Consider the following 72,089-nt stretch of genomic DNA (forward strand, 5'->3'; position numbering starts at 1 on the left):
TAGAGAAGATTGGCTCCCCAAATTCACCATCAGGTCTCTTCCCAACAAAGGGGCAGGGCAAGAGGAGAGCATAAGGAGGGAGTATTGAAACAACAGATCCTCAAATATGCAGGGGAGAGGGTATGTCTCGTGACATCCCTTAGTTTTCTTCAATGCCCATGACCCAACAGGTCGAGGGGCTAGTAGAGCCAGAGAAATTAGTTAAAACAGAAAACAGACAACATAGCCATGATGAAGTGGGTAACCTTACCTTCAGCCTCGAATTTTTTTTTTTTTTTTTTTTTGCCCAGAGCTGCACGAGAGATGGAGAAAGCAGGCGCGCTACCAAGCCCCAGGCTCCCCTGTCATTCCCAGTCTTGATAAGACTGGAGGATGGGATACTGGGGGGCAACTCCACCACTTTTCCAACCTCGAGGACAATCCTTCCTCCAATGTCCCTTCTGGTCACATCTTGGGTACAGTCCCAGAGGCATTGGTCACAGGGGTTCCCTCTGGGGGGCGGGGTTCCCTGGAGAGGCACTCCTTGGACCAGTGGGCCTCCTTGTGGTCCTCACTGCCCAACCCCTCATCATTTCTTATAGTACAATAGAACTCTATCACAATCATATGCCACATCTTGTTCAGCCATTCACCAATTGATAAGCATCTCCTTGATTTCCAATTCTTTGCCACCATAAAAAGAACTCCTATAAATATTTTGGTACACATAAGTACTTTTCCTTTTTCTTTGATACAGACCAAGGATTGCTAGGTCAAAGGGTATGTACAGTTTTATATCCCTTTGGGTATTGTCCCAAATTATTATACAGAATGATTGGACCAGATCACAACTCCAACAAGAGTTCATTAGTATACTTATTTTCCCTCATTCCCTCCACATCTGTCAGTTTTGGTATGTGGTACCTCAGAGTTGTTTTAATTTGCATCTCTCTAATCATTACTAGAATATTTTTATATGACTATAGATAGCTTTGATTGCTTCTTCTAAAAGCTGCCTGTTCGTATCCCTTAATTATTTATTAATTGGAGAATGCCTCTTATTTTTATAAATTTGATTCAATTCCCTTTATGTGTGAGAGACAAAGCCTTTATCAGAGAAACTTGTAAAATCAGTGATATTACTTCATCATCTGTGGTAACTTTTAGCAAAATGTAATTTCCCTGATTATCTAATTAGATCTATTTTTGTTTTTGCTTTGTTCGAGGTCATGATTGCTACCCTTGCCTTTTAACTTCAGCAGAAGTATAATAAATTCTGCTCCAGCACCTTATTTTAACTCTGTGTGTCTTTCTGTGTTAAGCATATCTCTTTTAAACAATATATTGTTGAATTCTAGTTTCTAATCTATTCTGCAATCTGCTTCCATTTTATGGATAAACTCATCCTATTCACATTCATAGTTATGATTGCTAACTGTGTATTTCCCTCTATCCCATTTATTCTGTTTAACCTTCTCTCTCTTTTTATCCTATCTCTCCTCAAAAGTGTGTTTTGATTCTGACCACAGTTTCCTCTAATATGACCTTCCTCTTAACATCCCCCATCTTTCTCTGATTCCTATCTCCTTCTATTTACCTGTTGGATAAGATAAACTTCTATACCCAGCTCTGTGTGTGTATATATATGCGTGTGTTTGTGTGTGTGTGTATGTGTATGTATATGTTTATGTATATGTATGTATATGTATATGTGTGTGTGTATATATATATGTATATATATATAATATTTCTGTGTATACACACATACACACATATTCTTCTCACAATGAACCAATTCTGGGGAGAGTAAGGTTCAAGTATTGCCCAGAAACCCCATTTTCCCCTCTACTATAAAAGCTCTTATTTGCTCACTTCTTTTATATGAGAAAATTTTGCCTATTATTTCTCTTCCTTTTCCCTTCTCCAGTGTATCCTTCTTTCTCATCCCTTCATTTTTTGAGATCAAACCAACATAATCAACTTGCATTCATAGCCTCAGTTTATTTAGAGTTCTAATTGTTTTAATAATGATAAAGATCTTAGGAGTTACATGCATCATCTTCTCATATAGGAATGTAATTTTTTTTTAAACTTTATTGAGTCCCTTGTGGTTTCTCTTTCATGTTTACCTTTTTTATGCTTGAGTCTTATTTGAATGTCAAATTATCTATTCAGCTCTGGTCTTTTCATCAGGAATGCTTGAAAGTCCTTTCTCTCATTAAATATCTATTTTATCCTTTGAAGCATTATATTCAGTTTTGCTGAGTAGGTTATTTTTGGTTGTAATCCCAGCTCCTTTGTCTCTTAGAATATCAAATTCCAAGCCCTCTGCTCCCTTAATGTGGAAGCTACTAAATCTTGTGTTATACAGACTGTGGTTCCACAATATTTGCATTTTTCCTTTATGGTTCCTTGCTATATTTTCTCCTTGACCTGGGAACTCTGGAATTTGTCTATAATATTCCCGGGAGTTTTCATTTTGAGACCTCATTGAGGAAGGGATCAGTAGATTTTTTCAATTTCTATTTTACCCTCTGGAGCTAAGATAGTGGGGCAGTTTTCCTTGATAATATTAAAGTATATTGACTATTTTCTTTTTTGATCATGGCTTTTAGGTAGTTAAATAATTGTTAAATTATCTCTTATTGATATATTTTCCAGGTCAGTTGTTTTTCTGATAAGGTATTTCACATTTTCTTTTGTTTTTAAAAATTCTTTTGACTTTATTTTATTGTTTTTTGGTGTTTCATGGAGTCACTAATTTCCACTTGTCCAATGCTAATTTTTAAGGAATTATTTTCCTCCGTGAGTTTTTGCACCACTTTTTTCCATTTGGCTAATTCTTCTTTTTTGAGGACTTCTTTTCCTAGTCAAGTTTTTGGTAGTAGTTATTGTTGTTGTTGTTTTCTCATTCTCCTCACCTACTTCTTCGCTATCAATTTTGTTTTAAAGTTATGCTCTGCTCACCTAGAGGTGGAGAAGCACTGTGCCAAGCTTGAGGCTTTTTCATACTGCTGTTTTCAGAGCTAGTTCTGAGGGTCTACAAGGTTTCAGTGTTTACAGGTTGCTGTGATCTTGTAAAAGCTGTGGTCACTGCTCTCCCAGTCTACACTCTAGTCTTTACACAGTAAGGGTCCCAGCTCACCTCCAGCCATAGCTGCTAGCACTCCTCTTGGCCCTGGAACTGTAATCAGGGCCCCTGTCCCCTTGTGATCAATAACAGGTGCTCCTCTCCACTCTGGAAATGCAACTCAGAACTGAATATGTGCAACAGAGTTGCCAAACAGCCCCAGGTCCTACACCCAGTACTAGCAAAGGATCCCCATAATCTCTTTCTGACCAGTTCGCCAACCCCCTTATCATCTTAGCTCCAATTGCTGCTGTCACAGCCATCTCCAAAGCCAACCACTTGTGCTTCCACCTCAAGTGTTCTGGGTTGCCTCCCAACCCAGTGTCAAAGACCTCTTCTGCCAACCTCTTAAGTGGTTGTAGACTGGAAGAAATGTCTCACCCCAATTTTTTGTTGCCTCTGTAACTCCAAAATTTGATTTGAGGCGTTATTTTAAAATTGTTTGAAGGGGGATATTGGGAGAGTTCAGCTGGGTTGGTGCCTCTCCTCTGCCATCTTTGCTCTGCCTGCAAGTATAAAATTCTTAATGTATATGTAGGAAACATAGAATTTCAAGCTTGAACATGGAGAGGAATTCATACTAATGGATAAAGGTGATACATACAAATACCTGGGTCCCCTCCAGCAAGGCACATCAAGCATTAGCTGACCAAGAAGAAGGTTTAAATATATGTGTGTGGTTTTGTATACATACATGCATACATACACACACACATATATAAACATACATATACACGAGGCAGAAAGAGAGAGGAATCATTATATCAAAACCTAATAGAAAAAAAAAACTTTTAAGCCAGACAACATAAATGGTCAGAACTATAAAAATGGATTGTAACACATTCAGAAAGTATCCTACAAAAAGACATGCAATATTAATTAGACATATGACTTATCACTCTAAGACATCTATGGAAATATGAACAGATCCTTGTCAAAAACTTCCAGTAATACATTTGGAATAAGTGGACAGAACTTCATCTGGCAATAGTGAAGGACAATCAATCGACAAGTATTTACTAACCCTTTGCACTGGACAATGTGCAAAGAACTGGGGATAAAAAAAAAAAGCATGAAGCAAAAAAAGCAAAAAAAAGCAAAAAAAATGAAATAACCCCTACTTGCAAGGCACTTACATTATAACAAGGGAGGCAACAAAGAGATGGAAAGAGGGATAGAAGGGAAAAACAGAGGGAAGAGTGGAGAGACAAAGAAATAGAGTCATACAAACATTGTTCTCTGTGTAAGTGCATATATGGTATGTATCTGTACTTATGTATATGTACACAGAGAGACAGACATAGAGATGGGGGAAAGGAAATGAGAGGAGAAGGAAAAAAGAAAAAATAAATACAAAATAAAATTTTAAGTGCCTGATAACAAATACACATCATTGGATATGTTCAACATAACCAAAAGTAGTTATAGGAAGACACCATTGGATTTATCAAATTGTAATCAGTAATTCTCAAAATATGAAAGACAGTTAGAGAAACACATATACGAAATTCCCTTATGACCCCAAAGGTCCTTCAGAGCCCAATCTAGGTTATAGCAAGAATTCAGAGGACCTAGAAATCTAAAGGAAGGTGTTTATTCATTTCAATTCAATAACATAAATCAGAGGATGCCCCTTTCTGATGTGGACACTTTCACTAATTTAAAGGAGGAAGAAATATAGGCAGTCATTAAGAGAAACACTGAGAAAGTTTCCTACGGAGAAAAGGCACTAATAAGATAAAAATGAAAGCATCCTATGACCTGACATTTGATGTAAGGACAGAGAAGTTAATAAACCTGGATCCGTAGAACTGTTTGGTATGATGGGAAAAACATTATATAGCTTAGCTGACAAAAATGTAGTTTTTGGTTTATCACTATAAGATTGAAGAGAGTCGTCTCACAGAAGAGAGCTCACTTTGGACCAGCTGGGTGACAAAGGGTTCACAGAGAGCTCAGAGGCAGGCAGATGCCAGGCAGTACTTTCCACCAGGTTTGGGGAAAGATCTCAGGCCTGGTTTTGCCATCTGCTACTTGGAAGAGGGGCTTGGCTTGTGCCACCTGATGCTTTGGGGAGCTGACTGGAGAAAGGCGGGGACTTTGGTGCACTGCTACTTAGTGCCTGAGAAACGGGGAGAAAAACTCTCAGAAAATTTACTGGAGAAGGCAAACCCATAGTTTTTTTGTTTGTTTGTTTATGTAGCTCAGAAGAGCAATAGTCCCAGTGAAGCAACCAGAGATGGGGCCCTACCCAGTGAGAGAACAAACAAGGCCAGAAGAAGAGGAGTTCAAGTACAGCAGCCATAAGAAAAGTAGCCCCACCTAGCAAATAGGGAAAGAAAAGAAGAGAAAATGCATAGATACAAATATACATATATACATAATACATACATACATATATACACATACATATTGGAAAGGCCTATAAAAGGAGAATTTGCATATATCTACAAATTTTCCTCTTAAGTATGTATGTGCACATAAATTGGCCTATATATGTGTATGTATTATATAATTTCACATCTATCAAGTATATACAATATCAATAACACCATAATATAATATATGTCATATACAAAGTAATAGAATAAAATATTATATAATGCAATATAATATTTATGAGAGGTATATTATATATATACGTGTGTGTGGGTATAAATGTAGATAGATGATAGATAATTCTCCTTTTATAAGCATCTCCAAAGTATGCGTGTATATTGTATGCGTGTATGCATGTATATATGCAATATGTACACAATGCATGTATATGTACATATGTATACACTCATATATATGCCCCTCATTGGCCTTGCTAGATATGGCTGATTTTTCTTCCGGTTGGTCCACTTGAACCATCCCTTTTTACTGCTACATAGGACCTCATTTCTGCCTGCTCCAATGGAGCTATTCCTTTCCAGGCTGAAGATATATCTACAGTTATCCCTTCCACATCACATCTTTCCCCGTCACAGTTTTGATATATTGCAGGTTGGCATAAGAAATTAAATGAGGATTTTTGGAAAATTTTCTGGAAGCCACTGATGATATGCAAAGTCCAGCAGATGACACAGAAAAAAATTAGAAACTCAGAAATGCATAAAATATATGTATAGGATTGTATAATATCAGCATATGTTACTTTTTTAATACCATAATAATTCAGACTTCTTCTCTGGTATGAAGGGAGAGCCAAAAAATTTATGTGGATTTTCCAGATGAAGGGGGCACAGTATCCCTGTCATGTGGAAGAGATAACAGTATATCTGTAGGTATAGCTATTTCTATAGAGAGGGATATATTTATCCATCTATATGTATATCCATCTGTAGATAGATGATATAGATAAATAATAGATAGGTAGGTAGATAGAGTGAAAGTCTCCATCTAACACTGACACAATCCTCCTCAGTGACGTTTTATGTTTATATTGTTGAGGGGGAAAAAGAACATATAAAGGTGTTTAGTACCAGAGTTGTGAATTTCTTTGGGCACATGTGTTCCATATAAACGTATATGTGCGTTTGTGTGTATGTATATGTGTATATGCATATCTGTACATATGGACACACACATATATGTGTATATATACAAACATGTAATACATATGCATGTATTGTATGTGTTTATGTGTATCTGCATGTATGTGATGTGGTTCTACAAGTCTGTGCTAGTTATTGGAGATAAAAGATGAAAATAAAAAAAACAGCTCTTTCCTCAAGGAACTTAAAATCTACTGTCAGTATTAGAAATAGAAATGTAGGAGTCAGGATGTGATGGAAGCAAAGAAAGATTCAAATAGAGAAGTCTAGGAAAATTTGAGGAAGGAGAATACCTTCAGGATTTTTGGGGGGAGGACAGGAGGTGTGGATCAGGGATATTTTCATTAAAGAAGTAACATCTGAACTTAATTTGGCACGGGGAATGGTCTGGCACCTGCACATGGGGAATGGGAGGCAGAGGAGCCACTAGTACTCTTTTTAGATGAAACATATTGTACATCAAAGGAAGTGATATTAATCAGGTCTGAAAGGTAAATGGGAACTAGATCATGCAGGGCCTTGAATGCCATGAAAATGAGATTCCATTTTATCCTAGAAGTAATAGGGAGTCACTAAAACTGTTTTTAGCCTCAGACATTTACGCGTTTTTTGACTCTGGGCAAGTCACTTAATCCTATTTGCCTCAATTTGCTCAGCTACAAATAAGCTAGAGAAAGAAACGGCAAACCACTCCATTACCTTGGCAAAGAAAACTCCAAATGGGATCATGAAGAGTCAAAAATGACTAAATATGACTGAACAACAATCGAAATATTTTGCTGTATTTTTTGAGAAGAGAAATAACATGATAATGATAATAACAATAGCTAGGAGATACACACACATACAGATCTTGATTTAAGGTGTGTAAAGCACTTTGTACACATATTGCATCATTTAATCCTCGCAACAACCCAGTGAGACAGCTGTTACTATTATCTTATGTTACTGATGAAGGAACTGAGGCTGCGAGTGGTTATGTGTTTTGTCCAGGGCCGCACAGCTAGTAAGGATAGAAGAAGCAATTTGAACTCAGATTTTTCTGAATTCATTTAATCCAAACTCCTTATCAACTCTGTCATTATGATTATAATTGTTCTGAGTAGGATTATTTTGGCATCTGTGTGGAGGATGCTTTGGAGAGAGAAAAAACTGGAGACAGAAAGTCTACTTATAAAGGCAATAGTACAAAAGAGTTGACGAGGGACTGAACTGTTCAGTTGTTGGCCATTTGATTGGAGGGAAAGGAATAAATGCAAGAGATATTATGGAAGCAGAATTGTCAGGATTTGGCAATGGATTCAATGTAAATGATGAGAGAGAGGGAGGAGTCAAATCTGATTCCAGTGGTCTGAAGCTGGGTGATAAAAAAGATAGAAATTTCATCAACAAAAACTGAGACATTATGAGAAGGGCTGGTTTTAGAGAGATGACAAGGTTCTTTGTGGAGACATTGAGTTTAAGGGACCAATAGATTAAATAAAATTTTGTTGTTACCATTTTATGGTTTTGTTTTCAGGTTAGGCGTTAGCTGAGAATACTTGTAGACCAAGGAGGAAGAAGCAGTAAAGATTGGGGGGGTAGAAAGAGAGAGAGAGAGAGAGAGAGAGAGAGAGAAACAGAGACAGAGACAGAGACAGACAGAGAGACAGACAAAGACAGAGACACAGAGACAGAGACAGAGAGACAGAGACAGAGAGAGACAGAGAAAAAAATCAATCAAAGTCATGGAAGTGATGGAAGGGAAGAAGATGGGGTCAAGGACAGAGTTGGGTACCTTAGCCTTGGTAAAGAAGATAGCCACCTCACCCTCTAAGATGAGAGGAAAGGAAAATTATATAAGCACACTCCTGTCCTCTAACAGCTTTCAACCCAATACTTAGATGTGATTTCTTTTTTATTGATCTCTTTGTTGAAAAATGTTCTAAACAGAATAAGGCTGCCTAAACAGCCCTTCACATTCTGTACTTTTTTCAGAGCTGAACTGAACTGAGGAAAAGCAGTATAGTAGAAAAATCTGATTTGTTCAGAAAACCTAGGTTTGAGCCCAGCTCTGCCATAGATGAATGATCTCTCATCTCTGACCTTGTTTCCCACCCTCTATTTAAAAAAAAAAAAACCCTGCCATTTCTATCTCACATAATTGTTTCAGTTGTTCAGTCATTTTTCAATTGTGTCCAGCTCTTTGTGACCCCATTTAGAGTTTTTTTGGCAAAGGTACTGGAGTAGTTTTCCATTTCGTTCTCCAGCTCATTTTACAGATGAAGAACTAAAGCCAATAGGGTTAAGTGACTTGCCCAGGGTGACACAGCTAGTAAATATCTGAGACCAGATTTGAACTCATGAAGATGAGTCTTCCTGATTCCAAGCCCAGTGCTCTATCCACTGCATCACCTAGCTACCCCTTCACATAATTTTCCTGAGCATCAAATCAGATGATATATGAAAAATGCTTTGTAATCATCAAAATGTTATATAAATAGCAGCCCCTATTAACTGAAAATAATTTTTAAAAGTTTAATGGACTTTATTTATATATGAATTAATCACATCATCAAAGATTTGAGGGTTATGTAGACATAACCTAAAAGATTTAGATGATATCCAGAGTTCTCGTTTCCAAAAGAATTAATTATCCTAAGGATCTTCAAAATTCATCTTAATTTTATATTATTCATTTAACTGATCATGAATATTTATATAAAGTTCTTCAGTACTCTTCTCCGGTTTGCAGGTCACTGGTCTGCTGATAATTCCATTTTGTTCCAATTGTTTTTTTTCAATGCATTTGATTTAACAAAGCAACTCTTCCCCCTTTATATTCTTATTTCCTAAATAATCTTTCTGCCTTCTCAGAAGTTTTTATAATCTTTTTCCTTTTTGGTCTCCCTAGAAGTTTAATCTGAAGTAGCATTTCCTGTCAAAATATCACCTTTCTGATCTGGTGAGGTAATCATAAAAATCAATCAATAAATATTTATTGAGTGCCTCCCATGTGCCAGGAAATATTCTAAGAACTAGAGATAAAATTACAAAGAATGAAACAATCCTACTTGCAAGGAGCTTACAATCTAATGGGGGACACAATAAGTACACATACAAATATGTATAGCATAAATATGAAATTAATAAATATAAATATATGCAACAGTTAAAAACAAGATAGATTGGGGGAGAGCACTAGTGGATGGGGATGGTAAGGAAAAACTGAATGTAGAAGGTGAAGATTGAGCTGTTTCTGAAAGAATAGACAGACTGTGAGACTGAGGTAGGCAGGGAATGCATATCAGGCAGTGGAGATAACCTTTAAAAAGGACTGGAGTTCAGTGATTGAGGAAATAGATAGATAGATAGATAGATAGATATGTGTGTGTATATATATATTATATATATATACTACATGAATATGTATATAAATTTACTATATAAATATATATATAAATTTACCATATAATTATATATATATATATTTATTTTAACAAGGGGCATCAGTTTCTTCCTTTGTAAAATTAGGTGATTGAATCAAATGACTTCTAAAGTCCCTTCAAACTTGAGAAACATAGCTATATTATCCTGCTGAGATTATGAGACAACAACTAGAAGAACTGAGCCTCACATATTGGAAAACTGTTCATAGAAGAATGTAACTATTTATATTTGTGGTATGATAGCTATACCTCTTTAACCTCTGAAGTTTGGGGAATAAGATTGAAAAGACCCAGGGTTCCCTATGTGGATCTGGGGCTTGACAGAAACCAGGTAACTACAAGGCTGATGAACATATTTTCGATTCTTAGATCCAAGTCATCAATAAATATATTGAAAAGAATGACCTTTAGGCCCCATCCCTGTAGGGAACTACTCAATAATTCCTCCCAGGTTGATACTGAACTATTGATAGCTACTTCTTAGGTATGGCCTTCAAGTCAGCTTTTCTACTGACCTCACGATAGCATTTTACTCTCTTAGCTTGCACATTTCTCATCTTAAACTAGTTTTCTGTGACAAACACAATGGCTAATATCATCATCAGATATTGCTGAACCATAATTACTCTCTGTTCTAAGGAGCCAAACGCCATCAGCACTTTTTCTATTAATATATTTTTATTCAATGCAGAGCAATACAGTTTTATTGAATCACTGCATTGTGACTGTAATTGGCACAACTCTCAAGGGAATGTCAGAACATTGTATAATCTTGAAATGCATGGCCCCAAGAAGCGTTGATCAAATTATTTTTAAAGGCAATTTAAAATTATGAAAGAAAATTATCTCTGTGTTTATTAAGTTGAATTAAATAAATACTAAGTACCTGCTATGTGCAGGCTCACAAGGATACCGTGATAAAGAATGACATAATCTCTGCCCTCAAGGAATATTGCATGCTGTCGGCTATGTAAATGATTAGCTAGTATCCAGAAGAAAGATATTCGAAATATTTCATGAATCTTGAACATATCAATTTTGGCACAGATCTATCAATGGTACAGATAGCAACCCACTGAAACCTCATAATATATGATTTTTGTCCATGTCCTCCCTCTATGTCCTCTCACAGTGAATCTATTCAATGCTCTGGCAGCTTTCTGAAATTAATTGATGCCATTTCATAGGCACCAATGGAGAGTACTGGTTCTCTAGTAGTTCTCCTTTATTTTCATTATATGTACTTTGCAGAATGCTGAACTGGGAGTCAACAAATCTTATAAGCTGTACAATCCTGAATAAGTCACTTCCTTGCTTTGGCCTCAGTTTCTTCATCTGCAAAATTTATAGTTAAGGAAGAAAAGTATCCCTGTTGTTTATTCAATTAATAAGTTGGACTTGATGACCTCTACAATTTCTTCAGGCTCTAAACTCTATGATCCTATGAGCCTTTTGCCCAACTTCAGGTATACGATTTTTCACCATTAATATTCTGCAACCCATGCTATGTCTCTCCATTGCCCTTTGCATGAAGCACACATTTAATTCTTCAAAGACTATCATATCACATGGGTCTCAACCATATGATATCTCCAGAGGAATATTGATATTAAAAAGATGGATCTTGGATATATTTAATGATCTTCAAAGGTTTGATTTTTCCTCTTATATTCGGTTACTATCATGAAAAATTAACATGGACCTGAAAGAGATAAATCTTTAAACAAGAAATTATTTTAATAAGGATATAAAACAACTCCCTTTTTACTAACCTCAGGATAAATATGTGCAAAGAATAATTACTTTTAAAAAGTCTTATAAATTCCATTCTACAACAATAGAAAACTTTATCCTATTTAAATAGCAAAGTAAAAAGGTTAATGTTGTAACCTAAGGGAACCCAGTATGATAGGATTTAAAGGCAGGAGGACATTGAAGGAGTTCTCTACCATCAAGAACCACCTTTTTTCCTTAAAGCATTCACAGATGCCCACAGCTATGTGAATTCTCCTTCTTTTTTCAGCTTTTCTTAGGGTGCTGTTTTTTTTTTTAATCTAAATCTTTACTTTGTCTTTATCACAGTAATCAAATAATCAAAGACACTTATTTGGTCCAGAGCATTCCTGAATAAGAATATTCTCTCCTTTCTACAGTATACCTAGGTAATAGTCATTCAGCCTACGCTTTGGAAACCTGTATTAACTGGGAAGACATGCCTCTGGAAGAAGTCCCATTTTATTTTATTTAGGTTTACTTGTCAGGAAATGTTTATTTATATATAGGTAAAAATTTCTTTCTCTGCTTCCTCTACACATCATTAATTATGTTCTTTCAGAAGGCAAGCAGGATGTGGAAGGGGAAATTCTAGAATGGGGCTGAAGCACTGTGGGACCTGAGACATTAGCAGGATCAAAAGGTCTATTGGGAGAGGGGAGTAAGATTTTATTTCTTCAGACACAATGGGGGCAGGTCAAGTAGAACATTCCATTGTCCAGTTGAGATTCTAACGCAAATCAGATAGGATGGATAAGGCTATGGTGTAACAAGGTCAGTGGTAATTAGACCCGGCAAAGTTCCCCAGGTATAGCAGTGTCAATAATTTTTAATAAAAAAGAGCTTTCCAGCTAGCCCCTAATACCTGATTCCTCATATAGGGACACAGCCATCTTTCAAAAAAAATAATAATAATAACCTAATCAAGAAAAATAGGGAAACCTATAAAATGTGGCAGGTTTTATTGAAATGAAAAATCAAATAATCCAAAAAGACTCCAAGGAATACCTTAAAATACTCCTAAGATAATAATAAAAAATTCTTTAAATATGTCAGGGGGAGGAAGGAAGTTAGAGAATCAGTAGGGAACCATAGTGATCAGGGTACAAAAAGTTGAACTTAGATAAAAGAGCTCAGAGATGTAATAAATTACAATTGTCTGGGGTGGGGAATGGGGTGGTATAGACACTGAAAAGTTAAAGGAAATCACTAATAACTAGTACATGCCAGAGGCAGGATTTCAACCCAAGTCTTCCTGACTCTGACTTACTCTATCTCCATTTTACCATACTGCCTCTCATTTAAGTGATATATTGATATAAATAAATAAGCAAGACTTGATGACATCTACCTGACTACAGAAGGAATATTCATCACTAAGGATTTCTAAGAGAGCCCTGGAACAAAGAAAGCAAGGTGTCTTAGTCCAATGAAAGGATAATTAATGGAATTTGTAATAGATAGGATTACTGAACACTTTCGGAGGGAAACTGTGAAGATATAAGCACTAGACTTTTTATTTTAAAGAAAGAGGAATCAAACCCAACTAGTTAGCGTTCTTTGGAAGAGAGTGGCAGCCTGATCCACATGGGAATAGAGGAGTCAAAGTGGCATCAGATCTAGTATCTCTCAAATCTTTTAAGGATTTGCATTACAGTGGCAACTCTATAACAATTCAATATTCAAAGTTGGTGCTGATCTGTCTGCATTGAAAGATGCAGTTTCCTTATCAGCAGTTCCTTGTACTAATGTAATCAGAGTTCAAAAGAAAATGGTGATTTACAGCCAGGATATTTCTATAAATCTATATGTCAATCTTATTTCCTAATTCTAAATTATATTTCCCAACAGTGACCTAAATTACAATAATTTAACACAGACATTAAGTGAATGATATCAAGTTCTATAATTAGAAGCCCCCCTCCAAAAAAAAAGCATTAAAAAACTACTTTAGTGAACAAACAATTATATATGTATAAAGCAAGGAGAAGTGGTAGCAAAGGGTAACATGAGCTTGTACTACATACTCATTGGTAGAATTGTACAAAGAAAGATGATATAATATATTAAGAATATAATTGCCTCAAAAAAACAGAAAAATAATGGAGTATAAAACCAGAAGAAAGGTTGGCAAGAGACTCAACTAAGAAAAAACTCTTAAAGATGACATTTGAAGAAGAGCAATAAACAAAAATTAGAACATTTATGAAAAGAAACATATGTATACACAAATATATGCATTCCATATATAGTATATACTATGCATCCTAGACATATCTGTTGTGTACATGCATGTCATATATATGTATACTTACATGCATATGAGTGCATACAATACACTCTTTTCATCATCCAGGTCAATGAACTCTAGCATCACAATTTAGATGTGCTCATAGGACCCTCATAGGATTATAAAAAGGATCTTGGAGATCATCGAATCTAATCCCCTCATCTTATATATGTGGAAACTGAGACACAAAGAGGTTAAGTGACCTGCCCAAGGTTAAACAGGTAGTTAATAGCAGAAATGGAATTAGAATTCCAGACCAAGTGCTCTTTACATAGCATTGTGAAAAATAAAGATCAAAAATACCCCTAGACAATATTGAGTATGCACAGAGACGGCCCACTCTACAGGCACAACTGTGAGGTTGCTGAAGAATTGATTCTCAAGGTTTCAGAAGGATAAGATACAGAAAATATAGGAAATATATGCTTGTAGGAGAAGTAGAGTTGTCATAAGATTTTGGAGAGAAGAGACATTCTTTTTCCTTCCTGTTTTGGGGGAAGGTATACATGGTTCCAGACTTTCTTTGGCAAGTGAATTGGTTGTAAAATAAGGAGAGATAGAAAATACTCTTTGGAAGGTAGATATATAGGGAAAGGAGGCTCTACAACATGTCCCTGATTTCTAGCTAGCCTCCCTAGGGAATTTAGCTGAGACTGAGCCCTCTTTCTCTCAGTTGAACTGACATAGCTTGCTACAAGTATGGGAACTCAATCACTCAGTCTTCTATATTCTAATAGATATAATGTTGCTGATTTGTGTTTGCTATATGACAGGATAATTTTTTTCCTATTCACTCTTTGTGATACTCTTTTTTTGCGAGTAGAATTTTGTCAGTCCTTTGGATATAAGGAAGAGAAGGGATCAAGCCTTTAGGTATAGTCTTGGAATACCCTTTTTCTCTGAAGGATTGTTACCAGGAAAGCAGCTTAAATCTAAAACAAAAATTATTCCCACAGACTCACATTATGTATGGGGCAGAGGGATGTAACTCTGGTCTAATATACTCCCCTCTGAGGAAAACAAATTATCCAGACTTTTGACCCTGCCTCTTGATTCCCTCCATGTTGGAATCATTGTCTTATTTGGAGAAGGTTGAGAAAGATCACTGAGATATCTAAGCTTCACCATTAGCAATGTTTAAACAATCTCATGTTGAGATATAGAGGCAGCTAGGTGACTCAGTGGATACAATGTTGTGGAGTCAGGAAGACCTGAGTTCAAATCCGGTCTCAGATACTTACTAGCTGTGGAAGCCTGGGCAAGTCAATTATGCTCTGTTTGCCTTAATCTGCTGGAGAAGGACATAGCAAACCACAGCAGTATTTTTGTCAATAAAATCCCATGGGTAATGTTGGCATGCTATGGTTCATAGAGTCACAAAGAATCAGACACAACTAGATAACTAAACAACAACAATATTGATGTATACCTAACCTCTTTTGGCAGGATATGTACCTATACTATAAGCACTTTGAGGATATCCTTGATCAATGTATGAAATACACAGGTTTTTGTTTTGTTTTCTTTTCTTTTTGGAAGTAATAATCCATGGCACATAACATCCTAACAATCACATACTGACTAAAAGACATAGTGAATACAAGATCTCATTGTGCTTTAGTTTGTTGACTATAAAAATGTATTTGATTTGATAGAACAAAATATAACTTGAAAGCTTGTTTCTAAAATGGTATTTTCCATGTATAGATCAATATTATATTAGAGTCTAGAAAGACATAAAAAGATAAGACTTTTTTATGTCAACTAAGATACTAGTTATTTAATAAATGAATACTTTGATGCCTTAAAAGGATAATATTTTTCTCTGCAGTGGGCAATATTTTATCATTGCATGCAAGTATTGGCACAAAAATTTTGAGTTTTATGATATCATGAGTTAAACCTGGATAACTTAGAAAATTGAGAAGTCTTTCTTTTTTTCTCTTTAATATTGATCCTTTAATTTCTAGAAGATACAGAACCCCAAAAGTCTATTGCCCATTCAAAGGCATAATGGCTGGGTGAGCAGTTTTTAAGGCAGTATTATTGGTCACTTGGACTTTATGAAAATAAAGAAAATTTAGAAAATTATGCACTCATTGTATTCATGTAAATATAGCAATTCAATTCAACTTAAGTAATTTTGACAAGCATTTATTAGGTTCCTTCTAGGTAACAGACACTACTGGTACAAAGACAAAAACACATTTTCTACCTTAAAGAAATATATATTCTATTACAATTCACCCATATCTTTCATTACTCATAGCATTGAATCTCTAGGACTTTAAAACATTAGAGTCTTTTTTTTTTAATTTAGAGACATATATGTCCTGCAAGATGAAATACAGATAAAATTAAAAATTGCTAACCTAACTGAAGACAGAGGTCATTCATTCATCCATTCATTCATGTATTCATTTGACATTTAATTAGACAACTTGCTAGGATTCTAAGTTGCAAAGCTGGTGTCCAAAGCTGGTGCATTGGTAGAGGGAGTTTTTCACTAGGAATGTTCTATGTCAAGGACTTTTTTTAAACATTTTTGTGTAATGGAACCATTTGTGTGTCTAGAGAAGCCTATGGCACTCGTTTTCAAAGTAATGTTTTATTTTTAAAAAGATTATCATTGAAGGAAATGCTAAATTTTAGTTAGAAGTTAGTGAAAATAAAGATTTAATTTTCCCCCATCCTTGCTCATGGATGTCCTCAAATCTGGGGATCCATAGGCCCAGGTAAATAACATCCGTTCTATACCAATGATTATAGAACACCCCAAATGGGGTCATAGACATCTAGACATGACTGAAACAACTGAGCAACAACAATCTTGGTTACTAAAAAACTGTGAAAGGTATGCTTCAATAGGCATTCAGATTCCAGCAGTTCCTTCTTTGGAGATGGGCAGTATTTTTCATCATAAGTCTCAGAATTGTCTTGTATTGTTGTATTGCTGAGAATAGCTAAGTCATTCACAGTTGATCATTGTACAATACTGCTGTTACTGTATACCGTATTCTCCTAGTTCTATTCATTTCACTATGCATCAGTTCATGTAAGTTCTTTAAGGTTTTTTGTTTTTTTCTGAGAGTATCCTGTTGTTATTTCTTAGAGTAAAATAACATTCCATCACACTCATATACCACAACTTCAGCTATTCCCCAATTGATGGGCATTTCCTCAATATTTAATTCTTTGCTACCACCAAAAGAGCTGCTATAAATATTTTTGTACGTATAGATCCTTTTCCTTTTTGTTTTTGTTTTGTTTTGTTTTAAAATTTCTTTGGAATGTAGACCTAGAAGTGGTATTGCTGGTTCAAAGGGTACGTATGGTTTTGTATTCTTTTGGGAATAGTTCCAAATTGCCCTCCAGAATGATTGAATCTATTCTTAACTCCACAAACAGTGCACTAGTGTCTCAATTTTCCCATATCCCCTCCAACATTTGTTATTTTCCTTTTCTGTCATATTATCTGATCTAGGTGTGGGGTGGTACCTCAGAGTACCTAGAGCATTTCTCTAGTCAATGGTGATTGAGAACATTTTTTCATATAACTATAGATAGCTTTGATTACTTCATTTGAAAATGTCTGTTCTAATCCTTTGATGATTTATCAGTTGGGGAATTTTTATTTGACTCAGTTCTCTATGTATTTGAAAAATGAGGCCTTTATCAGAAAAACTTGCTGTAAAAATGTTTTCACAGTTAAGATTCCTGTGTATTTTCCTCCATCTTATTCCCCCCTTATCTTTTTTTCTCTTCTTTTCTCTTTTTCTACTCCATCTATCCTCAAAAGGGTTTTTCATCTAACTACCACTTCTCCCAATCTACCCTCCCTTCTATCAGTACCCCCCTCCCCTGCTCATATTATTCCCTTCCTCTTCAAATTTTCTGCAGGACAATATACATTTCTATACCCAACTGAGTGTGTATGTCATTTCCTCTTTGATCCAGTTCCAATGAGAATAAGGTTCAAGTGTTCCTCTCCATTTCCCCCATCTTCATGTCCTAATGTTGAGAACGGTTCTAATGATGAGAAAGTTCTTAGGAATCACAAGTATGATCGTCCCACTTAGGAATGTAGACAGTTTAACCTTATTGAATTCCTTATGATTTCTCTTTACTGTTTACCTTTTTATGCTTCTCTTGATTCTCTACTTGAAAGTCAAATTTTCTATTCATCTCTGGTCTTTTCATCAGGAATGTTTGAATGTCCTTTATTTCATTGAATCCTTCCCCTGAAAGATTATATTCAATTTTGCTAGATAGGTGATTCATGGTTATAATCCTAACTCCTTTGCTTTCCAAAATATCATATTCTATATCCTCCAATCCTTTAATGTAGAATCTACTAAATCTTTTAATATCTTGATTGTGGCCCCACAATATCTGAATTGTTTCTTTCTGCTGTACAATATTTCCTCCTTGACATGGGAGCTCTGGAATTTTGCTATAATATTCCTGGGAGTTTTTATTTTGGGATCTCTTTCAGGAGGTGATTAATGTATGTTTTCAATTTCCATTTTACCTCTGCTTCTAGATTATCAGAACAGTTTTCATTGATAATTTCTTGAAAGATGACATCTCAGGTCTTTTTGTGATCTTGGCTTTCAGGTAGTCTAATAATTTTTATATGATCTGTCTTAGAGCTATTTTCCAGGTCAGTTGTTTTTCCAATGAGATAGTTCATATTTTCTTCTATTTTTTTTCATTCTTTGGGGTTTGTTTGATTGTTTCTTGATGTCTCATGCAATCATTAACTTCCACTTGCCTGAGTTTATTTTTTTAAGGAATTATTTTCCTCAGTGAACTTACCTCTTTTTCCACTTGGCCAATTCTACTTTTTAAAAAGTTTTTTTTCAGTGAATTTTTGTAACTCTTTCTCCATTTAGTCAATTATGTTTTTAAGAAGTTCTCCTCAGTGAATTTTTCTCCCTATTTTACCATTTGGCCTATTCTGTTTTTTAAGGTGTTATTTTCATTAATATTTTTTGTGTTTCCTTTACCAAGCTGTTGCCTCTTTTTCATGATTTTCTTGCATCACTCTAATTTCTTTTCTCAAGTTTTCCTCTACCTCTCCTATTTGATTTTTAAAAAACACTTTTGAGCTCTTTGAGGAATTCTTTTTGGGCCTGATACAAATTCACAATTTTCTTTGAAGCTTTGGATGTAGCTATTTGGACTTTGTTGTTTTCTTCTGAGTTTGTGTTTTGATCTTCCCTGTCACCATAATAATTTTCTATGGTCAGGTTATTTTGTGTTGTTCTTTATTGATTTTCCAGCCTATTTGTTGACTTTTAACTCTATGTAAAAGTGGGGTTACTCTCCCAGGATGGAATGAGTACTATCTCAAGCTTCAAGCCTTTCTTGCTACTGTTCTCAGAGCTAGTTCTGGGGATCTGTAAGTTTTAAATTTTTTCAAGATGGTATGATCTAAGGAGAGGTGTGGTCACTCCTCTCGTGGTCTGTGTTCTGATCTTTGAGTGGTCACAAGCACTCTTTTCCACTGTGAAACCGTAACTAGTGTTCCTGGTGCCCTGCAACTGCAAATTTTTATGTTTTAGTGCTCCTTCTCTCTCTGGGACTGCAACCCAGGACTGTGAGCAGGATCATTGTATGGGCAGTGCAACAGAGTCCTACATCTTGTGGAAGGACCCCTGTGATATCCTTCCAACCAGTTATCCAACCCTCTTACTATCTGTGGACTGAGAGCTCTGGAAGCTACCACTGACACAGCTAATTCAGTCATTCCTCAAGACCTGCTACTTATTTGCTGGAGTGCAGCCTGAGCTGTCACAGCTGATACTGGATTGTTCTCCCCTCTCACCTTGGTGCAACAGATCTTTCCTTCGAATCTTCCAAATTGCCCTGGACTTGAAAATTGTTTCACCTCATCCTTTCCAGAATTCATTTTAGGCATTATTTAAAATTGTTTGTAAAGGAATTTGGGAGAGTTCAGGTGAGTCCCTGCCTTTTCTCTACCATCTCACCTTTACCTCTCAAAGAGCTTTTATTAACTTCCTGCTTCAGCTCAGGTCCTCAGTTTATGATCTAATGCTACAGGACCTTGGTGTCATTGATGATTGCCACCATTTTACCTTCTACAATCCTTCGGATTCTAGTCTTATAGATGTACTACAAGGAATAGCTGCTGCTGTCCAAGGTATACACAAGTTTGGAGTCCTCTCCCTCTTCCAATAAGTTTTGATAGGTGCTGATCTCTGCTTCCAGTTTGATCTTGATGTTGAGCAGCACTTCATAATCTTGGGCCTGGCACGCTCTGTGCTCATCTATCCCATGGGGGTAGCCTCAAGGTATAGCAGGGGTGTATTGATCTGTTCCATTTATAGAGCATAACAGGTTTCCACCTCCCTTAAGCTCTTCTCCAAGCTTGTTTCAAAGAGAGTCCACGTCAGTCTCTAAGGACTGGAATGTACATTTCAGGTAGGTGACAGTGTTTTGAGCAAGTTTTCCTCAGAGCTTGTGGTGATAGCCACAGTGATCTCCTGGGACCAGTACTTCTCAAGAGCCTCTCTCTCTTTTTTTTTTTTCTGAGCCAGAGCATCATATTGGGTTCAGATATCACTAATGACCTTGCTCAAGTCCTGGGATTTGGGAGAGTTTACCTCCACAGTCAGCCCACAGACTGCTATCTGGGATTGTAGAGAATTCAACTCCTCTCCATGATTCTTTTTTTTTTTTTTTGAAGAGCAGTTCTTACTTCAGGGTTTCAATCTATGTCTCCAGTTGCAGCCTAGTCATGATAGTATCATCAATGGCCTTCTGGAGGTCATGAATGTAACCTTGTACAGACTGTCTCATGGTGCCATCAGCTCTGGCTCACAAATTTCCATGGCCTGCTCCACCAACTTCTATGGGGGTTGGGAGCCAAAGCCTGATGCAGCGGGCTGCTTGAGGTCAGAGAGATATGGGAGAACAAGACCATGCAGAATCTCAATGACTGCCTCTCCTATCTGCATCATGTGTGGAACCTCGAGACTAAGAATTGCAAACTAGGAGGAAAAATTAGGGAGCACAGAGAAAGGACTTTCATATCAAAATTGAACATGACAGGAAGACTTTAGTGACAGAATTTTCTGTCATATTCATGGGAAGAAAATCCTATTTATATAATGGAGTTGGTTTCTCACTGATCTAATCACAGTAAATGAGCCAGATAACAAGTTGTGAGGTTATTTGGGATATAAAGGCCATGTGATGTGTTCCATTCATGAGGCATGCATTAGCTATTTGACTGCATCAAAAAACAAAAAACTCCATAGGGTGAAGATTTATAAGATACCCATCAGGGCAACCTTTACAAGTTGGTTTGTTGAGTCCAGCACATAGATTCAAAGATGAACCCAACTCCTGACGGAACAAGGAGAAGAAAAATGAATATGGAGAACAGCAATGTGTAAGAAGCCACGTGAGATTGAGAAAGCTTAAGTGAAATTAGAATCTATTGCTACAGGGAAAAAAGAGGTAAATACTGGAAGAAGAGTTACTTGGGGCCAATCAAGTGTGAGGTATATAGGGACAAATGCTGTATTGGTGAAACCTCTGGACAAGAGCATAACCTTCTATGTTATTTCTCTTTTGAGCCACGTCATGAAAGCTCAGGGGAAAACTCTGAAGGGGATAATATACATTTCTTTGTTTAAATGTTTAGTTTGTCTTTATAAATAGTGTTAACCACTAGTAATTGCATCTTGGGGTTGTATATACTGGGAATAATGTTGGAAGGAAGCAACTAAGAGGGAAGAAACATTTTCCCCAGAGAAAAAAAATAAAGAGAATTAATATTGAAGTGTTTTGCCAGAAGTGCTGCCTTTGGCTTGGAGCTTAAAGTGAACAACAAAAAAAAAATGTAAATAGTTGTTACTGCTTTCCAGAATGGAGAAAGATTTATGCCCAGGAAAAAAAAAATAAAAGCAACAAATCTCTAATAGGACAAGGGGCACCATCCCCTTTGGCACTGCAACATGGATGGGGATATGTGTGTATACTCATATGTATGTATATATAGATAGATATGTGTACATACACATGCATGTACACATGTACAATGTGTACATATACATTCCTTGTGTGTGTGTATATATACATACATGTGTATGTGCTTATGTATGTGCATATGTATATACATGTTTGTATATAAGATAAGTAAAATAAAAATTAGTACATGACCAATGGAAAAGAGGAGAGAGAAGTACAATAAAATGAGTAAAGAGTTCATAATCAAGGGTCAGTTAACTAATTATGAATCACTAATCTACAACTGGAAGAAAGTGCTAGGTTTGCAAATTTTTTGTTCCCAAAGAGTTTGGCAGAAGTTGAAAGTCATCACAGTAACAGGGTATCTAATAGTTATTTAATTAATTTCCCAAATTAGTAAAGCATAGGGATCCCCTTTTCATTACTCACCTAGTTTCTAGAGGGCTTACACACTGTGAAGGGTGCAAGTGCCTTTTGTAGTCATATTTGGCTCCCACTTTTTGATAATATTCACACAGTCACTCTTTTCATAATTGAGTTCAGATGAATATGATTATGATATTAATTATGAAAGATAAGATAACAGGTTTGGAAACCTAATTAACTCATCAAACCTTAGGTCAGTCTATAATGAATTATCTCCTACCATTATTTTTTTTTGAAGTACAGGGATCTGATAGAATAATAATTTGAAAAACTATTTTCAAATGAATTTTTAAAACCATTGTGGTAGGACACAGTTAGCAGCCTTTGAGGGAGGGGGTTAGATGTCAGATCTCCAACAGAACAACCCCAATCATGGAATAAGTAACTTTATGGATGAATGATAGATGTTAGGTCTTTAAAATGCAAATTGGCTACATGTAAACGAGCACTAAATATAACATAGGAAGTCAATTCTGGGGTCACCATGGCAACTTCCAAAATGTTAAGCAAGAGTTATGTGATAAAGTAATTAAAGATAGCTTTCCTTTTGCCCATGTAATTTATTTCAGAGTAGATTCAGTCCCTGGCATGTCTTCAGAAAGTTCTATCAAGTACACCTCCAGTAGATAATTTGAAAGTCTTTCATTTGTGAGAGGTAAATCAGATTAATAATCACAGGAAAGGAAATGTATTGCTTTAATTTAAGTAGAATCAAGGACTAATCTCCATATTAGAAAGGATGTGTGCATGTATTACTTCAGGCAGCTACAGCACAAGATGAAGCTGCCTTAGAAATAAAGGGGGGGGGAGTCTTTTATTCTCTTGTGCTTTTTTCCTGGTGATGAATGTAGTTCATTATAATTTATACCTTTTTACCAGTGGATAATTGTAGAAAGAATGTTGTATTTGTAGTTAAGGGACCTAAGTTCAAATTCTGGATCCTGAGGGAAAATAGTACAATGAAATGAACATTTCATTTGAAGTCATTGGACCTGGGTTCAAGAGCCAATTCTGCCATTAATTACCAGTGTTACTCTGGCAAGTCACTTTGGCTCCCTGGGCTTCAGTTCCTGATTTATTAAATGAGGGGTTTAAATTGGATGACTTCTAAGGTACCTTTTCCAGCACTCAATCTATAATCCTGTGATTTCCTCATGCTTCAATTTCCTCAGACTGTCGAAACACAATTGCCTCATGAATTTTAAGAGTAATCAATCAACATGCATTTATTAAGTGCTTATTATGAAGCAGGCGCTGAGGATATAAATAGAAAGTTGAGACAATGTTTGTCTTCATGTAGTTTACATTCTACTAACATTGAATCTATTACACGACCAACCCTCCCACCCAAAAAAAAAATCTTCTTCCTTCACTTATCTAGTTAGTGTTGATAGTGTTTCTTATCTACAATATTCCTCATGACAAAGTGCTTTGCACATAACCTTATTCACTCCTCGCAATGCTCCTGTGATGTAAGCCACGCATATGTTACTTATTACCCCAATTAATAATAAAGAAACTAAGGTTGAAAGAACTGAAGTAATTTACCCCCATAGACAAGTCAGGACTCAAACACAGAGCTCTCGACTCTAAATCCAATACTCTTTCCATTATATCACAGTGTCCTCCCACTTTATTAGTTCCTACTTGAATTGTACACCTATTGTCTCTGCACCAGTTAGATTTATGCTTTTCTTTTTAATAACCTAGTTATCAATTGATCTCCCTGTGCTTTCTTAGCTCATTCCCCTTGTATACAATATCATACATCATGGGGCAAGTCACCTAACCCTGTTTGTTTCAGTTTCCTCATCTATAAAATGGGCTGGAAAAGGGAACAGAAAACTACTCCAGTATTTTTGCTAAGAAAACTCCAAATGGGACATAAAGAATCAGACACAATTGAAACAACTGACCAACAACATCAATGGAATGACTAATCAGGGTTAGACAGGTAATCTATGATCATGGAAAACAGTTATTTCTGCTCCATAAGAGAACCAGGCTCTGTGACACAAGTTAACAGAAAGGGGTAAATGTCGTGGGGTATGTTTCATCTAATTCAATTTAATTCAACAAATATTTATTATTTAGAGGAGTTTACTAAGCACCAGTGGAAGGACAAATTTGAAACATATTACAGTCCCTTCCTCCACATTTAGTGCATTTTTTTCCTGAAGATTCCAATTTCATAAAATATTTTCTGGATGGACATGCTCTTGAAGGTACAAAACTTTCATGATTACATTGTATGTTGTTACATTCTCTTTTTTTCCTGACTTGACCTAGAATATACCTATTAAAGAATAAAAGAATCTCAGAGTTGCAAGGAATCTCAGAGGATAACTGGTCTAACCCATTCCTGAATAGGTTTACCTTATCTCTGTAAAATCTTTGACAGGAGTTCATCTAGCCTCTCACTCTTACTTTTTCTTTGAGGAAACCTATACTCACTCCTCCTGAGGCAGCCTACTGAGCTTTGAACCAGCTATAGTAATTAGCAAGTTGAGAGTTATACCAAGCTTAAATGTACTTCCCTGAAATTCCTACCCAAAACTCCTGACTCTGTCTTATGGGGCCATGCAAAACAAAAGAAAACAAACAAAAAAGAAAACAAAAACAACAAAAAACCCTTAATTTCTCTTATGGGAACTCATCAAATACTTAAAGAAAATGAACATCTTATCCAAGTCTTCACTTCCTGGGACTAAACATCCCTAGAAGGCTCAACTGATGTATATATGTCAGTTCTGATCATTTTTGAATGTTCTTCAGCTTGCCAATATCTTAAAGTCAGGGCCCCAAAACTAAATAAAATCTTCCATATATGACATGATCAAGGCAGAGTCCAGCTTGACCACCTCTCCTCATGACCTGGATACTGTTTCCTTTATAAGGAAGCTTCTGACCATGATGGGTTTTTTTTCAGCTGCCATGACACATTGTTTACTAGTTGTTCTGCTCCCTGCTATTTACATTGTTCCTATTTGATAATTGGAAAATGTTCTATACTGGTTTTATATATGTGGAAGTTTTAGAACTTTCTTAAATAGTTATTTTATTGGATTCAAAAACCACTTACAAAATTAAAAAAAAAGTTTCCAGATCTTTCTGAATAGAAACAAATGTGCAATTTCAAAACTTGGAAAAAAATGTTAAATCAATAAAGTCCCTTAAGAAGAATATTTCAGCTATAAGACCCATTTATCACTGATGGGGCTGTTCTTTTTCCTATCCTGGTACATGCTAAAAAATATTTCTTTTTCCATCTATGTTGATACATTTTGATATACAATTTAACATCTCATTAAAAAGAATCGTCTTTGTGTTCCAGAGTTGATTTTTCTGACATTGTGTTTGTCAACCTTCAAGATGATTTGAAAATAAATTGTCCCTTAATGTAACATCCTTCTTGAGAAGAATTTGCCAATAAATTGATGCAGGTAAAGTCCAGTGCCATTGCACCTTGATTTGTGGGTGGCTTAAAGAAAAGGTTTAGAGTATAGTTACATGGAGAGATAGGACCAGAATTTTTCAAGCTTTTGGACTTGTCCCTGAAAAATTTCCCTAGCATTCAGAACCCTTTGATTTACAATGTCTTGATTTCTCATAAAGTCACTAGCTTCCAATTGCTCTATTCTAATTTTTAAGGAAGTATTTTCTTCGGTAAGCTTTTGGACTTCCTTTTCCATTTGGGCAATTTTGCTTTTTAGGGAATTCTTCTCCTCATTGGCTTTTTGGACCTCTATTGCCATTTGGGTTAGGCTATTTTTTAAGGTGTTATTTTCTTCAGTATTTTTTGGGTCTCCTTTAGCATCACTCTCAGTTTTTCCTCTACTTCTCTTACTTGTTTCTCAAAATCCTTTTTGAGCTCTTCCATGGTTTGGAACCAATTCATATTTCTCTTGGAGGCTTTGGATGTAGCAGCTTTGGCTTTGTTGTCTTCTTCTGGTTGTACGTTTTGATCTTCTTTGTCACCAAAGTAAGATAATATAGTCTGACTCTTTTTGTGCAGCTTGCTCATGATCCCAGCCAGTTACTTGAGTTACAAACTCTTTGTTAAGGTAGGGGTCTTCTTCCAGTGTGGAGAATGAACTGTCTCAAGCTTCAGGGGTTTTGTGCAGCTGTTTTCAGATACTTCTAGGGACCTGTAAATTTTCAGTTCTTCCAAGGTGCTATGATCAAGGGCAAGGTGTTTACTCCTTTCCTGGCCTGTGCTCTGGTCTATGAGCACTCTTTTCTGTCTTGGAACTGTGAGGAGGGTTTTGAGCACTCTTTTCTGCCTTGGAACTGTGAGGAGGGTTTCCTCTTCACTGCCACTACAAGCTCCACCATGCCAGCAGTCCTCCTCGCCCCAGAACCCCACCCAGAACTGTGACCCAGATCCAAGCATGGGCAAAGCAAGAGAATCCTGCACCAGCAGAGAGATCCCTGCAATTCCCCTCTGATCAGCCATTCAATTCCCCGTCAGTCTGTGGGCTAGAAGCTCAGGAGGCAGCCACCACCCCGGGGAGCTGAAACCACCCCGATTCTTTCTTTCACTGCAGACACAGACTTTTCCCACTGACCTTCTAAGTTGTCTTTGGAGTTTGTGGATTGAGAAGTCTGGAAACCACCACCACTGCAGGTGATTCAGTCCTCTGAGGCCTGCTCCAGGTTCCTTGAGGCCTGCACGCCCATGCTGAACTGTGCTCCTCTCCCAGCCCTGAGCGATAGACCTTTCCAATCAACCATCCAGGTTGTCTTGGGCTGGACATTTGTTTCACTCTGTCTGTTTGTGAGTTCTGCTGCTTTAGAATTTGTTTAGAGCCATTTTTATAGGTATTTGGAGGGGTTTGAGGGAGATCTCAAGTAAGTCACTGCTTTCACTCTGTCATCTTGGCTCCACCCCCCTAGAACCCTTTGATTTGATATGGACTAGAAAATGATATTAAAAATTACTTACTAGTTATCTTTTTTCTTTTTCATTTTTTTTTTCCAAAAAGAAAAATTGTTACTTTGGAAGAAAGGTCCCTGATTGGCACATGCACATGATAGCAGTGTTATAATGCAGGGGGAAAGAAGAAAATACATTACCCCACCCAAAAGTCCCTAGGTTCTCCTGGAGGCTCATTTAATTCAAACCCTGTAAAAGGGGACAAAAGCAGCTTAGATAAAGATCACATCATAGCTCAATTCACTTGGTGTGTCTTTAATTACCAACATTTTTATTTCAAAATCCAAAAATTAGCATAAATCTCAAGGCAAAATCTTTTCCCAAAGGCTTCATCACATTTGCAAGTTGATTGTAACTAAGCTAATCCTGACCTCAAAGGGTTAATCAATATTTACATTTTTTTCATAATCATTAATGAATCACTTAATAGATACTAAGAGTCAAAATACTGCCTTCTTTTTTTTTTTTCCAGTGGCACTTTAAAGACAACATATCTTCCATAGTGAGGGCAGCAGGGAAGCAAGGGTAGGGAACAAGTATTTATCTAGTGCCTTCTACGGGCCAGGCATTGCACTAAGCACTTTTTACAAAATTTTATTTCATTTGAAAAGAACAAACCCTATAAATAATTGAACATTAGAGAGCATCATGTTTTTATAAATGTAAATGTTACAGATGAGTCATAAAGGTAAAGTGTTTTCCCTAAGATCAGAATGCTTGCTGGTGGCAGAATACATCTAGAATGCAATGGACATCTCATGTCCTTTCCATTATACCACATTATGTCTCTTCTTCAGGTCACAGTAGATAGAATATTGAACTTGGATTCAAGAATTTCTTGATATGAGTACCACCACAGAGAGTTATGAGCTTTGTAGCACTTGGCTAGTCACAATCTTAGCCTAATTCTTCCAATCTATAAAATGGGGACTATAATAGGACAAATATCACAGGGCTCTTGTAAGAAACAAATGAAATAATGCATATAAAACACTTTGCAAACCTATATAAATGTATATAGCTATACATAGCTAGGTACTGCTATTATTTTGAGGTCTGTATTTATAAAATAGGATTCTTTTATTTGTTAATGTATGTTTATTTTTTTAAGTATTAATTTCTTTTTTTACTTTGAGTTCTAAATTCTCTCCCTTCCTCCATCCTCTCCCCTTACCCACAGAAATGACAAGCAATATGATATAGATTATACATGTGAAGTCACGCAAAACATATTTCCATATTATCCATGTGTTTGTTAATGAAAATGGTAGGATTCTAGTTTGCAATTCTAGTCATCAGTTTATGTTTTACTGTTCAGTAGGTGCTAAAAAATTTTGCAGCCTACATGCTGTGTTGCAGTTTCTAGCATTCCCTTGCATAATCACAAATGGTGGTAATATAAACAGATGTTAGTTCAGATGTGTGATTTCATTGGCATAGGAGTATCCCTGGTATAAAAACTCTCTCCAATAATAAAACCTGGAAATTCTTTTACTGTAGGCGTTTTTCAGATGAGGAATGTAAAGCTATTATAATGATATGGAAAAAATGCTTTAAATCACTATTGATTAGAGAAATGCAAATCAAAACCACTCTAAGGTACCACATCACACCTATCAGAGTGGCTAACATGACAAAACAGAAAAATGATAAATGTTGGAGAAGATGTGGGAAAATTGGAACACTAATGCATTGTTGGTGGAGTTGTGAACTGATCCAAACATTCTGAAGGGTAATTTGGAACTATGCCCAAAGGACTATAAAACTGCATACCCTTTGATCCAGCAATATTACTTCTAGGTCTGTATCCCAAAGATATAGTAAAAATGGGAAAAATACCCACATGTACAAAAATATTTATAGCAGCTCTTTTTGTGATGACCATGAATTGGAAATTGAGGGGATGCCTATCAGTTGGGGAATGGCTGAGCAAGTTGTGGTATATAAATGTAATGCAATACTATTGTTCCACAAAAATTATGAGCAGGCAGACTTCAGGAAAAGCTGGAAGGACTTACATGAACTGATGCTGAATGAAGTGAGCAGAATCAGGGGAACATTATACACAGTAACAGTAACATGTACGATGACCAACTTTAATACACTTAGCTCTTCTCAGCAATGCAAGTATCTAAGACAATTCCAAAAGACTCATGATGTAAAATGCTATCCACATCCACAAAAAGAGCTATGGAGTGTGAATGCAGATTGAAGCATATTATTTTCTCTCTCTTTTTTTCTGTTTCTTCTCATAGTTTTTTCCCTTTGGTTCTAATTCTTCTTTACAACATGACAAATGTGGAAATATGTTTAATATGATAGTACATGTATAGCCTATATCAGATTGAATGCCATCTTGTGGAGGGGGGAAGGGATAGAGGGGGAAATTTAGAACTCAAAATCTTATAGAAGAGAATATTGAAAACTAAATATATACATACATATATAGAAATTGTTCATGTAGTCTTAGAAAGGTCACTGAGGAATTGAAAGGTTTAATGATGTCGTCAGAGCTACACAATTAATATGTGACAGAGGAAAGACAGAAATCCAGATCTTGCCGACTCCAAGGGCAGCCAATCCACCACACCACATGGCCTCAAAATTATGAAGTCATTATCACAGACAAAATTGTTGTTCACAATTACCTTGACAAAAGATTAAAAATGTAAAAACATCATTTTGAAAGAGGTGTTGCCACACCAAATACTCTCAGTCTCCAAGCTACATGAAGTAAAAAGCTTTCCAAATATAGAGACTTGGCTGAAGAAGTCAAAAATAGGTGGAAACAGCATAAAGTATCAATTATTCCTGTTGCCCAGTGTGCAACTTGAGTTGAGTCAGAATATGCGACAGAAGATGAGCCTCCTTATCATCAACCCAATGCTTTGATTTAGTAACATGAAAGCAATTATTTTATTCATTTGGGCAACATTAAGTATGAAAAGCAATAACAGGATAGGAATTTACCTCAGAATTGCCTCTAACGTCCATCGGAAAAGATGAGCATTTTTGCTTTGAGGTTTTGGGGCTGAGTTGTTGTTCTTGTTCTTCTTCTTGTTCTTCTCATTGTTGCTGCTGCTGCTGCTGTTTTGAGTGAGGGAGATAGTGGAAGGGAAACATAAATGCTTGTAAAGTAAACAAATTAGTTAAAAAAAATAAAAATGTATGAGAATAAGCTGGTAGCAATATTAGTGTTACTGTTGGTGAGATAGTCTTTATCACACTGTTACAACTGAGCAAAATGAGTACAGCATAGCACCAGCAAAAGGATTTTGCCCTAGGTTGCCTCTGAAAGGAATCATTTTCACCCAAACAATGAATTTATGTTAATACCTGGAGTCATCCAGTCATTCAAGGACTCATCAATTCCATACCCTGTACAGGTCACAGTAGCAATTTCACCAGTCAAGTATTATGGAGTAATTGTGAACTCCCAATGAAATAGGAATCTCCTGAATGGCATATTTTAAATGAACATGACCTTTGAATGAATGTGCAAAGTGTGTGGGTTGATTGTCCATTTGAATGATGTTTTCTTATAGAGATTACATGGAAGAAGTCCATATAAATAAATTTTGCACACTTGCAGAGAATCATATGATCTTCTCTATTCTTCTCTAGTGACCACAGAAAAAGAGAAAAGGAAAACAGTTTAAACCGTACCACAAGTTAATTTGGGTTACATATAAGAAAGGATTCCTTGACAACAAAATTGGTTAAATGAGTTACCAGTGGAGGAATTACTTTTAAAATAGGTCTTTACATAGAATATAGGTTCCCATATATCTACAATGTGTTTCAGAATGAAGGCAACAGAATGTATGATAAATGGCTTTTTCCTTATAATTCAAATAGGCGGTAATCATCATAAAACACTATCTCCTGAACATTCATTAGCTCCAAATGTTCTTGAGCATCTCTGGGTAAAACATTATATTTTGTCCTACAATATGACGTAAATTAGTTTCATTCATAAAGCAAATGTCTTTTTTTTTCTGCAAACTTTCTTCTTAATTATAAGAAATCCCCTACCCATTCTTTATTCCTTAATATATTCTATTTGTGTTTCACTTCAGATCTTCATTACAGAATAAGAATCTTCATTTCATTCAAACCATATTTGAACCAAAAGCCCCTCTAAAATTTACCCATGTCTATCCAATTTTTGCTTGAACAGCTCCAATGAGGAAGAATTCATTACCTTTCAAGGCAAATCATTTGCCTTGTAGACAGCAATAAATTTTAGAACTTTTTTTTCATTATTTTGAGCCTAAATTTATCTCTGTAACTTCTACTCATTGCTTATGGTTTTGTCCTCCAATGTTAATCCCATTTCTATATGACAGTCCTCTAAATAATAGAAGGCAGTTATGATGTCTTTGTTTTCTCCTGGCTAAGCATTCCCATTCCTTTATTTTTTTAAGTTTTTTTTTATTATTTTTCCCAATTATATGTCAAGACAATTTTTAGTATTCATTTTTACAAGATTTTGAGTTCCAAATTCTCTCCCTTTCTCTACCCTCCCTCCACTCCCCTCTTATGAAAATGGTAGGCAATTTGATATAGGTTATATATGTGAAGTCATGCAAAACCTATTTCCATATTAGCCATGTGTTTGTTAATTTATGAAAATGGTAGGCTTCTAGTTCATAATTCCAGCCATCAGTTTATGTTTTGCTATTCAGTAGATGCTAAAAAATTTTGCATGCTGTGTTGCAGTTTCTAGCATTCCTTTGCATAATCACAAACGGTGGTAATATAAACAGATGTTGGTTCAGATCTGTGATTTCATTGGCATAGATGTATTCCTAGTATAGAAACTACCTCTAATAATACAGTCTGGAAATTCTGTTCATGTATAGGCTTAGAAAGTTCACTGAGGCACTGAAAAGTTTAATGATGTACCTAGAGCCACATAATTAATATGTGACTGAGGGAAGACAGAAATCCAGATGTTGCTGACTCCAAGGGCAACCAATCTACTATGCCACATGGCCTCAAAAATTATGCTGTCATTATCATAAAATTGTTGTTCATAATTACCTTTATAAAACATTAAAAATTTAAGAACATCATTTTGAAAGAGGTGTTACCACACCAAATACTCTCAGTCCCCAAGCTGCATAGAGTAAAAAGCTTTCCATATATAGAGGCTTGGCTGAAGAAGTCATGACTAGGTGGAAACAGAGTAAGGTACAAATTATTCTTGTCACCCAGTGTGCAACTTGAGTTGTCAGGAATAAGCAGACAAAAGATGAGCTTCTATCTTATCAACCCAATACTTTTATTCAGTTATTAAAAAGATAATTATTTTATTCATCTAGGCAACAATGAGCAGAACATTAAGTACAAAAACAATAGCAGGATAGGAATTTACCCCAGAATTGTCTCTATTTAACTTCCACTGAAAAAGATGAGAATTTTTGCCTTGAGGTTTGGGAGCTGAGTTGTTGTTGTTATATTGTAATTGCTGCTGTTTTGAATGAGGGAGGTAGTAGAAGAGAGAAAAAGCAATACTTGGAAAATAATAAATTAATTTAAAAAACAAAAATGCATGAGGATGAGTTGATAGCAATATTAGTATTGCTGTTGGGGAGATAGTCTTTATTACACTGTTGTAACTGAGCAAAATGAGTACAGCATAGCACCAGCAAAAGGATGTTGCCCTAGGCTGCCTCTGAAAGGAATCATTTTCACTCAAAGAATGAGCTTATGTTAATATCTGGAGTCATCCAGTCATTCAAGGACTCATTAATTCCATACCCTGTACAGGTCACAGTAGCAATTTCAACAGTCAAGTATTATGGAGTACTTGTGAACTCCCAATGAAATAGGAATCTCCTGAATGGCATATTTTTAATGAACATGACCTTTGAATGAATGTGCAAAGTGTGTGGATTGATTGTTCATTTGAATGATATTTTCTTATAGAGATTACATGGAAGAAGTCCATATAAATAAATTTTGTACACTTGCAGAGAATCACATGATCTTCTCTATTCTTCTCTAGTGACCACAGAAAAAGAGAAAAGGAAAACAGTTTAAACCACACCATGAGTTAGTTTGGGTTACATATAAGAAAGTATTCCTTAACAACAAAATTGGTTAAATGAGTTACCAGTGGAGAAATTACTTTTTAAACAGGTCTTTACATAGAATATAGGTTCTCATATATCGGCAATGCGTTTCAGACTGAAGACAACAGAATGGATGATAGATTTTTTTTTCCTTATAATCCAAAAATGAAATGATAATCATAAAGCATTATCTATTGAACATTCACTAGCTCCAAATATCCTTGAGTAACTTCAGGTAGAATACTATATTTTGTTCTATAATGTTATATAAATCAATTTTGTTCATAGAGGAAATGTCTTTTTATCCCTGCATACATTTTTAAGTTATAAATTATAAGTGATTCTTGGTTAGAGACCTAGCTCCTCTGCCTTCCAAAATATCATGTTCCATGACCTCAGATCCTTTAATGTTGCAGCTGCCAAGTCCTATGTAATCCTAATTGTGACTCCCCAATATTTGAACTTTTTCTTTCTGGCCACTTAAAGTATTTGCAATATTTTTAGCTTGACCTGATAATTCTGTAATTTGGCTATAATGTCCATTGGAATTTTTATTTTAGGATCCCTTTCCTGAGGTGATCAGTGAATTCTTTCAATGCCTATTTTGCCCTTGATTCTAGGATATCAGGGCAGTTTTCCTTGATAATTTCTTGAAAGATGTTGTCCAGGTCCTCCTTTTGATTGTGACTTTCAGGAAATCCAGTGATTCTGACATGATCTCTTCTGGTTCTATTATTTAAGTCAGTTGCTTTTCCAATGAAGTATTTTACATTTTCTTCTATTTTTTCATTCTTTTGAATTCATTTTATTGATTCTTGGTGTCTCATAGAGTCATTAGTTTCCACTTGCCCAGTTCTAACTTTTAAGGAGTTGTTTCTCTCAGTTATTTTTTGTACTTCCTTCTCCATTTGGCCAATTGTATTTTTTATGCAGTTGTTTTCTTTCTTTTTCCAAGCTGTTGACTTTTTTTCATAATTCTCTTGCATCACTCTCATTTCTTTTCCCAATTTTTCTTCTACCAGGATGGTGAAAGAACTGGAAACTATGACAAGATCTGTTGAAGGAATAGAAGATGTAGATAAAAGAGAAGATAAGACCTAACAATTAAAGCTATCCAGAAGGAGAAAGCATTACCTTGAGCAATAGTCAATTTTTTGATCACTATTGGTTTTCAAATAGAGGCCAAATACACCATTAGTGACATTATACAAGGTATTCCTATTCAAGTACAAGTTGAAGTAGTTGATTGAAATTCCTTTCATCTTCTTCCCTGGCACCTTCTGTCCATTCTCATCCTCTCCTGTCTCCAATCCATTATCCACATGGCTGCCAAAATAATCTTCCTAAGGTAGAAATGTAACTCTATCTCTTCCTTGCTCAAAACTATTCAGTGTTTTCCTATCGCCTCCAAGATAAATTATAAACTGCTCAGGTCAGAATGCAAAGTCCTCAACAATCTAATGGTGCAGTAGGAACACAAGAGTGTTGGTTTTGATGTCAGACAACTGTGTTGGACTCTTGGCCATGCAACATTGGGTTGGCTTCAATTTTCTCATCAGCAAAATCAAGGGTTTAGACTGAATTGTCTTTTGGATGACTTCTAGTTCTAAACCTATGATCCTTTCTAGACTCATTTCATCTTATTCCACCTCATGAAATCTATTTTCCAACATGGCTACCCTATTACTTATTCCCTAATTTCAGTGTTCCATCACCTGCTTCCATCTTCATACCTTCATATAAACTGTCAACAGAATCTTTGTCTGACATCATCTTTGAGCTTAGATATTACGGACTATGCAAAACATTTCCTGATACCATCTTCCTTCTATTATGTTTCCTTCTTCAAATTACCATTTATTTATGTATCTGTTCACAAACTGGAGTCTCCTCATGTTTATGCTGGTAAATATTCCACAACTAGCTCTCCAGAAAGAAAGTCATATATTGGAAACACTTTTAAGTTTAATCTGAATTATTAATATTTTAATATTTTCTCCAAAGTCTAGAAAGGTGAAAAGCAAAAGATTAAGCCTTGTTTTTCCATTTCTGATGTGTAAGTGCTCATACACATATGCACAAAAAAAATTAGCAATCTATTCTTGGGAGAACTGGCTAGAGCTGGCTCTCATTTTCTCCCCACAAGAGTATAAGTTCCTTAAGGGAAGAAACAGGTTGTTTGTGTTTGTTTTGCTGCTATTATCTTTGCATCCCCAATATAATAGAAAATCCTGCACATGACAGTTGCTTATTATATATTGGTTACAATGATGTTGTACATTTTGTTTTTAAATTTCATGAAAACTAGTAAACAAAACCTATACCAACTTTTCCCACATTTTTTTAATGAGGAACAATTTTATGCCTTTATGTATACTAATCAGAGATTTTTGACACTGTTTATTTTCCTTTATTGTTGTTTAGTAGTATCATTTTTACATTCTTTTTTCCCCACAGATCATATTTATGAAATCCAATTTCTAAGTCACCTTAGAATCATCAAATGTTAGAGCTAGAAAGAACTCTAAGAGATCATAAAGTCCAACTACCACATTTGATAGACTCAGAAAGATCAGGAAATGTGTCTGAGGATACCTAGATATCTTGTGGTAAAGACAGGACTAAAACACCCAAGTTCTGACTAGCCACTATTCTTTCCTTTTCACCACACAAACCTTCCAAATAGGTGGAAGAAATGTTTGTACGACAATAAAGAGATTCTGTGTCTTAATTCTTAAAAATATTCTCTCCTCCCCCAATTTGGATTTCAGAATGGCTTTCCCTTTATTTGAGCCACAGAAACCCTCAGTCCTAAGTATTTTAGGAAGTGAAATAGATTTAGTAATGAGGTAGCATTCATTTATTCTAATGAAGCCTCTCCATGCACTGTAACTGATGAACATTATGAAAAGAACTTATTTAGAATCGTTAAGGGAATGGTGCTAAAAATGTAACACCTGTTAATCACTTTTATCCTTGAATTTCCCTAAGGTAACTCTGTGTGTGTGTGTATGTGTGTGTGTGTGTGTCTGTGTGTGTGTGTGTGTGTCTGTGTGTGTGTGTGTGTGTGTGTCTGTGTGTTTTGGGGGATAGACCCTGTTTATTATACTTAAATATGAATAAAAGCATCTTTCCAGCCTAGTGTCATCTCCTTTGAGGTACATTTCACTCTGTAGACATAATTCCTAATCATATTCCAGCCATTAGTCTATTTGTCTTGCAGAGCAAAGAGACTGATGGGTAATAGACTGAGAGAGAAGAAAGGAGAGAGGAGGAGAAGAAAAGAGTGGAAAGGAAAGGAGAGGAGAGGAGGAAGAAGAGATAAAGACAGGAGGGGAGAGAAGAAGGGGGACAGAGAGGCGGAGAAAGGGCATAAAATGGGCAGGGAGGTGAAGTTAACACTCAAAGTCTAAGGCTGGTTTAAGGTTAGAGAGAATTGGACTGGAGAAAAAGGGAAGGTAAGACCCAGATCTCAGAGAGAATTAAATTGGGCCCTGTCTAGAAGGGAGAGAGAAAGCAGAGAATGCATCTAAACCCAAGACCACTGAAAAAAGTACACTTCACTTTCTAAAATGTAAAATATGCCCCTGGTGGCCACTGTTCTCCAAATACTTTGTAACCGTAAACTTAGTGATATGTTTTGTCATATGCATTTTCAAAAGACCAATGGCAATAGCACAGTACATTGGGGTGGGGGGCAGCAGGCAGGTAGATGAATTATACATGAAGCAATCAAGAAACTGGGTTAGCAAAATTTCTGATGTTGCCGTTTAAGTTTTCTTAAACTCCCCTGGACTCATTTACTTATACCTGTATGATCTTGGGGATAAAAATCAACTCCCTGGACATCAGTTTCCTCATTTTCTAAATTCAATTCAATTCAACAAGAATTTAACACACAATACCACATGGATCATTGATGACAAGTCATCTGGACAAAATTAAACAGTCCCTGTGTTCAAGGAGTTTATATTCTACTGAAGAGATACCACATGCACATGAGTAAGTACAGAATAATGTCAAGACAGAAATGCAGGAATTGGAGTAGATGATCTCCGAGGTCACACTACCAGTACAAAAAATTCTAAGATGCTATGATTAATCAATCAACAAGTATTTTTTTAAGCCATTAGTGTGTCAGGAACTGTGTTAGGCATTTGAAATGTTCTTATAAGAAGAAACAAAATGGAACACTGGAAAAAGTCCATATTTAATGCAGTTAAACATTGATATTGTTAGCACATCTACACACATGTTTATGTATGAATAGACATGTTTTGCATGCATATATAACTGTGTATATACATATATGCACACAAAGAAATTGTGTATATGTGTATATGTGCATACGTGTATATGTTGTATGTGTATATATACATATATGTATGCATGTATATATGTAGAGAGAGAGTGTGTGTTCTGAGGAACTCCCAATGCGGGAACTCCCTCCACTGATAGAGACTCATCACTGTTCTTTATCATATATATATATATATACTCACACATGCATACCTATACATGTACATTTATGGGAGAATGTAGCATATACACTCATAATAATAGACTTTTGCAAATTAGAATTTTAGAAAACTAAAAGAAAAGCATAAAGATAGACAAATTTTTACCTCCTCATTATGTTTAATATATGAATATATGTGTATGTGTGTATATTATATATATATGTAATGTGTGTATTTATTTATGACTAACCTTATAAAAGAGTATTAAAAAGAAAAAGGAAGTACAAAATAAATATATTGTTCTTTACCTTCAAAGTAAACCTGACTCCAAATCCCATCATGTTAACCTTTTGTTCTTATTCCGAGATTCAAGACCTTGCAAAATTATGCACATTATATACTCTCAAATCCCATAACCTAAATAATTATCTTTCCAAGAGTTGTCCATTATGCTTTCTCCTTTCCAAACCCTGGATTTCAAGTGAGCAGATATCAGGTAGAATCTCAGCTCTGCTAGCCTCTACCTAAGTATTTTTGGACAAGACAGATTTCCTTCTCTGTAAAATTAGGGGATTGGGCTGGATCATCAAGGATATTACTTTTGTCTCAAAATCCTATGATCTGAAATAGAAGGGAGAAAGAAGTGAGGAGAGGGTGTTGAGGAGAGGGGGACCAAAACAAGTGAAAGGAAAACAAAAGAAGGAAAAGGAGGTCATTGAAATATTTACGTGCTCACAAGAGAACATAAGGGTAGCCAGCAAGAATGACAGACAAGTTGAACAGCTTTGAAAGGTGTGCAATGAATTTCTTATAAAACTATGTATATGAAATGCATTATATTCAATTTTATTATTTTTTAAATATCAAGCCAACAATGTGTAATAGAGATTTTTAGTTTCATGTGCAATTCTTTATTTTCCTACTCTGTCTATGGAAATATTTGTTTTTGTTTTGTTTTTAATATAAAATTCTTAAAAAAAATTAAAAACTCAACAAATTCTGTGAACTAAAACCCATTTCTTTGAAGAATCATATCACATTCCTTGGGGTTTCCATTGACTGAGAAGTTTCTTTCTTTTGAAGATGTTGATCACTCAGGAATAATTCCTATAGTTTTAAATAACAACTGAATGAGAAAATTCCAGTTCCATACTACACTTTGAAAGAGAACACACATACACACAAATAATATATTACATAACATGTTACATATAATATGTTTTATAATATAACATACATGTTTATACATGTATTTGCTTTTGTGTATACATATTTGTATGTATGTATATCAATATTTAATATATGTATGTTAACTTATTTTAATATAAATATACAGAAGAGATGATCTTTAGTGACTAATAGGAAGTGAGCCACTATTAAGTTAACAGGAAGCACTTTTCATTCTTTTCAATTCTCTATGTAACTATGACAACAGAGGACCTCATATAGTATTTCTATCCTTTCTTCTATGCTTCCATACAGCATGTAAATACTCAGCCATAGTTGTCGCTTGAGTCAAACTACTAATCAGTTCAAATGGGGTGAATAAAACTGGAGTGAAAAACAATTTGAATGAAATCCAATCTGGATCCCATAACCAGGAAGAAGTTTGAGTTCTCTAGGAGCCTTGTGTCAAACCCACATTCATGAAAATTGCTGCAGATTATCTTTGCTGAAACAATAAAGGGAGTGACCCTTTTCTGCCACCAGGGACACATTTTCAAAACTGGCAACCTTTATCCAGAAATTACCCAAGAATGTTACATAGAGAATGGTGGTAGCTTGCTCTGAGTACCCAGAGGTTATGGACAGAACATATTTTGTGTAAGATGGATCAATCAAACAATGATAAACAGATGAATGTGGAAAAGTGATGTTACAGAAGTCAGGCAATCTATGTTTTATGCCCAGTTAAGCTGCTAAATTCCTGTATCATAAAAGCAGCCACTCATTTAATCTGAATCTCAGGTTCTTCATCAGCCAAATGCAGATAATGAAACTTTCAACCTGTTTTTCAACTGTGAAATGGGGATTAAACAGTTTTATTTTCCCCACATACCTATGAAGAGCAGATGACTGGATGATAAGGATTTTAAAGGTATCCCGAGTATCATTACTCACCTTAAGGCAGTGGTACATGGAGTAAAAACATGAGGACACTATATACCAGGAGACAGATGAAGGGGCTGCCAGCACCAGAAAAGTAGAAGAAAAGTGGTATGTAATATAGGGAGCAGTAAATACTAACTTCAATAACTTAAAAAGTGTGCTAAGGGTGGAAAGATTCTGCTGGCATCTATTCTGTGAGGGAACCCTTCTTCAGAGGAAACATTAGGGTCTTTTCGGAGAAAATGCTAATCACTCCTTCCTCATGACTCATTGCTTTGGGGCTACTGGATTTCATCTTTGATCTAAGGAATTTTTAATTTTGTTGTTATTCAGTTGTTTCAGTCAGTTTTCTTGGCAAGGAGATTGGAGTGGTTTGCTATTTCCTTCTCCAGCTCATTCTAGAGATGAGGAACTGAGGCAAACGAGGGCAAGTGACTTGTCCAGGGTCACACAACCAATGAGTATCTTAGGCCATATTTGAACTCAGGAAGATGAGTTTTCCTGACTTTTAGAATTGGCACTCTATCCACTATGCCACCTAGCTGCCCCATTAATCTCAGATCTATGAACTTGCTTTTAAAAAAAGTTTAACAATATTTCAATAGAATTCTTTTCCTTTGTAATCTTAAGAACTTCATTTTATGCATTTAAAAACATTATTTTGAGAAGGGGTCAATAGGATTCACCAGATACTGCAAAAGGAGTCCATGATATAAAATGGATTAAGAGTTGCTTCTCTGACTGGTTTTCAGAAGGGAGAAAAGGCTGGATTTAAGCAGTGTTCAGCTCTTCATGCCTAGGAGGATTCTTCGAATTCCAAGAAGAAACTAGAGTTCAATGAGCTTTCTGTCATATAAAATCCACAACAATTAGCTCTAAAAATATATGTGTGACAAAATATGAAGCAGTCCCCAAATTAGGAATTGGCTGTTTTTCTAATAGTGCATTTTTGAGCCAGCTGGTTGGAACTTAGAACAAATTTTTCCAGAGATGACATGATATATTTGGTTATGTGGGAAGCCTTCAAAACACCATCATGTGGTGGAAGTGTAGTACCACACAAATGGTACCAGAGTAGCAAACATAATAGAGGGAGCATGAGGTGTTGGAGATAGTACTGGACTTGAAAGAAGGAAGTCCTAAATTCCAATTCTAGCTCAGATACTTCCCAGCTGTTTTTCCTTGGGCAATCTATTTAACCTCTCTGAACCTCAGAATCCTGAACTCTAAAATAAGAAGGTTGGATGTGATGGCCTCTGAGTTTTCTTAAAGCTCTAAGTTGAAGATCTTTTGATCTAGGAGGGGCAGCTAGGCAGCACCAAGGATAGACTGCTGGGCCTGGAGTCAGGAAGACTCATCCTTTCTGAGTCCAAATCTGGCCTCAAACATCAAGTAGCTGTGTGACTCTGGGCAAGTCACTTAGCCCTATTTGCCTCAATTCTTCATCTGTAAAATGAGCTAGAGAAGGAGACTGCAAACCCCTCTATCACCTTTGCCAAGAAAACCCCAAATGGGGTCACAGTTGGGCACAACTGAAATGAGTAACATGATTACTTCAGCTATTTTTTTTTTCTGAAGGAGAATATGTTCTGCATTCCAGCCACTCAGAATATCTTAGACTGCCTGAGAAAACTAATTCTGCTTAAGCTCTACTGATTACTCTTATAAAACTCCCAGCAACAAGATGACTCAGAAGTACTGGAAATCTTTCTTTCTGACATCACAATTTTGGCGACCATTCCCCCTTCTTGAGCACAGACATGGTAGGTCTAGCCACCCATCTAAGGTAAAGAGCTATCAAAGGATACTTCTTTCTTTGGCTCCTAAAGCAAGAAATTTCTTTGGTTATGCTACCTCTCATATGTACAAACGTTCTTAAAGTAATTGCTTATAACTTGTATTCATATTGTAAGCAGAAGGATAGCATGAGTGTGTTGCATGGGAAGAATGCTAGAATTCTAGTAAGGAATACTGCTTTGAGCCACCAGCTGTGACATGAAATCACTATGTTATCATGAGCAAGTCACTTGATTTCTCTGAGGCTCAGTACTTACCTCACAGGATTGTTTTAAGGCAAGGGCACGGGGTAGGAGGGAGAGCTTTATAACCTTATGGCACTATATAAATGTGAGAGTTTAAAATTATTGTTTTAGTTATTATAAAGTTAATAACATAAGAAAACATTCGAACTACTAAAATTTTCATTGAGTTCATGATTTTGTAAGGGAAAGGAGTCATAAAAAACATTTGATCAATTTTAAATGATTGGGCAAATTAAAAATCCATAACATATATATTTCATGTCGTTTTCCCACTTAAAATGCAAGAGAAGCTTAAATTAGCATGAATTATCCCATTTTTGCAGAATCAGAAACTTACCTGTTTTTACTGATAATTCATTTTGATTGAACATGTACATATTAAATGCTAATTGTACTGTTGTTTTCATTTCTTTTTTTATGCTTTGGGGTCCTTGCCATTGTGAAATGTAATAGGTAGCTAAAACTCTCTTGTCTTAAGGAAACGGAAATGGCATAAGCTCATTCATTCAAAAAGCATTTGCTAAGTTTCTGTTGCATGCTATTCTGTAAAACAAAATGGTATTAGTCTCTGCAACCTAAGTTTAGAATCTAGTGGAGAAAGTAAGGCATAAATACATGATGAAATGGGGGTGAATGGAAGGGGAAGGTAAAATATGACTGAGTACATGAATACAATAGATACAGTATCATAAATTTGAAAGAATGCAAAAGAAAAAAGAAGAATATTTCTAGACATTAAGTCTTAATTTGGGTGAGATAATAAAAGAGGAAGTGAGGGAATGAATGGCCTACAATTTGTATTGCTGAAGGGAGTTCCCCAATCCCTGAAACCAATAGATTATGGATTCACTGAACTAGAAGCACATGTTTTCACCAACTTTATACACATAGGTTGATATTGAAAAAGTTTATTTCATACTTTACACATAATGTGATTTTTAAGCAGTTGACAGAATGGAATTAATATGATGAATAAAACCTCCAAGAGACAGATTTTGTGGGTAATTAATAATCAATGTATTATATAAGCCAGCCTGTAATCAATAAATTCATGGTCAGTGGTTTCTCTAGGTAACCAAAGACACAAAGGGAGGCTCTGACAAGTGAAACTGAACCCTGATTGGTGGACATTTAATGAAGAGGTGGGTTAAAAGTCTTCAACTCTTCTTGTGGCTTGATCTTGCTACTTAGCAGCCTCAAGGCATCTGGGTAGGGAAAGTCATTTCAATCAGGACCTCTCTATTTAGTTTTCTTCTTCATGAGCTGCGTTGCCCTAAGCTCTAATGGAGGGACCAAGGACAAGAGGCTCCTACCCTGGGCAAAGGCTTGCCCAGACTGTATTCTGTTTATAGTCTAAACTGAAATTAGATTTCCCAGTTGGTTGGGGTCCTGCTCAACCAAGTCAATTAATATGTGCCTTAGGGGGCTAGGAGTAATTTCATCACTCAGCCATGCCCTTCAAACTGACTGACCTTTTCAGGAATTGGGTCTTAGTAGAAATAGAAGGGAAAGGGTGGATCACAAATAAATAGTTATTAATATAATAGTATAATATTAATTTCTCTCATTGGTAAACCTAAATGATGCACACATTGTCATAAATTAGAAATTGTCTGAAATCATGCATGACACTGAAGATCAGAGGATTCTAAACTGGAATCCATGGTCATGGATAAATTTCAGGGGTATGTGTGTGCATGTATGCATTAACTATATCTATATATGAACATGAATGGGGAATATTTACATCTTTATTTTCACTAACCTCTAACTGAAATTTAGCATCTCTTTCAATTATGAATATAGAAAACAAACATTTGTTGTTATTGATTCTTTTTGGCAGTGTCTGACTCTTCATGACCCCATTTGGGGTTTTCTTGGCAAAGATACCTAAGTGGTTTGCCATTTTCTTCTCTAGCTCATTTTACAGATGAGGAAACTGAGGTAAACAGTTAATGACTTGCCCAGGGTCACACAGATAGTAAGTATCAAAGGCTGGATTTAAACTCAGGTCTTCCTAACTCTAGGCCCAGAACTCTATCCTTGTGCTTCCACATTATTCTGTACAAGGGTGCATAGGTTTCACCAGATTTTGCAATTGGTCCGTAATACACAAAAAAAAGGGACAAGAAGCCCTCATCTGGAGGTTTCATCTCTAAGTTTACCTTCCATCTACTCTCAATGCATCATGTGTACTTACTTATTTACCTGTTACCTCCACCATTAGCATGCAAAGATTTTGAGAGAAGGAATTATATTTACATTTTTGCTATCCCTAAAGCTTAGCACAGTACCTGGCATACAAATTCTTAATAAATGTGTGTTGATTGATGGACAAAATAACATACATATAGGTATATATACACACATATAAATAACATATGTACACTCATATTCATTTCAATTCAATAAACATTTATTAAGTTCTTCCTATGTGCCAGGGCAGTTAAGTGGCACAGTGGATAGAACACCAACCCTGGAGTCAGGAGGACCTGAGTTCAAATCTGGTCTCAGATACTGAGTAGCTGTGTGACCCTGGGCAAATCACTTAACCCTGTTTGTCTGGTAAAATGAGCTAGAGAAGAAAATGGCAAACCATTCCAGTATCTTTACAAAGGAAATCCAAAATGGAGTCACAGAGAGTCGGACAAGACTGAAATAATTCAAGAATAATATTTTCCAGGTACTGCGCTAAGTACTAGAAAGACATATTTTAAAAAAGAAAGACAGTATCCACCATCAAGGAGCTCACAGTCTAATAGGAAAAGATATCACACAAAAGGAAACTGAGAAGGTGGGGGATGGGGATACCAGGGAAGGGAGGAACATAATGTTCTAATGTTCTGTGGAGTTGAAACCAAGAGATGCTGATGGAAGATGGAGAGTTACCTTTATACATAATTCCATTTTATTACTCACTAAGATAAAAGTGGGAAGTTAAAAGAGACAGAGAAGTAAAATTGTTGATAAGGCTCTGTTACTAGCACAAACCTAGAAGAGAATCCCAAATAGAGAAGTAAAACAACTATGATAATAACTCTACCCCCTCTCCCTCCTTATCCCACCATCCCCTTCCTTTCCCTCTCCCTCCTTCCATCCCCCACCTCTCATTTGAGTTTACTTCTAGTGATTATGATGCACAATGTGTGGTAAACAGGCATTTCTTAAAAATCATCCCAGGGTTTCAATAAAATTGGTAAGGCATTTGCTAACCAAGCATAGTGAGTTTAGAAACAAAACTCTGGCATTTCAAAAGCCCAAAAGTGCTGAACTAAAACAATCTCAAAAAGCCCTGGCTTATGTAAAGGGAAAAAATGAAAAGTTATGAAACATCCTCTAAACTGTTGTTTAATGCCAAGGGCACTGGAATAGGTAGGGGATCTGAATTTGAATCCCATCTCTACGGCTTAGTACCAGACTGATGTTGTAAAACTCATTTAACCTCCTTAACGGCTCAGTTTCTTTTACTGTAAAATGAGCAGATTGGACTAAGTGATTTCTAAACACCAGCGGAGCTCTAAATGTAATTTTATGGGAGCTTTTTCGTTCAATATGGTTTTTAGCTTTAAAGAAAACTTTTATCGATCATGAAAACTCATATCCTTCATAAGTCATGTATATTTTTTAGATTTGTAATAAAATAGATCAGAATTTTTTTTTTCAAAATTAGCCTCCTGTGATTTAGTGCCATTAGCAGTAGGCATTAAAATTTACTTAAAAACTCTCCTCACATGAGACCCTCCCCCATTTTTGTTTAAAATGAAGAGTCATAGCTCTCCACAAAGAGCAGTATAAGTATAATTAATCAATACTTTTAAATTTTTTTTTCTCTTTCCACAATATCCCCTCTTTCATGTCAACCTTCTCCCACTGGTGAGTTTCTTTTGGGAGACAGCCCATGCTAGTCATGTTTTCTTCCCTGGCAGGTTGTGCTTCTGACTCTCTAGAATTTAACACTAAACTAATCATTGTTTTTCAATTATCTTCTCCCAGTAGAGTGTAGGCTGCTTGAAGGCAGGAACTTTCTTTGTTTTTGTTTGTGACTCCTGAGCTTAGTTGTCTAGAACAAAGGAAGTACTCAATAAATAATAGGCTTGTCTCCCTGTTTGGTTCAGATCAGTGATATCATCAGTGGAACATCAGTCTATGGTGATTGAACAATTGGTCCATAATTTTTATTGGTGCAATTGACTTGGTCACTAAGAGATTAACTGACACCCCCATGGTCACACAGCCAATATGTGTCATGGGCAACATTTCAAAATCAGGGTTCCTGACTCCAAGCCTGACCCTCTAGATATTTTGCCATGATGCCTCCTATAGTCAATAAAGCAAAGCAGGAGGGAGGGGAAAGAGAAAACATACACAGTATTCTGAGAATCCTTTCCCTGGAAATTCTAAAAAACAAAGCCTTAACCAAGAAGTGTTCCCCTGTCCTCCCTGCAGGTATAGGGAGTTTCCTAATATGCAGCAGCAAAAAGGGGCAGCTGGGTGGAGCAGTGGATAGGGAACTGGGCCTGGAGTCAGGAAGACCCATCATCTTCTTCAGTTCAAATTTGGCCTAAGACACTTACTAGCTACTTGACCCTGGGCAAGTCATTTAACCCTGTTTGCCTCAGTTGCCTCATCTATAAAATGAGCTGGAGAAGGAAATGGCAAACCACTCCAGTATCTTTGCCAAGAAAATCCCAAATGGGATCATGATTGATATGACTGAATAACAACAACAGCAAAAAGAATCCATGGCAATACTTCCAAGTTCAGGCCAGCACTTACCGCATATTAGGCAGCACCATATTCATAAACATACATATATAGAGATAAGGGTTGCCACTAATATTCTTGGCAGAAGCATTGTCATTTAGCTGACCATACTTATACATATTGTGTGACCCTGAGCAAATACCTTAACCTCTCTTTGCTTCAGTTTTTTCATCTATAAAACTGGAATAATAATATCTGTAGCACTTACCTCACAGAGTGTCTGCGGCGTTTAAATAAGAGAATGTGTGTAAGTGCGTAGCAAATATCAAAGAGCTTTCAATATGCAGCAAGCATGAAGGTGGTTTAAAGCCCTGATTTCCTTCCCATACTGAAAAGCTTCTTAATATTTTCCCACACCCTGTTGAATTGGAAATACTTCCTTATGCAATTATCCAATGCCTTTTCATTTCCTAACTAATTTCAAAGCCTGAAACTCAATACCTCTTAAACACAAAAGGGAATGACTTTTCATACATTTCCCATATCCATCAAATTCTGTTTTCCACGCCAATGCAGAAAACTTATGGGTCTCTGAATATTTACTTAGACTTATATTGCTCACATCTGAGTTACTCTCAAGGAGTACAGTGGTTTATGAAGCAAAATGCCACCCTCAATGGTTTACAAACCAAAAGAAAAATGCTTTCTGGGCAGTCGACCAAGATACTTTCATTACTGACATGATCACTCTTAAGTTAGAAATATAAAGTTAATAAAAGGAGAGCGAGGATGGTCTCCCCACACTCTTTGTTTTCCTTTATCCGAGTGGAACCTGCAAGCATCATTATAGTAAAGGCTGCTTTGCTGTTTTTATTATACATTGCAATTTACAAGAATTTTATAAGTCAGCTCTGAAAAATTTAACATGGGCTCAAATTGCCATACCAGGTATCAACCCAGGAGCAAGCTTTTAAAATGGTTTAGCACTCTCTCTCTCTCTCTCTGTCTCTTTCTCTCTCTCTGTCTCTCTCTCTCTTTCTTTTCTCTCTCCCTCTCTCTCTCATAGGAAAAGAAAAATAAAATGAAAGCTTTCTAAATTAGTATGGTTCTTCCTCCCTGTTAAAACATAAATGTATACCTTAAAATATGAACTGGCATCTTGGATATACTATTCTAAGTTGTTTCTATGGAATGTGTGGTCCAGACCCTTTGAATGTTGCTTTTAAAATAATGGCTTTACATAACTAACAAACTTCCAAACAAATCTCCAAAAAGGTAAACATCCTCTAAAATAGAAGAAATGCTGTGGATAGAGAAGATAAAGAGCTACATAAAATAGCATTGTTGCCCAATGTACAAATGTATGAATTCTAAGACATAGATTATATATATATATATATGTATATATATGTATGTATGTATGTATGTATACACACATATGTTTAGATGATGAGGGCACAGCCCTTGAGCAAAGAAACTCAATCCCAGCATTAAAACTATTTTAGCTCTGACCAAGGCACGACTTGTTCAAATTATGTACTATCTCTTCTACTCCAACTGTAGTTCAATTGTGTAAACATGAGGGTAAGGTATCCAGAAGAATTTACCAATTTGACCAATTTACCAGTAAAACTAGTGAGAAAATTGGCCAACCCTACTGGCTTTAGGTATGTCTGGGAAAGATGGTTGAACTAAAAACCCCAGCTGATTCTGGACACCATATTCTTTGTAAGGCAGTTAGAAATAAAATATTTATTATTAATGATCTCAAAATTTTTCTACCTTATGTGCCATAATCCTATTTATTTCAACTTATGATATATTTTATGATCAATATATAGAAAGCTAAATGAATATGTATATTTATATTTCTAACTAAAATACATATTATATCCAAGTATAGGTACTAAATTATATGTACTTTGATAGGCTTATTACAAGATTTTATAAGCTTTAATAGTTTAAATTACATTAAGACCTCTGGGATCACCTGTATACATAGTACATACATACACATATACATACCATACCTACATACATACATATATGGATGCATGCATGCATTGATGCATAGGTGTGTGTGTGTGTGTGTGTACATACGCATAGCTGATGTTATCTTTATATAGATATATGAAATATATTTAATCTAGCATTGAGTCAAGTATGTCAAATATCTTGAAAATAAATGGTAATCTTCTTAAGGTCAGTCACCTTGATATATACATTTTTTGTTACCGTCAAAATACCTGTATGAGTTCTTCTCTGTCTGATGGCCAGGGTCCAGTAATACAGACATACCTTTAAAAAGGGAGTAGAGCTCCTCAACAGTGTTCTCAGGGAAGGCATGTCCCAACTTATTTGCAGAAGTAGGAAACAATAGGAATGGAACACTACAAATATTGTCAGATACTGGATAGTTTTGTTGAATTGTTCTTTAGCTTCTTTTTTACTCTTTACTGTAAGGGAGAACTCTGAGAGGGGGATAGAGGAGGCTACATTTGGAAATGTTGGTGATATAAAAAGACATCAATAAAAAATTTTAAGTGTTCTTGGAAATGCAGCAAAAACTGTTCTAAACATGGATTTTCATCACAGCATCTCTCTAAAGCATGCATGGGTAGGGTCCTCTGTCACAGAAAGCATGTGGACAGATACATCCATGTGACCATAGGGATACATACTGCAACTTCTCTGGCATCATCCTAAAAGGGAGGGCAACTTCCACAATAGAACTGCCTAGGCACAACAAACAGCTTCAGCTTATTCCTCTCATGTTCTTTGCTCATTCTCAAATTCTACATAAATCTACACAATAGAATAGCAAACTTCATTGAAGCTCTGCCAGCAGTCTTTTTTAATTAGCCTGGGTATACTCAGAAGACATTGTGATGCCATGGAAAGAAGTGAGAATTAGGTTTGGACTTAGTAAATCATGACTCTGCCATACCTTGCCCTAATCTCTCTGAGCTTCATTTTTCTCCTCTATGAGGTAGAGGTGAGAGATATAGAGTGGATGCCTTCCGAGGTCCTTTCTAGCTCTAAATCTATAATCCAAACTACTTGTGACCACAGCTGCTGTTAATACCACTGGCAAAAATCTCCTGGTGCTCCCCAGAGATGTAGGGACATAGCACCCTCTGAACCCTCTCATATACCTACCTACATTCACCATTACTCTTCCTTGCAAATGTCTCTATGGGCAAGGTACCTCCCTTATATGACCCTTAGAATAGGGGTGATTATACCAGCCCGAGAATTTATTCTAAAAAAACTGCTTCATAAACCTTAAAAAGGGATGGAAATAGGGATAGAGATAGAGATAGGAATTTCACTTAGGTGTGGAAACTCCCTCTACCAATGCAGGCCAACAGCTTCTTTGCAAATTAAGAGTCTTAGATAGTTTCTTAGAGTACTCAGGGCTTTCTCATGGTCACCATATGTCAGAAGCAGGATTTGAACACAGATCTTCCTGACATCAAGGCTAGTTCTCTCTGCAGTCCATGCTGCTTCTCTATAACATTGATTCTTAAATTTGCTATAGAATTCTTAAATTTGAGTTATTATTATTACCGTTAGCAATATGATTGTAGTGACAGTTCCTCCTCCAGTGAATTGACTTATATGGTACTTGTAAGGGGACTCTTTAAGGAAAACAGAGACATTGCTTTATGGTTCACATTTGCTATAGTTTTCTGAAATATTTGATCTTATAGACAATACATTTCAGAAAAAGTTTCCTAATATTTTCAACCCGGAACAATATTATTAATCTCATAAATGTTAAATTGGAGTCCTATTATTATATCACTTCACATATCTATCAAGTTTTTTTGGGGGGGGAGTTTAGGGGTTAATATAGCTTAGCAAAATGGAATTCAGCCAATATGGCACTTAGCATAATAGGAAATCCAAAAGTACGTTTACTCACACCTTGGTCAGTGAGTAGCTCAAGGACCACAGCATGGAGAGAATGAGACCCTGGCTTCTCAGAGGCTATATGAACACAATGGAAGCTCTGTCAGGATCTACCAAGCTAGATAGGTTTCAAGTACAGGCCTGGCTATAGATTATGTGCTTGTTGTCCAAGGACCACCCTAGTGACGTTCAAAGGTGCTTATCAGTAAAAGGCTGCCCACTGGTTAATGTGGTTTTAATTCAAAAGAACTGATAAAGACTCATTTATCTTCCCTTTCCTATCCTTCCCCCTTTTAACCCTCCCTATTATTGCCAAGGTCCTTTCTGATTAATTAATTGATGAACTATTGACAAAGGTATGAAGGGAATACCCTATTGGATGAAATATTGCATTTATTGAAAGAGTAAACAGACATTCACCCAAAATAAAAGAAATGAAATGAGGCAGAATGGTACAATGGGGGAGAGGGGCAGGGAGGCTTACTCTGGAGTCAGAGGACTTGGATTCATGTCATCATAACTATGATGATTTCTAGGGTGGTTAAGGAACTTAACCACCCTAGGTCTTAGTTTCCACATCTGTAATGAAGTTTGATTTCATTTTCATTTCTTTATCTATGAACCTCTAAAATAACAACATTTCAGGAGATCATAATCTCATAGAAATATTTAACATTCAAAATGCAATGGCTATTTGGGTGACATTATATATTATGCATTGCCATTCCTAGTCTATTAGATGTTTGGGTTTGGGAAGCTGTTCACTTTTTTTTTCTTGTTATGAATTTTTATTAATTCTTGTTAAACTTGGATGCTGGTGAATTCAGGGTATTTTTTTTAAAGAATCCTTACAAAACAGAATTTGATCCAAAAATTCATATTTCCAAATGATACTTTTTTTAATACCTGGAAAATGAGTATATTCACCCAAACATGCCCTAAAGAGAAGCCATTCAATGTTTGTTAACTTTACAATTAAACACACACACACACACACACACACACACACACACACACACACACACACGGAAGCAAACCAGAGCTCTAAGTGAAGTTCTGATAGGGAAAGATAGATTCCAGAGCAGATTTTTCAAATTAACAATGAATAGATCAGCCAGGTCTGTTTCCAACTTGCAACTTGTCCCCCCTTTTCTTGTGTTAGCAATCAGCCAAGTCTCTGCCATTGACTACAACGGGAATCAAGAAAGTAGGAATAATAACCTCAATTTAAACCCATTTCTGCTCCTGGAAAACCAACTCAATGTACAAAGACACATGTGATGGGCCACCACTATCACAGCTACATACAAAGGACAGTACCCTTGACATACATACCTTATAAATGAGCACTGTGTGAGTTGTATGGAGAACAGAATATTTTGCTCTGTAGTGTTGCTTCTTAAGTGCAACATATAAAACATATGTATGTTAAATCATATCCTCCATAACTAAATGTTCTTAAATGTAAAATAGAAGGAAAAATACTTTTTTCCCCCATAGTTAGACATAGTGAAAAGAAGAAAGGAAACTAATTGATGGACTGTAAAATACTATGCCTATAGTAATGAGGGTGACAAATTATCCTTCTAACTCCAAGTCTATGATGAGCCAGGGTAAGTAAATCGCAGTCAGAGAGCAAGAAGCTCCTGGGTATCATTTCATGCTTGAAAAGAGACAATTTACAAGCGGTGCCCTGAGGCTGGAGAAGAGTTGATTTCCATCACGAGTTAGACAACTTTATTCCCTGAGGGCAATTTATTCACCCATTCTTCACAAAATGACTATGATTATGATTTAGCATCAGTGTCGGATGCAGTCCTCCTGTACCTAAACAAACTCCTCCCTGGGCTGTCCTCTCCACCCTTTGCCTTCCCACTAATGCACTTAGCCTCCCTCCTCACCCTCACTACATGCATTAGATTGATACTTCACCTTGCCTAAGTGTTACTTAATTTTTACCTGTACTTGCTCTGTCTTCATTCACTCTCTCTTAAGTTTCTAGAGAGCAGGGAGCACAAGTAATTGTTTTTGCATCACCCAGGTGAGTGAGCACCACACTCAATTAGATGTTTAATAGAGGATTGCTGATGACAGTTTTATGCTCCATAATTGATGCTGTTCTTCTTTGGTAAGTATCCTAGTTATTATTTAATATTAATCAATAACTATCCATCTTGTATTAGATATTAAATTAAATATTCTCTCCTAACATCAACATCTGTCACTATTTATTAATTGTTAATTAATTTGCTTAACTGATCAAGAAAATCTATCTAGTCTTCTACCTGTTCTAGTGGTACCAGTCCCAAAAATTTTTCCCAATGCAGGTATTGCCTGTAAAAGCCACAGAGATTCCCAATTTGAGCCCTCCTTGTAGCATAAAAAGAAATGAGGAAGTCCCTAGTTGGGTTTCAGGCTAATTTTTTACTGATGCCCAAACATTTTCCTATGGAACATAATGGTAACTCACCATCATTAATCTTAGCAGATCTCCCAGCTCTAGCCCTTGTAAGAGTTTATATATCCATTTGGCTGCAGGACACATTATAGCACTGTTTAAAATCTTCTTTTTTAATTAAGCCTGTCAGGCTATTGGAGAAGCTCTAGGACCTTGTTTTCTTGATGCCAAAATGCATAACGCCCATGAAGGCACTAATCACATCAATCACTTTTATTCAAATTGATTTGAAATGATGATAGAATAAAATCCAAACTACATCAGACCAATGACACATCTGCCTCAGTATTTTTTTTTTCCTCTGACATGGATATTTTGGAGTGCTGTGTGGAAGGGCACTGTGGCCTTCTATGTAATGATGGGCTGAAGGTGGGTCCTAGGTTCATGTCCCAACTCCAAATTTTACTAGCTCTAATATAATAGGTAAGTCCCTGAGCCTCTCTCTACTTCAGTTTGCTCATCTTTAAAATTCTAGCATAGACAGAAACACCACAAAGGTAAAACATCTCATAAAATAATACTGGAGAGCTTAAAAACTAAAAGTTCTTGCCCAGGGAACCCAACCTCCTAATTCAAGACATAGTATAAGTGGAATCAGCACAAGTAACCTTCCAGGCTTGTACTTTGGGTCCAGCTGTAGAAGTGCTATGTGGCCCCTCTTGAGAACACTGACTCAGTGTGAACCTCTCCAACAAATAAATATCACACAAGAGGTGGCACAGTGATTCTGCCCTGCCATACAAAAGAAATAGAGAAAAACTGAAAAGGGGAGAGTTAACGGTAGCAGAACAGGACAACGCAAAGAACAAAACCAAACCCTTAGAAAACCATGTAAGGTAAATTTTCACCATTCTAATAAACAACAAATTTTGCAACCAGCCAGGAAAATGACGTTCAACTTTGAAATAAGACCATTCTGAATAACTCAGGATTACTTCGTAGACACCAGACAATAGAAGGAAAAATGGAACACTAGATACTCTAAAAGGAAATCGAACTACAAACAAAAATAGTAGCTCCTGCAACCATAAATGAGACATAAATGAAAATCATAATAATCATAAGTGGGAAAAAAAGTATCTCCAACTAAAAAAGAGACATTTGAAGCATTTCTGGTGTTTAAAAAAAAAAAGAAGAAACAGTGATCAGAATATTTGTCTGATATATACACCAAAACAGATGAACACAAGAAGGTAGATAGGCATAACATTCAAGGAAAGAGAAATGAAAAATAATCATCTCTTTGTTGTAGCCTATTATTTTTTAATGGTAATTTTTATTTATATTTTGTTTTCCACATTTATTTCCACAAGATTTTGAGTTCCAAATTTTCACCTCATCTTGTCCTTCCCCTCAACCCAAGATGGCATGCGTTCTAAATACCCCTTCCCCTAGTCTGCTTTTCCTTCTATCTCTCCCCCCCTTCTCTTATCCCCTTCCCCTTCAATTTTCCTGTAGGGCAGAATGGATTTCTGTACCCCATTTGCTGTATTTCTTATTTCCCAGTTGCATGTGAAAACATTTTTTAAACATGTGTTTTTAAAACTTTGGGTTCCAAATTTTCTCCCTTCCTCCCTCCCCACCTACCCTCATTCATAAGGCAAGCAACTCAATATAGGTTATATATGTGCAGTTATGCAAAACACTTCCATAGTAGACATGCTGTGAAAAACTAACTCTATTTCCCTTAATCCTATCCCGCCCACCCATTTATTCTATTCTTTCTTTTGACCCTGACTCTCCTCAGAAGTATTTGCTTCTGATTATTCCCTTTCCGAATCTGCCCTCCTCTCTATCATTCCCCTACTCTCTTGTCCCCTCCCCCTCCTATTTCCCTGTAGGGTAAGACAGAATTCCACACCCAATTGAGTGTGTATGTTATTCCCTCCTTAAGTCAAATCCTATGAGAAGAAGATTCACTCATTCCCTCTCACCTTCCCCCATTTCCCCTCCACTGTAAGAGCTTTTTCTGTTGTTTTTTTTTTATGGGTTAATTTACCCTGTTCTACCTCTCCCTTTCTCCTTCTCCTAGTATATTCCTCTCTCACCCCTTAATTTTATTCTCCAGATATGACCCCTTCATTTTCAACTCACCCTGCAACCTCTATCTATCTATATCTACATATACATACATATAATTTTTTCCCCTCCAACAACCCTAATACTGACAAAGGTCTCATGAGTTACAAATATCATCTTTCCATGCACGAATGTAAACAGTTCAACCTTAATAAGCCTCTTATGATTTTCTCTTTCCTGTTTACCTCTTCATGTTCCACTTGAGTCTTGTATTTGAAAATCAAATTTTCTATTCAACTCTGGTCTTTTTATCAAGAATGCTTGAAAGTCCTCTATTTCACTGAATGACCATTTTTTCCCTGCAGGATTATACTCAGTTTTGCTAGGTAGGTGATTCTTGGTTTTAATCATATCTCTTTTGCACTCTAGAATATTATATTCCATGCCCTCTGGTCACTTAATGTAGAAACTGCTAAATCTTGTGTTATCCTGATTGTGTTTCCACAATACTTGAATTGTTTCTTTCTGGCTGCTTGTAATATTTTCTCCTTGACCTGGGAACTCTGGAATTTGGCTACAATATTCCTAGGAGTTTTCCTTTGGAAATCTCTTTCAGGAGGAGATCAGTGGATTCTTTCAATTTCTATTTTGCCCTCTGGTTCTAAAATATCAGGACAGTTTTCCTTGATAATTTCTTGAAAGATGATGTCTAGGCTCTTTTTTTTGATCATGGCTTTCAGATAGTCCAATAATTTTTACATTCTCTCTCTTGGATCTATTTTCCAGCTCAGTTGTTTTTCCAATGAGATATTTCACATTGTTTTCTAATTTTTCATTCTTTTTTTTTTGGCTAGGCAATGGGGTTAAGTGACTTGCACAGGGTCACATAGCTAGTAAGTGTCAAGTGTCTAAGGCTGGTTTTGAACTCAGGTCCTCCTGACTTCAAGGCCAGAGCTCTATCCACTATGCCACCTAGCTGCCCCCTAATTTTTCATTCTTTTGGATTTGTTTTACACTGTCTTGATTTCTCATAAAGTGACTAGCTTCCAATTGCTCTATTCTAATTTTTAAGGAAGTATTTTCTTCAGTAATCTTTTGGACTTCTTTTTCCATTTGGCCAATTTTGCTTTTTAGGGCATTCTTCTCATCATTGACTTTTTGGACCTCTTTTGCCATTTGGGTCAGGCTATTTTTTAAGGTATTATTTTCTTCAGTATTTTTTTGGGTCTCCTTTAGCAAGCTATTGACTTGTTTTTCATGATTTTCTTTCATCACTCTCAGTTTTTCCTCTACTTCTCTTACTTGCTTCTCAAAATCCCTTTTGAGCTCCTCCAAGGCCTGGGACTGATTCATATTTTTCTTGGAGGCTTTGGATGTAGGAGCTTTGGCTTTGTTGTCTTCTTCTGGTTGTACGGTTTGATCTTCTTTGTCACCAAAGTAAGATAACATAGTCTGACTCTTTTTGCCCTGCTTACTCATGATCCCAGCCAATTACTTGAGTTTTAAACTCTTTGTTAAGGTAAAAGTCTGCTTCCAATGTGGAGAATGTACTGTCCCAAGCTTCGGGGGTTTGTACAGCTGTTTTCAGAGGTACTTCTAGGGACTTGTAAATTTTCAGTTCTTCCAAGGTGCTATGATAAGGGGCAAGGTGTTTTCTCTCCACTGCCACAACAAGCTCCACCACACCAGCATTCCTCTTTGTCCCAGGACAGTCCTTCAGAACTGTGACCCAGATCCAAGGACTGGTAAAACAAGAGATTCCTGCCTCAGCACTGGCAAAGAGATCCCTGCAATCCCCCTCTGATCAGCCACTCAATTCCCCCTTAATCTGCGGGCTGGAAGCTCAGAAAAAGCTGCGGCCCTGGGCCACACTCAAGACTTGTGGCTGAGACCTAGCTCCTTCTCTCACCGCAGTAACAGACTTTTCCCACTGACCTTCTAAGTTGTCTTTGGCGTTCAGGGGTTGAGAAGTCTGGAAACCGCCACAGCTGCCTGTGATTCAGCCCTCTGAGGCCTGCTCCAGGGTCATTGCAGCCTGCGCACCCACACCGCACTGCACTCCTCTCCCCGCCCGGCACAATATACCTTTCCAATCAACCATCCAGGCTGTCTTTGGCTGGAAATTTGTTTCACTCTGTCTTTTTGTGGGCTCTGCTGCTTTCAAATTTGTTTAGAGACATTTTTTTGGGTATTTGGAGGGCTTTGGGAGAGAGCTCAAGACAGTCACTGCTTTCCCTCCACCATCTTGGCTCCGCCCCCCTGTAGCCTATTATTTAAATAAAAAAGAAACTGAACTAGGGATAAAGGAAAGCAAAAGAAAGATAATAAAGGAACAAGGGATTTAAGGGAAACGTAAAGACTATAGAAGGGAAGAAAAAAGAACTGGGATAATTAGCCATGGATGGACTCCATTGTTCCCTTGTAAGTGAATCATTATATTTTATGAAAAAGATAACATTGGGAAGTTTTCAAAAAGGGAGTTAAGGGGTATGGACAGAAGGGGGTCAATGATGTATATCTAACCATTTTCTTAGGTGAGCAGAAAAGGGAATGTTAACTGCTTCTGAGTGAAATGTTGTATCATCAAATGTGATAACTTTGTCTCCTCTTTGCCAATGTTTATTTTTTTTTTATTTCTTTCTCTCATTACTATTGCTCACATCTAGAATTAAGTCAAATAACATTAGGTAGAGATCATGATGAGAGACATGAATGAAAAAGTTGGTGGCAATGTCATTCCATTCTCATTTTGGACTCCAAATTACCATTCAGGGAACCCTAGACACACAATTATAATAATAAAAGTAAGAGCTTACACAATGTACTTTTATATACTTTTGTTATTTTTTCAGAATCACCCTGTGAGTAGCAGTTACAAGGACTCTGATTCCATTTAGTGGATCATACTATCATTGGATTTCATCATGGAACAGAACTTGGAATCCATTTATCAATCAATCAGCAAACACTTACTAAGTCCCTCCTATGTATGGGAAATTGTGCTAGGCCCTGGGAATACAAATATAAAGAATGAAACAATCCCTACTCTCTAGGAGTTTCCACTTTAATAAGAGAAGCCTAGGTCAAGTCATTCATTTCATAGGTGAGGAAGATGAGGAGCAAAGAAGAAAAATGATTTACCAAGGGTCACCAGTCTTCAAAGTCTGGTATTTTAATTTTAAATATAGTTCTTGCACCACTCCACTCCTCTATCCTGTTTGCTTGTCTCTTATTTAAGATTCATGACCTTCACATACTATATCCCTCTCATCTCCTCCTCATCCAAACTTTCTTTGATCCTACTGGTAGGAAAAAAAATACATGCACACACATGCATATGTATACACATGGACACACACACACACATATATATGTATACACACATACATAAAGACTAACAATACATGAGAATATAGGTCACACCTCAACATGACTTCATTTGAATGGTATTAAATAACTAATATGTATAAGTCTTATTTACCTTTGCTTTTTTAAAATCTAATATAGTGCATAGTTGAGTCAAAGTAGGAAGAATGTTATATATTTAAGTTGTGCTCAAAGGCACCTATAATTTGATGATTTGATCTACACAGGAATCCCACTGTGTGATGATACCCCCACCCTCCTTTGATTCACTTCAGATAGACTTAAAATCAATATTCATGGAGACAGCAGGGAAAGTTCAGGTAAATTAAGCTTATTTTATGGTTGATATAATTTCCTTTCCATGGATAATAATAGTTTATATGTAGCTCTATAAGGCTTATAAAACATCTGTCATACATCTCGTTGCTTTTCACTTTGAGAAGTGGAGAGCACAAGGGTTATTTATTCCCATTTTATTAAAAAGAAAAAGGAAACTGAGTCTCAGGTTAAATGCTTGCCCAAATTCATATGGGTAGTAAATGGTAGAACTGAGACCAGAATGTAGATCTTCTGAAACCAGATCCATCACTCTTTCAACTAAACTTCCACAGTTCCCAGGAGCTTACCTATTTAGATGCCAGCTCTGCTGGGAAGACATGGTTTGTAGGTGTTCAATTTCTAGTGTATGCTGATTGCAAAAGTTAGAGGGAAGTGAGAATGTCTTCATTAAATCAAAATCCTAGTTACTGCCAAGTGCAAGGTTCCTCAATTGAAGAACTGGCTGAATAATTCAGAAAAACAAGGAAAGGAAGATTTCTGACTTGTTATTTTGTTCTATTTCTTACACTGATGTTTTGTGAAAAAAATATCAAATATTTTAACCCATAGCAGAAAGAACTCTGAGTCTGGAGCCAGAGAACTTCAGTTTGAACTCTGGCTCTGCTAAATAACACTGATTTTAACTTCAGTAAGTCACCTCTCTCTGGGCCTCAGTTCCTCATCTATGTAATCAACTCTAGAGACTCTTCCACTCTAAATTTATGATTTTCTGATTCTGAAGTTCCAAATCTGTATTTCCAACAGTCTGTAGTACATCTATACCTGGCTATCACTTCAGTCCCTCAAGCTCTATGTGTCCCAAAACTGTTATTCTTATGACTTGGCAATTTTTCTTAGTCATGATCATTGCAGTTGACTAAATAAAGCCTACCAGAATTATTCTGGTATTCAAAGCTCCTCACAATCTGATTCTGCCTTCCATATAATATTCACCTTCCCTTTGCATACTCCAGGCAAATTTAACAACTTGCCACTCTGCAAATTTATGCCACACTTTTTTTTTCCCCTTCCGTTCTCTGTGCTTTTGAAGACAACATCCCTTACACATGAAATATCCTCCCTGTGGGCAAAATCTCTGCCTGTTGAAATCCTACTTATCCTTCTTTTAAGTCTAGTTCAAATCCTCCTCTCTATAGTTTAATCCCTCAAACAAAAAAAAAAAACTTTTTGTGTTTTTATAGCACTTTTTGAGCCCCTTACACAATTAGCATATCTTTATTTCTGTCTTAATAACTTGTATACATTTCTTTCTGGTATTCTGACGCCTTATCATAGACCTATAAAACTTGGCAGCAGGGAGGGGCCAAAATTAAAATAGGCTAAACTTCTTTAGGCCTCAGATAGGTTAGGCAGACTGATGATGGTTGGTTGCTGTGGTTTACATGACAAATAGGAGAGTGTGCAGTGGCAACCCTACATTTTTCATAGGCCCCCCGAAATCCTTTGGCAGGCCTCAAGCAGCCTGTGGGCTGTATGTTGTACAGGCCTTCCTTATTATAATGGGGATTTAACTTTGTATTCTCAAAGGTTATGCCAGTGGTGTTCAATCTTTGGCACATCCAAAGTGCCCAGTGATAGGCAATACCCTAACCTGGTAAATATAAGTTCGCCAGGCAGATTTTTTGTCATCAGGAAGTTGGTAACAATGTGATGATTTTTTGGGGAGGGAAATTAACAGGGGAGTTGCATGATAACAACTCATGAAGTCTATTTACTAAGGTGTAGAGATGTTGGAATTTGCATTGATGGGAGGAGTACACATAGAGATTCTATAGGCAGAGATTTTGCATGTTATCTCTTTTGATCCACACAACAGGTGCTATTGTAACCTCCACTTTAAAAATGACAACTAAGATTCACAGAGGTTAAACAACTTAACTAGGATAACATAGTTAGTAAGGTTTTGAAGTAGGATTCCAACCCAAGTCTCCTGGAATCCAAGTTGAGAATACCTATTCACTATATGTTACTTTTAAATAATGACTGAATGAATGAATCAACTAGGTGGCATAGTAGAAGGGGCCTTGGGCCTAGAATGAGGAAAAATTGAGTCCAGATCCAGCCTTAGATACTAACTGTGTGAAACAGGGCAAATCATTTAACCTTTTGGGTTTCCTGAACTGTAAAATGGGTATGATAATAATAGAACTTAACTTCCAAGATTACTGTGAAGCTCAAATAATATAAGATTTGTAAAGCACTTAGCATAGAGCTGGCCCATAGTAGGTATTTAATAAATGCTTGTTTCCTTTCTTCCTTAGAGACTGAAATTTGTATGCAAGGAAAACAAGTAATTCATTATTTGTCCCATCAGCAAAATATTAGTTCCCCAAAAACGACGATCAAAGAGTTCAAGCTTAGCCCAAAATGTCAAATGCAATAGGTCTGATGTTGGCTAAAAGTTTTCTCTCATTTCTCCCTACGAAATAGATTCCTTCTTAAAACCTCTTAACATATCTTCATGAATTTTCACTTTCCCAATTCTTTTGAAAAATGTTACTTTCTTACTGTTTCTTGGTAACAGTGGATTTTTCATTATGTATCTACAAGAAAATGTGAACTTCTAAGCCACAATGGATGACTCAGTCAAGCAACATTAAGTAGCTATGCACTAGAATCAGAAAGAGTGCTTGGCCTCAAAAGAACAATCCCACCGGGAAGTTCTACAAAGTGAATGATGATACATGGCCCCTATATATCTTTCTATCAACACTTAACTGGAATGGAAATATTGATCTAATATTATTCACCTTGCTGCAGCCAAACCCAAATGCAACAAGGAAGAAGATAGATACAAATCCACGTCTTCATTCAATTCCCATTTCTTTTTCTTTATTTTCTGGTGGCCTACTTGGAGAACCCCAGCTATTATGACACTGTCTTTGTCATCCCTGAGTTTTCCTCTCCTGTATTGAACAACAGAGAGCATCCCAGACCTGCACAGCCCATGCATGAATTCAATTAAATCAACAAGCATTTACTTAGCATCAGCTACATGCCACTCACTGTGCAGGCTCATAGTATATGTGCAGTTAACCTAATAACAATAGGTAGCATTTGTATAGTACTTTAAGGTGCAGAGAGTGTTACATTATCTCATTTGATCCTCAGGACAACTCTATGAGATGGGTGCTATTATTATTCCCATTTTACAGATCAGGAAACAGAATGAAAGCAGTTTAGTGACTTACCCAGGGTCACACAGCTAGTTAGCATCTGAAACAGGATTTAAACTCATTTCTTCCTGACTCCAATGTCTCTCCACTATGCTGCCTATCAATGTATCAAAGAGCACCTAGGATATGACAAAGCTACTAATATGGCTTAGGGTTCCTTTTAGTGGGGGTTGTCTTTAAATCATCAAAGTGGCTGGGAACATCCTATTGCTGTGCATGTCAAAATGACTCTGTAATACTATGGCCTGGGCACCAGACAATTGGTTTCACCCAAGACCCCTGCAAGTCCTCATTGAGCTTCACCATCTTCTTCTCCCAGGCTTGCTAGTGTTAACATTTGCATGTCCTGTTTCCACTGAATTTGTTTTCATTTCTTTCTAGTTTCATTAACTTGGACTCTGGTCACTGGCTACGCTCTTTGAGCATGGTCCCCAGTCTAAAGCTTTGTTCCGTCTTGCTCTTCCTTTATTCAGTCAGCACAATGGTCACTATTGGTTTTCTCTTGGCAGTTTGGTGGTGCTCAAGATGTCAATAGTAATGATTGTTCCAATGGCTGTGACTCGAAGTCTTCAAGGATTCTGCAGCTGTGATAGTCATTAAAATCATTTAACTCTTAAATTCCCAAATCCCAGATATTGATACTGGCTCTAGGTTACCAATGAATATATGCTGAAAAAATAAATAATTCTAGGTGCTAAAAATATTCTTGTCCAAGTATAATTTTATGTTAGAGTATGTTAGATATTATCTCAGAAAGTACCCTGCAATTGCCTTTAATAAAACTAATCTTGACTACATGTTATCAGTTAAGATCTCTATTTGTTAAGAAAACAGTGGTCTGCCTGTGTGGACTTCTATTAAAAAACAGTGCTTGTCTCTGAAATGGACCCAGGTGGCAAAGTTATAAGCAGTCAGTGCAGACTCATTCTAGGAAGCACAAGCACCATCTAGTGGTCAGACAAACCCCATTAAATGATCTATAGATTTCTAATTACTAGATTTACACATTTTATAAGACAAGAAAAAGTGATGTGCTCCACAAAGTGGTACCAATACTGCACAATATAAATTTATATACTTACATACATACATATATATATTACAAATCAGTTAGCAAGAATTATGTTGTGATAATTTTAAGCTATACCCCAGAACTAGAAATTACCATTATCTAATCAAAACCTCTTTTATATTGATGAGGAAATTGAAGCTCAGTGAGTTTAAGCCATTTTTCCCAAAGCCATACAGAAAATTGGTGACAAAATTCAGACTACAGTCCTTATATGTTGTTCTCTGGTCCACTGTTTTTCCAATTCTCCATGTTGCCCCTCTGTTATTCTGAGTCTGTCTCTCTGTGACATTCAGGTAATTCAGCAGAGAAAGGAAGAAAGAAGGAAAAAAGGAAAGAAGGAAAGAAGGAAAGAAAGAAAGAAGGGAAGGAAGGAAGGAAGGGAAGGAAGGAAGGAAGGAAGGAAGGAAGGAAGGAAGGAAGGAAGGAAGGAAGGAAGGAAGGAAGGAAGGAAGGAAGGAAGAGTGAGCCAGCGCAGCTTCAAAGTTAAAGACTATGCTTCCCTTGCTATCAACATCACTTCCAAATTAAGCCCCAAATCCATTCTACTCTTGTTCATGAAGATCTGTCCCAAGGTAAGAACTCATAAGAGATCATAGATTCTCAGTTGGAAGGTCTCTCAGATATCACATAATCCAACCCTGACTGCACACAGATTCCCTCTGCAAAATCTCCACCGAATCCAAGTACAGTCTCTGCTTGAAGATATCTAGTGGGAAAAAATATGCTCATTACTGTTTGGGAATGACCTTTTATCTAAATAACTGATCTCATTTTTAGAAAATTTTTCCTTCTATCCACACATAATCTCCTACCCTTCTGATATAATTGCCTTGGGGGAGGGAAATTGTAAATCCTCTCAAGTGCTAGGCAACTACCCAAATTATCAAAGGCTGGTGAGACAAGGGAAAAGGGAATACAGAGAAAGGGAGAGGGAACCTAAAATTCTGTCTATTGGACTGTTTCGTGAAGATATTCCTTTCTTTAACATATTTGGTAGAATATTAGATTAACCATAAAATTCAGTTCTTGATCATGCAAATAATTGTGATTTGACCAAAGTCTTTCATAAAATGTTGTCTATATCTACATCTACATCCACAGATGTCATCTAGACTAAATTCATTATGTTACAAACAAAAAAAAAAATGAGTCCATCGGTGGTTAAGTGATTTGTCCAAAGTCACACAGAAAGTAATCATCAGAGGCTGTTTTTGAAGTCAGGTCCTCGGACTCCAGAGCCAATTCTCTGTTCACTGTAGGGTTAGTAGTGGAGACACAGCAACTTTAAGAAAGGAAAGAGCCAAGAAGTTTTCTAGACATAACTAAGAAGGAAAAAACCTGAGAAAGGGATTCTGACTGACTCCAGAAAGAGGGCCAACACATAAGCTGCTTTCTCCCAAGAGCAAAGGTAGAAGCTTATAAACTCTCCACTCTCAAAAATGGGAGAAACATCTAGTCATAGTGAGCCTTTTGAACTTCAAGACAAAATGACAACAACAAAATTCAACTTATTAATTGTTCTTTACTCAGAAATTGAAAAAAAGTTAAATAATGAATGGGGTTCATCTCTCAGTGGCAACTAGAGGGTGAAAATTCTTAGTGTTCTATTGTAAAGGAATATATTTTGTTTTTATCTCGTTCACAATCATTTAACACCTACTGTGTGCTAGGCAGGCATTTGGTGATTACACTCTAGTTTGGGGAGGGGGGTTATTTTATAATGCTTTGGCTCCTTTAAGGAGTCAGTACTGAATCATTTGCTCAGAGAAAGTAGGCCTGAGAAAGAATTGGGAACACCTGGGAAAAGACACAGCGGACCTTCAGTAAAAGTGGTAGCTCAGAAACTGTGTCACTTTTATCTGTATCTCACTAATGCATTTTTGTTTGGTTGGGGCCAGACCTATGATTTCATCAGAGTGGAAAGCTGAAAGTGAAGAAAGCCTCACATCAGCACATCAGCAACACTTTTTACCACTTAGGGCCTCTTAGGATTAGATGGCTTTTGTTATTTGTTCTGTTATTTTCAGCCATGTTCAAGTCTTCATAACCTCATTTTAGGTTTCCTTGGCAAAGAATGGTTTGTTTTCTATTTCCTTTTCCAGCTCGTTTTACAGATGAGAAATAAAGGCAAAAAGGGTTAAGTGACTTGCCCAGGGTCATATAGCTAGTAAGTGTCTGAGTTCAGGTTTGAACTCAGATGAGTGAGTCTTACTAACTCCAGGGCCCACACTCTATCTACTGCGCCACCTAGCTGACTTTAGATGACTTATCCTTGGACTAGTACCAGAAAGTACCAGGAAGGAAAGAAGGAAGGAAGGAGTGAAGGAAGCAAGGAAGGATGGAAAGAAGGAAGGAAGGAAGGAAAGAAGGAAGGAGGGAAGAAAGAAAGAAGGAGCTGTTTGGGTTTTGACGGCTCAGAATGAATGTAAATGGCAATTATATCTGTTTTGACCAGAAATCCTGAGGGTCTTCCCCTCCTAGATTTTTTTTAACTAGGTAAAAGAGGCCATTCTTTGCCTTAGTTCTCAACTAGCCTTAATCACTGAATGGCCATTGCCTGAGACTAACTGAGACCTTGAAGAGATCTTAGTTTAAAAAGGCTGATGACTCCCACTGCCTCTGGGGCCATCTCTAGTCATCTGATCTGTATCTTACCCCTGGATCCAGATGGATCCAGAGGAGAAAGTGAGGCTGGTGACTTTGCACAACCCTGCCTCACTTAAACCCAATTCACTCCCAAGTCATGACATCACCTTCCTGATGTCATGGTCCTCTTCAAGGACGAAGAAAAACAACAACAACCCAACAGAGACTAGATTTAAACTGAGGTCTTCCTGACTCCAAAACTATTTTTGCAGACTGATTACATATTACTTCTTACATACTCTCCATTCCAGCTAAACTGGCCAACTTGAAGTTCCCAGAACTCAGCATTCCATATCTCTCTGCCATGATTTGTTCCCTTTGCCTAGAGAGCATTGTAACCTCCACCTCTTGGAATCATTAGCTTTATTCAAGGTCCGGCTTAAAGGTTACTTTAGAGGCCTTTCCTTCATCTGGCAGATGGGCCCAGGTTGGCCATGCCTTCCTTCCTCTCCAAGCTGTGCTTCTGCCTCTCCAGACTTTGCTACTATCCCCTATCACAGGTTCATTCTTTGACCCACCTGTCCTTTTCAGCTTGCTTTTGTGTGTTGTTTTCCCCCACTAGAATATAACCTGGTTGAGGGCAGAGACTGTCTTTATTTTCACGGTACTTCTATTTGTTTCCTCAGCACTTAGCGCAGTACCAGGCACTTACTAAGCGCTTAATAAATGCATGTTGTCTGCCTGCCTGTGACACAAAGTTTGCAGCTCCCTATACTACCTTAGATTCATGACTGCTTAAAAAGTTGCAGAACTAGGATTCACATTCTTGTACTTCGACCCCAAATCCAATGCTCTTTCCATTTTTCTCCCACTGAAGTATTATTAAAATGTGACATTTAACACTTGGACTTTAATTATTTACCAGCTGAGAGTAATCTGAGACAGGCCCTGTCAAAGATGCTAAACAAAAGGGAAACCTATGGACAAGAATAGGAAAAACCGAGCAAATGCTTAGGAACTGAGTTAAATCAGAGGGAAGAACAAACCATCACTTATTAACATGCAAGCTGATAAAAGTTGAGACACAAAATTCAAGACACTGATGCTAACTAATACAGAGGACAGACGTATGGTGATGGTTGCCTTCCAGACTCCAGGCCATTTTCCTTTTTTTCAAGGACAATGAGCAACTGGGTCACTATCTTCCTCTCTTCCCCAACTCCCATCCTCATATGATCAGATTTCAATATCCATAATAGCATTCCCTCAAACTTCCCAACCTCTTAATTTGTTGATGTACTTATATCATATAACCTTCAATTAATCTTAGGGACACATAGGGATAGTCACACTCTGAATTTCATCATTTGAAATGAGTCTTCCACTTTCATAATCAAAGACATAGATGTTTCTCACTCTGACCATAACTTCCTATTCTCACACTTCTCCTTATGCCTCACACTTCCTAATCCTATTCTATACCCTTATAAATTCCTCTAATCTACCCATTCCTTAATGCTTTCTCAGGCTAGTCAACCATTCAGCAATCATTTATTAACTTCCGAATATGTGTCAGGCACTGTGCCAAGGACTGAGGATGCAAGAAAAAGCAAAAACATGATTCTTCCCATCAAGGAGTATATTATGATGTGAGAGATAATATGAAAACAACTATATTCATATTAGATAGATACTCATGTAATATGACATGTAATCTCAGAGGGAAGGCACTAGCATTGCAGGGGGTGGAGAATAGAGGGACTAGCAAGGATTAATGTTGTAGAAGATGGGATTTGAGATGAGTCTTGAAGACCTTAGGTTAACCAGAAGGCAAAGGTGAGGAAGGACAGCTTTCCAGGCATGGGAAACACAGTGTAAAGGGAAAAAGTTGACAGAAGAAGTGTTATATGCAAGGAACAAGAAAGCTAGTATTGGTGGATTGTGGAGTGCATAGAAGGGAGGAAAGTATAAGAACACTGGAAAGGTATAAAAGGGAAGGTGATGAAGGGATTTAAAAGCTAAACAAAAGATTTGATATTTGACTCTAGTGGTAATAGGGAACCTCTAGTTTGTTGAGGGAAGGGGAGGAGAAGTGATATGGTCAGATATGCACTTTAGAAAGATTACTTTGGCAGTTTAGTGGAAGAGAGACTAAAGTGAGGAGAGGTTTGAAACAAAGAGTTCAACACGGCTGTTGTAATAATCCAGATATTAATATCTGCTCTCAGGATGACCGCTATATGAATAGAAAGAAGGGGGCATACATGAGAAAAGTTATAAAAGTAGAAATGACAATACTTGTCAAGAGATTGGATATGTAGGATGGCTGTCAAAAGTCAAGAATGTCATTAAGATTGTGAGCCTGACTGACTGGAAGGATGGTGGTACCCTTGACAGTAACAGAAGTTGGGACAAAAAGAAAGTGTTAAGGAAAAGATAAAGTTTTGTTTTGGAAATGTGGAGTATAAGACCTCTGTAGATGTCTGGTAGGCATTTAGTATTGTGATATTAGAGATAAGCAAAGATGCTTAGGGCTAGATAGATCTGAGAATTATCTACATTGAGATGATATTTTGACTTGTGGGAACTGATAATATCACCAAGAATGAAAGAAAAAAAGACAGACAGAAACTTGGGGGACACGCATTGTTAGTGGACATAACCTCAAAAAAAGATTACAGGAAGAAATAGACAGCAAAACTACACTAGTGGGGGACCTCAACCTCCCCCTCTCTGAACTAGATAAATCTAACCACAAAATAAACAAGAAAAAAGTTAAGGAGGTGAATAGAACATTAGAAAAGTTAGGTATGATAGATCTGCGGAGAAAACTGAATGAGGATAGAAAGGAATATACTTTTTTCTCAGCGGTACATGGCACATACACAAAAATTGACCATGTACTAGGGCATAAAAACCTCACAATCCAATGCAGAAAGGCAGAAATAGTAAATGCATCCATTTCAGATCATGATGCAATAAAAATTATATGTAATAAAGGGCCATGGAAAGATAGACATAAAAATAATTGGAAACTAAATAATCTAATCCTAAAAAATGATTGGGTCAAAGAACAAATCATAGAAACAATCAATAATTTCATTCAAGAGAATGACAATAATGAGACAACACACCAAAACTTATGGGATGCAGCAAAAGCAGTTCTTAGGGGAAGTTTTATATCTCTAAATGCTTACATACATAAAATAGAAAAAGAGGAGATCAATGAATTGGGCATACAACTAAAAAAACTAGAAAAAGAACAAATTAAAAATCCTCAATTAAACACCAAATAAGAAATATTGAAAACCAAAGGAAAAAATAATAAAATTGAAATTAAGTAAACTATTGAACTAGTAAATAAAACTAAGAGTTGGTTTTATGAAAAACCAATAAAATAGATAAACCTTTGGTTAATCTAATTAAAAAAAAGAAAGGAGAAAACCAAATTACTAGTATCAAGAATGAAAAGGGTGAAACTACCACCAAGGAAGAGGAAATTAAAACAACAATTAGGAATTATTTTGCCCAACTATATGCCAACAAATTTGACAACCTTAGTGAAGTGGTTATATATTTACAAAAACATAAATTGCCCAGATTAACAGAAGAGGAAATAAAATACTTAAATAACCCCATCTCAGAAAAAGAAATTGAACAAGTCATCGATGAGCTCCCTAGGAAAAAGTCTCCAGGGCCAGATGCTTTTACATGCAAATTCTATCAAACATTTAAAGAACAATTAATTCCAATACTATATAAACTATTTGGTAAAATAGGTAAAGAAGGAATCTTACCAAATTCTTTTTATGATGCAAATATGGTACTAATACTAAACCAGGAAGAGTCAAAACAGAGAAAGAAAATTATAGACCAATTTCTCTATATAGATGCAAAAATTTTAAACAAAATATTAGCAAATAGATTACAGCAACTTATCACATGAATAATACACTATGACCAAGTAGGATTTATACCAGGAATGCAGGGCTGGTTCAACATAAGGAAAACTATCAGCATAATCCATCATATCAACACCAAAACTAACAGAAACCACATGGTCATCTCAATAGATGCAGAAAAAGCTTTTGACAAAATACAACACTCATTCTTATTAAAAACACTAGAGAGCATAGGTATAAATGGACTCTTCCTTAAAATAATAAATAGCATCTATCTAAAACCTTCAGCAAGCATAATAGGTAATGGGGACAAGCTAGAAGCATTTTCAATAAGATGGGGGTGAAACAAGGATGTCTATTGTCACCACTGTTATTCAACATTGTACTGGAAACATTAGCTTTAGCGATAAGAGAAGAAAAAGACATTGAAGGCATTAGAATAGGCAAAGAAGAAACAAAGCTATTACTCTTTGCAGATGACATGATGTTATACTTAGAGAATCCCAGAGAATCAAGTAAAAATCTACTTGAAATTAAAAAAAAAGAGTCAACAAAGGTGATGAGTGAAATAATGAATCAACTATGGAGGTGCAAGAGGATTGCCTTGATTCATTGAGTACCCAGTTCAAATTATATAACAGAAATTTGTGGTGCCCAATCAACTCTCCTCTGTCCTCATGTTACTTCCCTCCCTTCCCAATCTCAAATCTATAGTTTATCAACTCAACTGTCATCTACTCTCATACCTTTTGATCTTTTGTCCTGTTGCCATTCATCCTTTTCAGAACTGCAGTCATAGGTTGGTCCCATCCCACCTACTCTGTTCCAAATCACATGCTACTGAACAGAGTTCAGAGGTAGTCAAGCCACCTTGCTGACTTGGTATATTATGAGTCCATGTTATTCAGCTTTAACTGTGTCTCATTGTACAAGGCAAGCCCTGATTCACTATCTCGCACTGATTTATTCCAAACCATCTCTTCTTTCCTCAAGACTCTTAACTCTCACTCTCCTACTCTCAGGTAAAGATCTTTCTTCTAACTTGACTGAGAAAATTGAAGCATTTTCCTATGGACTCCTCCTTTTCTTCTGAAAATCCATTCACATTTTTTCCCAATTATTTTTTTGTTTCCAGTTTTTTCCAGTGTCCAAGCAAGCCTGAAACTTTTTGTATGCTATGTGGAGGAAGAGCTAGACTAGAGCCATCCAGTTCTTTGATCCTCACAACAAACACAGGAGAAAGGTACTATTATCATATTCATTTTACAAATAAGGAAACTGAGGCTGGGAGAAGTTAAGAGAATTACCCAAGGTCACAAAATTTGTAAGTATGAGATCAAATTAATATTAACTTAAGTTTCTACTATAGTGATTCTACAATATAATTGACTTTATAGTGTATTGATTTTTATAATTGAGTCTGCATCTGCCTAAAGCCACCTTTCTATGTCTTTGAATTGAGCTTGGGAATTTAGCTTTCCTTCTGAGTTAAAGTCATTTTTTTTTAAAGAAAATATCTCTCAGGGCAGCTGGGTAGCAAAGTGGACAGAGCATCGGCCCTGGAGTCAGGAGGACCTGAGTTCAAATCTGGCTTCATGCACATAACACTTACTATCTGTGTGACTGGGACAAGTCATTTAATCCCAATTACTTCACAAAAAAAAAAGAAAAAAAGAAAGAAAATATCTCCCATATTGGTAGTCCCTGGAATATTTCCAGGACATCTCTTTGTTATCTTTAAGCTTGAAGAATATGTCATCTGTCCTTGCCTGCCCTTGTGCAATTGGGGGAGGTTATATCCCTTCCAAGGCTGGTACTTTTGATCCCCTAGCAAAAAATACAAGATGTAAATGGGTCCCATAAAACAATTAACATTCCCCAGTTGTTAGATAGGGGCATGATTAGCCTCACCTGAATGCCAGTCCACCTTTCGAAGTATTTATTACTGTTGTTTAGCCATTCAATTGTGTCCAACTCTTCCAGACCCTGTGGACTGTAGCATGCCAATGCTGTCTGAGGGGTTTTCCTGGTAAAGATACAGGAATGGTTTGCCATTTCCTTCTCCAGTGGTTTGAAGCAAACAGAGGTTAAATGATTTGCCCGGAGTCACACAGCTAGTACATGTCCGAGGACTTATTTGAACCCAGGTTTTCCAGTGTCCAGGCCCAGCACACTATCCACTGAGCCACCCAGCTGCCTCTTAGTGTAACCAATCATGATGTTCCATGCCTACCAAGATGCCTTCTTTGTTATGTCTCAATAAAGAGGATCCTTTCCTTCTCATTGGGGTCACTGATTTGACCGATATTGCCAGTCTGACCCATTTTGTTAAGTTACATGTTTCATTGCTAATAAACTG

General features: G+C 36.5%; 1 pseudogene; it reads right to left on the reverse strand.

Moving 5' to 3' along the window:
- Nucleotides 1-20,199: 20,199 nt before the first annotated feature.
- LOC114024038 lies at nucleotides 20,200-20,964 on the reverse strand (annotated as a pseudogene).
- Nucleotides 20,965-72,089: the final 51,125 nt, after the last annotated feature.

This window comes from Vombatus ursinus, unplaced genomic scaffold, assembly GCF_900497805.2.
Source record: "Vombatus ursinus unplaced genomic scaffold, bare-nosed wombat genome assembly UNPS02014820.1, whole genome shotgun sequence".
Lineage (NCBI taxonomy): Eukaryota > Metazoa > Chordata > Mammalia > Diprotodontia > Vombatidae > Vombatus > Vombatus ursinus.